The 69460-nt window shown below is 42.8% G+C and overlaps 2 protein-coding genes across 2 annotated transcripts; one reads left to right on the top strand and one right to left on the bottom strand.

Moving 5' to 3' along the window:
* Window positions 1–21381: 21381 nt before the first annotated feature.
* On the top strand, window positions 21382–28636 carry FZD5 (frizzled class receptor 5). Its single transcript, XM_049615047.1, has 2 exons — window positions 21382–22020; window positions 22299–28636. Exon 2 carries the CDS (start codon window positions 22563–22565, stop codon window positions 24339–24341), a length of 1779 nt encoding a protein of 592 aa, XP_049471004.1. The 5' UTR covers window positions 21382–22020; window positions 22299–22562; the 3' UTR covers window positions 24342–28636.
* Window positions 28637–34802: 6166 nt separating this feature from the next.
* Window positions 34803–58997, bottom strand: CCNYL1 (cyclin Y like 1; the record flags this gene model as incomplete). The annotated part of the gene is made up of 9 exons (XM_049615241.1): window positions 34803–36493; window positions 37687–37849; window positions 41093–41259; window positions 44966–45085; window positions 45935–45986; window positions 48454–48489; window positions 51580–51680; window positions 57168–57202; window positions 58883–58997. Coding segments are annotated over 9 exons (906 nt in total), but the record flags the coding sequence as incomplete, so codon positions are not given.
* Window positions 58998–69460: the final 10463 nt, after the last annotated feature.

Raw genomic sequence — 69460 nt, forward strand, 5'->3', positions numbered from 1 at the left:
CCACCAACCTCCCTTGAGCCTTTTCGCCTCGTCCCTGGACTCCTGTTGAGGTCTCCAGGAGCCTCCTAACCTCAGACACGCTCTGGTACAATCCACTTGGCATGGGGTGGCCAGATTACACTCCCCCAAACACTGTTTTGTGCATGTTGCCCTTGGATCAAATACCTAAACAAGATTCCAGATCCTTATCTTGGCATCCAAGGTCGTCCTCAGTGTTGCCCCAACCCACCATTCTGGTCTTACCACCGAGTCACTCTCTAAGCTCATCTTCCCATCTCCACCAAAGAGGTCCTCTTTGCCCCCAGTTCGTCTTGCTCATTCCAGACCCTGCCTCTGCTAAGAGAGCTTCTGTCTGGCTCTCACAGTCAGCTCCCACAATCCTCTTGTTCTTTCTAAACCCTTCCCTAACTCAAATGAAATTTTCCTAAAGACTTCTGAGTCCCTCAAGCCCAAACCTCTTTCTCTGATCTTACCATGTTTTGATTGTTAGTTATCTTTTATATATAAAGATTGTGTACACCCCAACTAGGCTGTACCATTTTCACATATCATTTTATATCTTCTGTAAAATATGTGTGAGCACCTTCCATATAATACATGGTACAGATAAATATTGGTACAGATTCATTAAGAGTATTTAGGGGTGGGGCGCCTGGGTGGCGCAGTCGGCTAAGCGTCCGACTTCAGCCAGGTAACGATCTCGCGGTCTGTGAGTTCGAGCTCCGCGTCGGGCTCTGGGCTGATGGCTCGGAGCCTGGAGCCTGTTTCCGATTCTGTGTCTCCCTCTCTCTCTGCCCCTCCCCCGTTCATGCTCTGTCTCTCTCTGTCCCAAAAATAAATAAAAAACGTTGAAAAAAAAATTAAAAAAAAAAAAAAGAGTATTTAGGGGTGCCTGGGTGGCTCAGTTGGTTCATGATCTCATGGTTCACGAGTCTGAGCCCCATGGCCAGCTCTGTGCTGACAGCTCAGAGCCTGGAGCCTGCTTTGGATTCTGTGTCTCCCTCTCTCTTTCTCTGCCCCTCCCCAGCTCACGCTTTGGTCCTCTCTCCCTCAAAAATAAATTTTAAAAACATTAATTAAAAAAAAAGAGGATTTAGGTTACTTCCACTATTTTACTAGAAAAGAAATGCTGTTTGAATAATTTTGTACATCTGTGAATATCCCTGTAGAACAACTTCCTCCAGTGAGAATTGTTAGAACAAAAAGCATATCCATTTTTAGTTTTGAAATATATTTTCACATTGTCCTCCTTGAGGACCTGTAATAATTCACACTCTTAACCATAAAGTTTGAGACACAGCCATCATATTTAGTGTTTTTAAAGGAATCCATTGAGCAGAAGAACCACACTTGATTAAACGATTCCCTTATTTTTGTACATTGAAGCTTTGTCCCTATTCAATACAGAAATCTACGTTCATGGTCCCAGAAAGTGAGAGAATGTGATCCTTTGACTTATAAATCACGTAGCTTCTCCACAGAACAACAAAAATCCAAGCACCACCTATTTCATATACACAGATGTACTCCTAAAACAGTGTGTAAAAATGACATTTTTGTAAATAAAGTCAAACAACCAACCAGAGGATTCAGCATAGTTCCATAGAAACAACACAGATTGAAGGTCAAAGGTATAATTTTTCATCTTTTTCTTACAAGTTGTAAGACTTTGGACAAGCCACTTAATCTCTCTGAGCTATAATTTTCCCCTCTGAAAAGGGACTTGGTATTTTATGTTTTGATATGAATGACAATGTTTTAAAAAAAAAAAAATCCATCTAGCTTGAGCTGCTAGCCAGCTCAGGAACCATGCCTCAGTCACTGTTTCATCCCCAGTGTCCACAGCAGTTCCTGGAATGTAGCATATAATCAATATGTAACAAATAAATGACCAGTATTTTATCTACTTGTCCATAGGATGAGTGCCTCGTCAAAGGTCAGATAATAAACGACCAAGAAAAGTTACAGGTGGTCAAGGAAGGAGCTCACACGGGCACATCTACCTACTAGTCTGGCCCATTACCTCTCCATTTGAATTTGACCAAAGGCTCCATAATTGTCCCCAGCTTTGCTCTATTCCAAGTGAAGAGCTGTCAGGAAGGCGCCTTCTATAACCCATTTTCAGGGTCATTCCCCTTCCTTGCTTATGTATCCCACACTCTTAAGACATTGTCTCTGGTCTCTGGGGAAATGAGACTTTACATCTGGGCTCCAAGTCTACCTCCCAGCCTTAGACCCAACACATTCTCGGGGTCTCTGGGTGGCTCAGTCCGTCAAGGGCCCAACTCTTGATTTCAGCTCAGGTCATACTCTCATGGTTGGTGAGATGGAACCTCGAAGAGGGCTCTGTGTTGGGCTCTACCCTAGGCGTGGAGCCTGCTGAAGATTCTCTTCACTTCTCACTCCCCCACTCTCACTCTCTCAAAAAAAAAAAAAAAACAACACCCACATATTCTCCAAAATCATCTGATTTCCAACTTAATGGATCTCTCCCTTTTATTTGGGTAAAATGTTTTATCTAGACGAAATTAAAATACCCCTGGAACCTCTCTCCCACCTTCCCCAACCCTTCCTTAACTCTCTACCAATGGAGTTCTAGGACCCATATTACTTTTCCAATATCTTCTCAAGCTCTCACGGTTTTGTGTCTGCAAGCCAGCTCTGTAATTTATGGAAAGACCCAGAGAAGTTAAACGATCTACCCAAGTTTACAGAGCGAACTGGGGAGGGGAGCGAATTTTACCTCTGATCTTCAGGTTCTGGGTCCAGAGCTGGTTCAACAGCCCTCCTCTTCCCTCTGCTCACTCCCCATGGCTTCACATTTGTAAAGTGCTTTTGTTTGTCATATAGTCATAACAGTCTCAGGGGGTATGGCCCCATTGCTATTGCTAGGTACCAACCATCTCAAAGTTCAGAGGCTTAAAATAACCATCACTTCCTACTCCAGCTCCCACGTCTGCGGTTCGTGGGGACGCCGGGTAGGCAGAGCAGCTGATCTTGGCTGGGTTTGCACACCCATCTCAGGGGCAGCTGGACAGCTCTGTTCTGGGCGGGGCTGAGCTGGACTGGGGCAGCTTCCTTGGGGGCCCCCTGCCCCACATGTCTCTCAACTCCCCACTGGGACCAGTGGCCTAGCCCAGGCAGGCCCCTCTCATGGGAATAGCAGAGACGCAGGAGAGCAAGCCCAACCACACAAGCATGCCTTCAAGCCTCTGCTTGTATCCCACCTGCTAGCATCCTATTGGCCAAAGCAGGGGTCATGGGCAGAATCAGTGGGTCAGAGAATACACTCAACTCTTGATGATGGGAAGAGCCACAGAATCACATGGCAGAGGGTAGTGATAGAGAGCAGGATAAAACTAGAGGTCCTAATGCAATCTACCATGGCCATCAAATATCAAGCCATCCTAGTGAAGCTAAGTTTTCTTCTTGCCTAAGAGTGTAGGCCCGTTCCCCAAAGCACGGCCCCCCTTCACATAGGCCCACGGAGTACAGGGTATAGCAGGAGCGGACACTGAAGGCACTTCCATCGCTGGTGACTTGAGTGCAAGGAGGCACTTCGGCGGCTGCCGCGGGTAAACAGAATGAGGGTGACAAGCCGGCACTGGCTCCAACCTCCCGGCTCTGTCTCCGGCTGTTCCCACCCTAACAACTCCTCACACGTGATTCACTGCTCCAGGAAGAGAGAAGTAATTGAGGGTATAATTTATATTGGAAGACTTGTCTGAAGGAAATTAAACAGCGACAGAGCCAGCACTCTGGCTCCAAGGGAGTTTCCTGCCAAAGACCAGAGCAACTCAACCAACCAGTGTCCAGGGATGTGGGAAGCAGGGAGAGGAGACAGACCCCTGGGGGTGGGGGCTGGGGAGAGATCTCAGACAAAGAGTAGCGGGGCGCCTGGGTGGCTCAGTCGGTTGAGCATCCGACTTCGGCTCAGGTCGAGATCTCACCTGATCTCACGCGTCCAAGCCCCGCATCGAGCTCTGTGCTGACAGCTCAGAGCCTGGAGCCTGCTTCGGACGGATTCTGTGTGTGTGTCTCTCTCTGCCCCTCCCCAACTCACGCTCTGTCGCTCTGTCTCTGTTTCTCAAAAATGAATAAATATTAAATACATAAAATAAAAGGGACAGTCGCAAGAAACCCCAAAGCAATCTTAGAGCAGAAAAAGAAAGAGGCAACAAACCCCACAGTTTCTGAGATGTGTTTTGCTTTCTGGAAGCGTTTACGAAATAAGGCTTACACGTGTGACACCAAGTTTTCCATGAAAACTTCTCGACACGATCTCTCTCACGCTCTACCCCTTCGGTTGCCAGGATAAACATGCTAGGAGGGCAATCGCATACGTCACGAAATGCAAACAAACTGAACAAACTCGGGGAAACGGAGAGCCTCCAGCTCCCAGCTCAGATAGCTCGGTGGTCATCCGTTCCAAGTCTCGTTCAGGTTGGAAGCTAGCTGCACAGAGACTTTTGTAGTTATACAAAGAACAACACTCGAATGTGACTCTGCCACGAATGTTCGATTAAATAGTCATAGCAACATCGCCTCACCAGCCACAGAGTGGTAATGACAAAGGTCACAAACCTGTGCGTCTGTGGCTTAGAGGAAAAGTCAAAGCCCTGCAGCCCAGTGATGCCCCTACCTGCGCTTTCCGCACCCCCCAGGGGTTCAGGCTGTCTCCAATTTTCTCTCGTTGAGTGTAAGGCCTCCAAAACCTTTCTTGGCCGGTCTCCTCACCTGAAAAAGAAAGTGGTCAAACTACATGCTCATCAACGTCCATGCCAGCACACATAGTACTTCAGTGATTCCCCCCACCCGCCTCCTCCAATCGCGCCTTGAAAGAGTGAAATCAGAGTGCCAGGAATCTTTGCCCAGGTATTTAGTAACAGAGGTTGCTTGGCACAGATATATAAAATCAAAACCACAGCGGAGATAACAGCAAGAAGAAATGTTGCAAGTGAAGCTATGCCAAACTGTGTGCCCTCGAGCAACTTACTTCATCCTTCGTGCCTCAGTTTGTTCAGTCTGTAAAATGGGGGAAATAAAATAACGTACTATTATTGAGAGTTCCGAGGACTGAGTGAGACAGCGCGTGAAGCATTCAGTAAGGGGCTTGGGCACGTAGAAAGCACGCCACGCGTTTTTTTAAAGTATTAGCTGCACATGTGACTTCGGCAACCCTCGGGACGGCAGGTATTTCTTTACTGAGAAGGAAATGCTGAGAAAATTTGTTTATAAATGAAGGATTTTGTTTAAAAAAAAAAACCCAACTTTTTCAATTCTTATTGACTTGCTGATGTGCAATAGGACTTATACACATAACACAAGAGGTGACAGCCTGGCTCCAGGCAGAGGGGAGTTTGAGTTTCTTATTTGCTCTCATTTTCTTTCACCTGTATCTGTGCATTTGGTTTTCTTGCATCCCGTTTCCCTACCCTCAGCCAGTAAGACGTGGTTCTCCATCGTGGCTACACGTCAGAGTCATCTGAGGGAGCTTTAAAAATCTCTGCACCCAAACTCTGCTGTTGGAAGTGAGGATAGTGGTAGGGGTGGGGCTAGATGGAGGGCAAGCGTCTGCATGCTTCTAGAGTGCTTGTCACGTTCTGATTCGTGAGCTGGGCCCAGGGGACACCGGTACCTTCCGTTTGTAAAAATTCGCTGTGCTGCATACTTAGGACGGCGCACGTTGCTACATGCATAATATACTTCAATGAAAAGTTACACAGGAATCTCTATGCTGAAATTGCACTGAAAAGCAATTAAGTCAAAATCTTCAGGAGTGGGACCCTGGCATCAACGTTTTTGTAGAGCCTCCCAGGTGGTTGCAATGTAGAGCCTAACTTGAGAACATGCTGCGGACGTTCTTGAGGCCACAGGGGACCCGGGTCTCAGAACTGGCATTCAAGCCAATAAGTAGAAAGGCCCTTGGAGCATCTAGGTAGCAGTGTTCCTACCACTCACCATTTCGTACTAGACCTATAAGGAAGGAAGAGGCACGGATGTGAGCTTCTGTTGCAATCAGTGATTTGCTCATTGTACGTGAATCCATAAATGCAAGCATCAAGAGCACGTGGATGGGAACCGGCAGTCCTGTGGCTGTCCCTGTCTCCAGCACCGGCACGGGGCTTACCGAAGTCAACCCAGCTTTGCGTCTCTTAAGAGGAGGCTCTGGGCTGGGCTTTCTGCTTACCTCCACCAAGTTTCCAAGAATCTTAAAATCAAAAAAAGGTGTTCCTTACGTGCTTCCCGAATCTCCCTTTTATTTATTGCAATTGTACCTACATCTTCTTCTCAGAGTCTGGGGGGAGAGGAAGAACGATGCTGTTCAACATATAGTTGAACATCATTAATACACTTTTTTCTCTCTCCTTTGCTCTATATTTCAACACTGCAGGAATATTTTGGATTGTTTTCCTGAATGCTATTCACTTAAAACAATTTTTTTTTAACGTTTATTTATTTTTGAGACAGAGAGAGACAGAGCATGAACAGGGGAGGGGCAGAGAGAGAGGGAGACACAGAATCCGAAACAGGCTCCAGGCTCTGAGCTGTCAGCACAGAGCCCGACGCGGGGCTCGAACTCACGGACCGTGAGATCACGACCTGAGCTGAAGTCGGACGCCTAACCGACCAAGCCACCCAGGCGCCCCTAAAACAATTTTTCATAGGGGCGCCTGGGTGGCTCAGTTGGTTAAGCGTCTGACTCTTGTCTTCGGCTCAAGTCACGATCTCACAGTTCATGGGTTGGAGCCCCCGTGTCAGGCTCTGCACTGACAATGCAGAGCCTGCTTGGGATTCTCGTTCTCCCTCTCTCTCTGCCCCTCCCTCACCCCCCACCCATGCACGCACACACTGTCAATAAATAAATGAATTAAAAACATTTTTTTTAATTGACATCATCCTTATATTTTATTTTTGATAGAGAGAGAGAGACAGAGCACAAGTGGGGGAGGGGCAGAGAGACAGGGAGACACAGAATCCGAAGCAGGCTCCAGGCTCTGAGCTGTCAGCACACAGCCCGACACGGGGCTCGAACTCACAAACTGCGAGATCATGACCCGAGCCGAAGTTGGACGCTCAACCGACTGAGCCACCCAGGTGCCCCTAAAAATTTTTCTTATAAATGTGTCTCCCCAAAACTATAATTCTCTTGAACACTTAGTGTTACTGGATAAAGATTTAACAAGTTAATTCAACAGGCACTTACAGGGGCTTGCTACATAGAAGATTCTGGGCTGGGGGTGCACGGGTGGCTCAGACGGTTAAGTGTCCGGCTCTTGATTTCAGCTCAGGTCATGATCTCGCTGTCATGGGATCAAGCCCCGCAACAGGCTCTGCACTGAGCATGGAGCCTGGTTGGGATTCTCTCCCTCCCTCTTTGCACCCACCCCCACCCCCCAAATAAACATTTTAAAAAAAGAAGAAGATTCTGGGCTGGGCTGTGAACACCATTGATTCCCACCTTAAAGGAGCCCACATTGAGGTAGAATAAGACATAATACTAACACAAGATGGGCTGTCAGACATTCTGCAATATAGTTTACAAATAAGCAAACCACAGTAGTATGAAGTCAAAAGATAAATTCTATAAGTGACAATCACCAAAGTTGCTTTATATAAAAGAGCTGGGTCTATGGTTGAACAAGGATACTTGGAAAATTACTGATCATCTAAAGGTCCATAAAGTGTTATAACTATTTATTTTTGTATTATTTTCCCTCACAATGTCACTTCCAATTTGAAGTTTCACGCTTATGCTAGAGTCAGAAGTTTTTTCTTTAGAAAGAGTAACTTACCATCTTTTAAAAATAAGCGAGAGTTGTTTGCTTCTGTGTTAGATGAGATCGACTGCATAATTTTGCTAAAAAGACTTGAATACTTTGCTAGTCTCAGAAAAATCACTTAATTAATAAACCATCAAGGATTCAGGAGCAATGGTGTTCCCCAAAACTAAACCTAAATATGTCCTCATAAAATTCAAACTGATGAAGCCCACATTCTGCCAAAGGGTGTAAGCAATGGCGTGGTCAGTACAAGAGCGCTGATGGAGAGGCAAGAATGGTCTGGAGACAGTGGTGCTAACGGTTCAGGCTGATGCAGAGCCCGAAGTTCCTCTAAATGTTAGAAGGACCGCTCATGATGTCTCTTCCAAGATTCTTCAAGCTGCTTCCTGGAGTCCAGTGATCTCTTCATGGCTTGTTTCCTAGCCATTTAAACACCTTTGTAGATACAACACTATGATCCATGAAAGGAAAATTGATGCTGGACTTCATTAAAATTAAAAACTTCTACTCTGTGAAAGACACTGTTAAGAATAAAACAAGCCACAGACTTGGAGAAGATAATTTGCAAAACATGTATCTGATAGAGGATCTATATCCAAATATACAAAGAACTCTTAGAACTCAGCAATAAAAAAACAAACGACGACACCCACTTTAAAAAATGGTCAAAAAATCTGGACAGACACCTCACCAAAGAAGATACACATATGGGAAACAAACATACGAGAAGATGCTCCATACCATATTAGGGAATTGCAAATTAAAACGATGAGTAACTACTACACGCCTATCAGAATGGCCCACATCCAAAACACTGACAACACCACATGTTGACTATGATGTGGGTCAACAGGAACTCTCATTCATCGCTGGTGGGAATGCAAAATGGTACAACTCCTTTGGAAGACAGTCTGGGAGTGTCTTACAAAACTAAACGTCCCCTCACACACATACAATCCAGCAAGCCTCATGCCTTGGTATTTACCCAAAGGAGTCGAAAACTTATGTCCACACAAAAACCTGAACACAGATGTTTAGAGCAGCTTTATTCATACTTACCAAAACTTGGAAGAAACCAAGATGTCCTTCAGCAGGTGAATGAATAAACTGTGGTACATATAGACGCTGGAATATTATTCACCACCAGAAAGAAAAGAGCTATCAAACAATGAAAAGACATGGAGAAACCATAAAATACACACTATATTAAGTGAAAGAAGCAACCTGAAAAGGCTAAATACTGTATGTTTCCAACTGTATGACATTCTGAAAAAAAAAGGCCCAACTATGGTTGCCAGGGGTTGGAGAGAAGGACAGATGAATAGGTAGAGCACAGAGGATCTTTAGGGCAATGAAACTATTCCTTATGGTACCATAATGGCAGATACTTATTATTATACATGTGTCAAAATCCATAGAATGTACAAAACCAGCAGTGAGCCCAAATGTAATCTGTGGTCTTTGGGTGATAATGATGTGCCAATGGAGGTTCATTTATTGTAACAATGTACCACTCTGGTGTGGGATGTTGACAATTGGTATATCTGTGTGTTTGCGGGGGAGGAGGTATATATGGGAACTCTTTGTACTTTCGGCTCATTTTTGCTGTTAACCTACAACTGTTCTAAAAAAAACCCAAACCACCCCAAAAGTGTTTATAAAAAAAAAAAAGAAAGAAAAGAAATAAGCTATCAAGCCATATCAAAGCCATGAAGGAAACTTAATTGCATATTACTAAGTGAAAGAAGCCAGTCTTAAAAGGCTATATACTGTATGATTCCAACTATATGACCCTCTAGAAAAGGCAAAAGTGTAAAGAGAGTAAAAAGATCAGTGACTATCAGGGGTTGGGGTGGGGGGTAGGCAAGTGATGATTAGGTGAAACACAGGTGGTTTTTAGGGCAGGATGCTATTCTGCATGATACTGTAACAGTGGATGCATGATAGCATTTGTCAAAACCCATAGAACTGTACAGTATAAACAATGAGTGCTTTTTTTTCAGTTTTAAGTGTAGAATTTAATGATTCATCACTTATACACAACACCTAGTGCTCAGCACAAGGGCCCTCCTTAATCCCCATCACCTATTTAACCCATCCCCCCACTGACCTCCGCTCTGATAATCTTCAGTATGTCTTCTACAGTTAAGAGTCTGTTCCTTGGTTTGCCTCTCTTTCTCCCCCCTCTGTGTTTGTTTCTTAAATTCCGCATACGAGTGAAATCATACAGTATTTGTCTTTCTCTGACTTATTTCTCTTAGAATGGCAATACACTCTAGTTCTACCCATGTTGTTACAAATGGCAAGATTTCATCCTTTTTCATGGCTGAATAATATTCCATTGTATATACATACCACATCTTCTTTTCCACTCATTGTTTGATGGACATTTGGGCTCTGTCCTAATTTTGCTACTGTTCACAATGCTGCTATAAACATCAGGATGCATGTCTCCCTTTGAATTAGTCTTTTTGTATCCTTTGGTATCCCAAAGTATCCCAGCTGGGTCATAGAGTAGTTCTATTTTTAACTTTTTGAGGAATCTCCATACTGTTTTCCAGAGTGGCTGCACCAGTTTGCATCCCCACCAACAGTGCAACTTTCTCCACATCCTCACCAACATCTGTTGTTTCCTCTGTTGTTAATTTTAGCCATTCTGCCTGGTGTGATGTGGTATTTAATGGTGGTTTTGATTTGTATTTCCTTGATGAGTGATGTCAAGCATCTTTTCGTGTGTCTGTTAGTCATCTAAATGTCTTCTCTGGAAAAGTGTCTATTCGTGTCTTCTGCCCAATTTTTGACTAGATTATTTGTTTTTGGGTGTTGAGTTTTATAAGTTCTTTATAGATTTTGGACACCGACCTTTATCAGATAGGTCATTGCAAGTATCTTGTCCCAATCAGTAGGTTGCCTTTTAGTTTTGTTGATAAGAATGAATTCCTAATGTCAACTATGGGTCTTGGTTAATAATAATATATAAATACTGGCTCACCAGTGTAACAAATGTGCCACACTAAGGCAAGATATTAATAACAGGGGGAGAGGGGTGCCTGGGTGGCTCAGTCGGTTGAGCATTCAGCTTTGGCTCAGGTCATGATCTCGCCATCTGTGAGTTCGAGCCCCGCATCGGGCTCTGTGCTGACAGCTCAGAGCCTGGAGCCTGCTTCGGATTCTGTGTCCCCCGCCTCTCTCTGCCCCTCCCCCACTCATGCTCTGTCTCTGTCTCAGAAATAAATAAACATTAAAAAGAATTTAAAAAAAAATAACAGGGGGAGATGTGAGTGGGAGGAGGGCATATTGGGAATCCCCAGTATCTGCTCAATTTTCTGTAAACCCACAACTGCTCTAAAGTCTATTAGTTTAAAAAAAAAAAGTGCAGCCCATTGCTTGACCAGTTCTGTATGTACCACTTATTTAAACGGTAAGTCATTTTTGCAGTGTGCCTCTGGGCAACAAGCAATGACACAGCACAGCCCATATGGGCTGAAGGGTTTCGAAGCCAGCACAAGTCCTTCAGAGCCATCCCCTCACTACAGCGTGAGTAGGAAGGCAGAAGGGGGACCAGACTGTGGTGTATGGTACACGAGCTTCCTTTTTTTTAGCTACAACCGAGGAGTCACTGAGCACACACGAAGGCAGCCCAGCAGGGGTGGCAGCATCCTGAAGAAAAGCTATACTTGCGATTGGCTTAACCAAATAATCTAAATAAGCAGATAACAGCCAAATAATTCATCCTCCGTGATCTTCAGTTTCCCCGCTGGTACAAGTGAGGGTGTTGCTACGGATGTTGCCGTGATGTTTTCAAGCCTTCCCTGACGTCCTTAACAAACACACGGGAACGTTCTTATGTCTTATGATGATGATAAGGAAGGGGATATGCGTGATCGTTTAGGACACGAGATACATTATTAAGGAAGATAGAGGAGGGCTCTTCTTGAGGATTCCTGTTTTTAAAAAAGCTTTTCTAGGGATTAGAGATTTTGTTACTTTCATTGCTGTTATTCACCCACTTGTCACTTGACATCTAAGAGTCTAAGACTCTATACCTTAAAGCTAAGAGTCATACCCTCCACCCATGATAAAGACCTCAGAAGTTATATTAGCCCTGCAAATAAGTTTCTGTCAAGCAGGGCCTTCTATTGATAAATTTGCTAACCCAAAAGCGAGAAGCAATCTATCCCTCCAACCCGATAGCTCTTCAAGAGTGGTGGTTCTGCAATGAATTTAAAAATCAGAGACAAGAAGCACTTCCCCCCCCACTTGAGATGGGAAAGTGAGCATTCAGTAAGAGAAAACCGGATCCAGAACTGAAGAAGCAGGTTCAAGCCTGTGAAGTTCTAAGTATCACAACTGCTGAAGAAATATTTAGCAGACCAGCAAATAAGCACAGTGAGTCCAGGCTCAGTGAGACTGAGGCTTTCCCTAAGCTCCAGCCGGTGACTACTTTCTCCCTCTGTATGGAAAAGAGGATTGCGAAGAGACTTCAGATTGAGATTCACTTGAATCGTTCCTACTGCATTGCTCACTGGACAGTATTCTTTTTCCTCCCCAAGGTGGTCATACAGCAAGGTGGTCGCCTCAACCATTCATTCTCATCCCTTGGCATGAAGTTGTCTCAGCACAGATATCCAGCGTGCAGTGGTGAGAAGGGTAGGCTCCTGGAAGCAAGACAGAAGGGAGACCCCCAAACCAAAAGGACTCAGGCTACAGGAGCTCTCACAGTGAGAGCCACAGTGAGAACCTATTTTCGGTCATTGAAGCCTAGTTTGGATTCTGGTTTTGGAAAAAGATAACATTTGTTCTAAAAAAAAAAACTAGAGGATTTTTTCAGGGGGAGAAGGGGTTCTCTCCAGCCCTGCTTTAGAGCTAAAAAGGGAAAAGTGTTGAGAATAACACACTTTTTCTTTCCATGAATTCACGTAGTAGATGTCTCAAAATGACTGGCAAATATTTATAATTCATAGAAAGTTAGAGGCAAAAGGGTGCCACAGGGCCCTCTGGTCTCCTCATTCTATAGTTGAGAAAAATGAGGTCCAGAGAGGTTAAGTGTTATGTCCAAGGATACACAGCTCACTCACAAGATAAGACTTGAGTCCAGGGGTGCCCGGGTGTCTCAGTTGGTTAAGCATTCTTGGTTTTGGCTCAGGTCATGATCTCATGGTTTGTTAGTTCAGGCCCCACATCAGGCTCTGCGCTGATAGTGCAGGGCCGGCTTGGGATTCTCTGTCTCCCTCTCTGCTTCTTTCTCTCTCTCTCAAAAACAAATAAATGGAAAAAAAAAAGAGTTGAATCGAGATTGTGCATGTACTAGCCAATGCTCTTCCCACTATATTGCGTTCCGTTTACCAGTCCCACAAGAAGATACCCGTAGACATTAGTTTTTAAAAGCTTGGCACTAAACGTGTGACTAATTAGAAGAGTGCCCCACCACCTTGAAGCCACCAGCTAAGATCCACTGTGCCGTGTCTCAGCACACCTGAGGCCTTGTGGGTAACCAGCTCAAAGCAAGATTATTGTCTCAACTCAGCTCCCTGTGTCTAGGTAGCCACAAAATGGAAATTGCTTTACTTGGGGAAGAACGGGATGGGATGAAAAGACAGCATGTTTAAAATGGATAAAAGAAGGTACTTTTTTCCCCACTATACACAATTGACCTGGGGAACTCACTGCAGCGGGATATTAAGATCAATGGTGAAGATTTGTGTTTTAAGAGATTAGACATTTCACATGCATATCATCGTGAGCGAGTTTCAACAGGATGAAAGTCCTCGAGCTTCAGTGCCTAAGCTGATCACCAGCTGCGTCAGGTAAAAAGAAAAAAAGTTGTCTACTTGGTCATCTAAGGTCTCACAGGAAGGCAGGTTTGGGGTTTTCCACTCCAAACTAGTGGTGTAAACCCAGTGTGCATTTTATTATGCTCAGGGATGCTGTCGGCCACAAGTTAGCAGGACAAACAGTAAGGGATGGCTTGGTTTTGCTTCCTGATACCTGGGGCCTCAGTTGGGAAAACTTGAGGCTGGGGGCTGGAATCATCTGGAAGCTCCTTTTTCATACGTCCAACTCCTGGCCTGGGATGACCTGTCTGCTCATTCAGCTGGAAACATCACCCGGAGCATCTACATACAGGTTTCGAGAGGGAGTGCCCCATAGAAGAAACATTTCCAAAGACCAGTGCTCCAAGAGAAGCGGGTAGAAGCTGCATGACCTTTTACGACCTATCCACGGAAGTCCTGTTGCATCACTTCCGGCATAATCTGTTGGTCAAAGTCATCACAAGCCCACTGAGATTCAAAGGGAGGGGACACTTACGACCTCCCACTTCCCTCCTCTATGGGGAATGGCAAGTTTACATTGCAGAACACCTCGGATGGGAGAAGTCTTTGCAGCCACCTTTGGAAAATCCAATTTCTTAGGCAGGCGGTGAGGGATGTGAGGTTGCAGGAACATACAACTGATTGGAAACAATTGATACATAAACAGATAATCACAGCACAATAAAATAAACTCAAGGTAGTTATTTCCTCCTCTTTAAAACGCTGCCATAAGAATTCTTTCCCTGCCCCCCCCCCTTTGGTAAGAGTCATCACATTTAAGTGTTTTCCATCATTTTCTGTCTTGCCACTAGACTGGAATCTCCATGCATTTAGTTCCCTGCTGCAACTCCTCTGTCTAAAAGATTACCAAACTCATAATAGGCACTCCATAAATATTTGTTGAAAGAGAAGGAGTAAAACTCTGTAACAGAGGAGTGGGGGAAGGGTTGTGGGAATACACTCTACAACAAACAGCTCAGCCAGACAGGAATGACATTTGAGTGGGTCTTGAATACTTTTGAAGGATGAATAACAGTTTTTCTGGTTAAAAAAAAAAAAAAAAAAAAGAGGGGGGAAAGAGGATAAATGTTTGTCCTTAAATTTCTTCAGAGACTTCTATTACCCAAGTTTAAATGGGCAGATCGTCATCCTGAACCCACAGACTGCACGTAGTAGTCACGATGTTCTCAGTTGCAAGTGACAGAAAACAGTGACTCAGTTGGCTTAAGAAACTAGCAGTGTGTTGCATCACATAAGAAGTCTGGAGGCAGGCGGTTCAGGCAGCCTCAATGTCATCCCTCCTCATGTGTCAGCTGAGCCCTTTCACGGTTGCAAGACGGTGCCCACAATGGTAGGCGCTGCACGCAGACAAAATAATATCCAGCAAGAGAGAGGGCTGCTTCTCCTCTGGAGTAAAATCTCTCCCATCAGCACACCTCCTTATTGGCCAGAACTGTGCCCTGTGCACCTGTGTAACCTATATACTAATAAGAGGAAATGGGGGAGCACAATGGGTTGCACCAAATACATGTTACTTCTTGAGGCTTAGACTGAGTCCCCTTGGAGCACATGGCTGTGCAGAAAAGTGTAGACTCAAAATAAAACAAAACCAAAAACTGGGGTTCTGTTAGGAAAGAGAAGAGTCTTGAGTATCAATAGTGTTTGCAACATTATGCTTGGCGAAGGTTAAGGTTCTGTTTTCTCACTTAATACTTCCATTTATTTCTTTGTTGTGCTTTTTGCTCATTTCCTTTCTCCTTCTGCATTAGTAGTCAGTTGAATAAGTCCAGCACTGTATCAGTAAAAGCATGTTATTTGTAGAGTATATGTATGGGTCTAAATTTAAAGATAACATTAATTAGACATGAGTGTGATTTCAGGTAAAAACGTTGATTCAGATGCTTCTGTTACTCCCTGAGAGCCACTTGTCCTGTGCTCTTCTGTGGCCTTATGCCCTTTACTTGTGCAGATTCCTCTGTCTAGGAAGTTCTCAGTTTTTTCACCTGTAGTAGATACTAGGATTGCTTCTGTTATATCCTTCTAGAAATCTTGTTGGAGAAACTGGACACTTGAAAATGACATTTCCCAGACTCTCTTGCAGCTAGGGTCTGGATACAATATATGTTTGGTCAACCAGGTGCATTCCTCAGAGATCCAGCAGGTGCAAAGGGAAGGCACCAGGCTGCTTCAGCTGAGGCTGGCAAGCGCAGTCTCAGAGGTAATGCTAAGAGGCCTCAGTGCTGGACTCCATCCTGTCTCAGTGTCTAGTCGCCAGGTTCATGGGCATGAAGGCAGCTGGGGCAGCAACACCACTGATTTCTGGGACTCGGCTACTGTGGTGGTCCCTTGAACTCAACAGTCCAGGTAGCCTCCTGACTTCTGCCCCTCCAGCCTTTCCAACAATTTTGTGAGGCCCTGCTTGATTCTCAGTATTAAGTCTTCCTCTGCTTGAAATACCCGGGGTGGTTTCTCTTTCCTGTACTAAACTCTGACTGATAAATTGCCTAACTCCTATTCGGCCTTCTGGGCACAGCCCAGGTCTTCCTTGAGCCACCAGGTTGAGATAGGTGCATCTGCTACGCTCCCACCATGTCCTGCCTGGAAAGTCCCTGCCTCATCATCTTCACACCCCAGCACCAGTGCTTGGCCCACAGCATGTGTGACATCAATATTTACTGACCTGGACCTGCCGAGATGCCAGGGAGGTTCTAAGTCCAAGGGGCGTCCCACCTCATGCCTGGTCTGCAAAGCTCGGAGAACAAATTGGCTCTAGTCTCACACTGGATTCCAGGTGAATCCAGAGTCTTCAGCTTTTTCACACATTAGCCCCTCCTCCACAAGAGGCCGCACCAGAATTGAAGATTCAACCTGGTCCCTAGGAAAGTGATGCAAAAGAACAAGGAAAGTTGCTTATCTCAAGATTTACCATCTGGTGGTTCTCAGGACCCTCTCTGCTGGGCTTAACTTGAGGTCTGCAGTCAATGGCTGCATAGGCTTTGGAGTCAGGAAAATCTAAGTTGGAAGCTATGTAACCCTGTATAACAAGTTATTTAACTTGTCTGAACCTCCGTTTCTTAATCTATAACATGGAAATAATAATATCGCCCTTACAAGATTCCAGAGGTAAAAGAGATGATATACATAAAGTGTTATTGTTGTCCCCACTGCTGTTAACCATATCATCACCATACCACAGTTCTGTTGCTTTACACAATTTTTCCTTCAGTCCAAACAGACTCACATGCAATTAGGCTGCGCTTCTCTATACTTTCTCCTGAGGTGCCCCATTTGCACACTGATGTGATTAACCCCTTGTGCAGAAGATCCAGCTGGGCCCAAGCTTGGGGCTGGACTGAGAAAATAACAAAGTCATCTGTGTCAGTCATTCTTGAGCCTAGCTAAAAATCAGGATCACCTGGAGAGTTAAAACAAAACAGCAATACAAGCAGACAAACAAACAAGCAAAACCAAAAAATGAGATCTTAATGGTCCCTGAACTAGAGATTTTGATTTAATAGGGCCCAAGCATCAGTGTTTCTTAAGGCTCCCCCAGGTGATCATAATGTGCTGCTAAGAGCCACAGTTTAATGTGGGAAAGATTAGTACTTCCATTATCTTTGGGGGAAGAAAAAGCTTTTACTTTTCTATAATCTCCACCATACCACCGTGGTGGAGCAGAAAGGACTAAAGATTATCATTGAATTATTCCTCTTATAATGTGAACAAGGCATTCTCATTATGCACATGGGTAAATGGCTCCTCTTGTTAATTCTCTGATTAGGGTCTTGGTTTCTCATGTAGAGGTGTGTGATCTGGTAAGAGAAGAGATCAGAAACGCTCTAGGACACGGAAGGAGCCAGTCTGGAAACACCTGCGAGGGATTCATGTCTGCTGGCAGCGTCTCTTCTGGGCCAGCACTGTGTACGTTTGCATAGTGACTGGCTGGTTGCACTTGCATTCAGGGCAAGTGAAATGATCTCTGCTTTGGCATAAAATGTATCTAATATCTAACTACCAGAGATGGCTGGTGACGGCTGAGAGTGTGCTCCAACAGAAAGTGCCTCTAAAAAGTGTAACTTTCCCCCATTATTAAAGTAATACACAAAAGAGAATATAAAAGGTTGGGAAAACAGAAAAGTAGAATGAACCATAGTAGAAACTAATAATAATAAGACTATATAGACTTCCTAGGCACTAAATGAGGTTCTAAGCCCTTTACCGTATAAATTCATTTATCCCCTCACTATAACACTATGAAGGAGCTAACTATCTGTAACTCCATTTTGCAGGCAAGCAGAGAGCCCCTGGAGCTGTTAGGTGGTTGAGCTGCTAGGCAGGGACAAGGCTTGGACTCATGCTGCATTTGTATATGGTCAACCTCAGAGATGTAAGAGAAGCTGCATGCAAGGATTCAATGCCAGCTGCTAAAGTTTAGGAAGGTAATCTCATTCACGTTGTCAATCATTCATCCACTTACTTCACAAATATTTACTGAAGGTGTTTGTGTGCAGCATACGGTTCCAGGCTTGATTATGAAGACACTGAAGACTATACAAAGTTAACCTGTCCAGTCATTCCTATAGCATGGAACTCTCAAGTGTGTCGACAGAATAATGCATAGATAAGGAACACAAGTCTAGTGAGATTCAAAATGCTCCAACTATTCCCTGATGACAAAATCTAAAGCCAGTACCTCAACACTTTTGGAATATCACACACTTATTTGATAAAATGTTTAATTTTTTTTTAACGTTTATTTATTTTTGAGACAGAGAGAGACAGAGCATGAATGGGGGAGGGTCAGAGAGAGGGAGACACAGAATCTGAAACAGGCTCCAGGCTCTGAGCTGTCAGCACAGAGCCTGATGCAGGGCTCGAACTCACGGACCACGAGATCATGACCTGAGCCGAAGTCGGCCGCTTAACCGTCTGAGCCACCCAGGCGCCCCAAATGTTTAATTTTTTAAAAATGTTTATTTTTGAGAGAGAGAGACACAGTGTGAGTGGGGGAGGAGCAGAGAGAGAGGGAGACACAGAATCCGAAGCAGGCTCCAGGCTCTGAGCTGTCAGCACAGAGCCCAATGCAAGTCTCAAACCCACAAACTGTGAGATCATGACCTGAGCCAAAGTCGGATGCTCAACTGACTGAGCCACCCAGATGCCCCCCTTGATGGAATATTTAGCATTGTTCTCTGTATTTTCATCAATTCATAAACACGCTGGACAATAATTTAAGTTGAATTTCATGAATTTCGCTTTGCAGAAACATGTTTAACATAGTTGTGTCTTCAACTCAGAAACTGATGTTTCTTGGATGAATGGATGGATGGATGGACGGATGGACGGATGGACAGACGAATGGCTACGTGGAAGTATAGATGAGCGAATTCATTGACAAGAATGCTTCCAAATTGCACCTTTAAAAAATCACGTAGTGTTTTCTAGTTTGTTAAATAATAAATTATGAGTCGGGAGACCAACTTGGTTTCTATCCTTCTGATGGACTAAATTGGTCACCTCAAGCAAGCCATTATGGTACCCATTTCATCTGATTGTTGCAACGATCAAATGAGCTCTAAATGAATTATTTAGCAGCCTGCCTAATACATGTTAAACAGCGTATTTTAAGCTGCCTTTAAACTGAAGTAGTATGTGTAAAAAAGCAAAATTTTAAATGATACAAAAACTATACAATGCAAAATAAGTCTCATTTGGCAAAGTTTCCTGCTGTTGTTACTATTATTAGAGATCTCCAAGCAAAAATAAATTTCGCTCTTGATTAAGAAGGGAGAGGTTTACAGACCAGTAGATAACATCGTTTGAATCAGAACCAAGTGAAATAACACAAGTATTCTGGCTAAATTCCAGTGTGAGTGATTAACATTCTCCAACTTCAAATAATTTTTATTATTAGCCAACACTTGTCCATCCCCAATAATACACACGTTGCATAAAGGGCACAGAATGAGACAGCCCTTGCTTGGCATTTTCACAGTCTGCACATACTTTCCACTGAGGGTTTCCCTTTCTTTCTGATTGCTATTCCATAGCTTTTCAACTCCCACTACTTTCAACCCTGGGATGTTTGCCGACCCAGAGTGCCAAGTGTTTCCAAAACACAAAAGAGGTTAAATATGAACACCTGTAGAATTTCAGGGCATGAAAGGTGGAAGGTACATTCTAAATATATCTATTAATAGTTTTGATGCTTGTGAAACAACTGTATTTATTCACTTTAAACTTTGAGTCTGGGATTAATGCACATATCTTCATAATTTTCCACAAAGCCTTGGTGATGAGCCGGAGGGAGACTGCTCTTCTGCAATCCAGTCTCCCAGTCTGTACAAACGGGATCCAGGACAGAAGAACGACGATAACTGCAGTCTATATGTCTCAACCCTTTAGTCCAGTCCTGACTCCTTGAAGTACCCAGGCCCTCCTGTTCCCGCACCCCCCCCCCCCCGCGCCTTCTTCCCAGAAGAAGGAAGGGGTGGGGGGGAGCAGGAAACAATGCAAACCCTTTTGTAAGCGTGTGAATGAATTTCAAGAATGCTAAACACCTCAGTCTCCCAACCTAATTAGAACACGTAGAAAAGAGGCATTTTTAAGACATTTAAAACTTGCAGCATAATAACCTATCTGGAGAGCGCCACTGTGTGTCCCAGCAGTCGGGGCATCCAGCTGGTCCTCCCTCCTGCCGGGCCTGCTCCCAGCGTCCCCGCTCCCCAGAGGCGAGCCAGTGCACGGCTCTTACAGCTCGCAGCCCCGGGGGGCCAGGCGCCCTACCCGCAACAGATCCGCGAGCTGGCGAGGCTTCTCTCCGCAGGCGATTTCGGAACTGCTTGGGCTTTTAAACTTCGACAGATAGAGGACTAACATCTCTCGAGTCTTCCAAAGACAGGAAGAAAATCACTTTATGGCGACAATAAGAGTTTGTTAAGTGCAACAGTAAAGGTTGAAGACTAGGAGATACAGGTAGTACACGGGTGGGGACAGTGGTTAAAACTGGGATGCAGATACGTGGGTTCGAATCCTGAGTTAGCATTTGAGCGCCTACTATGTGCCAGGCGCTCGGAATACTGGGGTGAAGACTGCCTATGTTGCGGCTTTCTTGGGGAAGTATTAGCTCGGTTGCCTTGGTCAAGCTTCTCAACCTTTGTTCCTTCACCTGTAAGGAGTACCTGTCTCACAGGATTGTAAACATCTGAGATCTTGTATTAAGGTATAAACGATTAACGCGCTGTCTGGCACGCAGTAGGGACTCAATACACCTTCGCTCTTCTCTCAGTGTGAGCTCACCTGGTAGGAGGACAGCGCAGAGCGGAGGCAGGTGCCACGGTTAAGAATGATTCTTCGAGCGGTTCTTTTAAACAAGCGCTGGACTGTGAAGATTTTTAGCTGCAGAGAGACCTGGTAGGGGCCCTGGAAGCAAGGGTTCATAAGCCAGCCTATTACAGGAAAGTGAGCCGGGGACCGCTGTGGGCCCGCAGCGAACTCCGGAGGGACTTCTGGCAAGGGTTTCCCGCCGGGGGTCTCTAGAAGGAGCGATTAGCATTCGCCCCGCCCCCATCGCTCTCCGGCCAGCTATTGGCCGGCGCTCTTCGGCGGCCGGCTCCGGGCGGGGCCGGAGGGCGCAGGGGGAGAGGCCGAGCCCGCGGGGCAGTGGGCGGGGACGCGCGGAGAACGTGGCGGGGCGGCCCACCAACCGAGCCCCAGCGCGAGGGGGCGGGGAAGGGGCGGGGCCTCCCGGCGGGCATTAGAGGCAGGTGACCCGGGCGGGGCGGGAGAGGCCAGTCAGCCCGCGGCCGTGACTCCACCGTCGTCGCCGCCGCGCGCGCCGTTCGGTGCCCGCTGGAGGTGGGCAAAAGAGTGAGAGAGTGCGGGGGAGGAGCCGAGCCGGGCGCGTCCCGGGAGCGCCGCCACCGCCCCCAGGAGTCCGCTGGAGCGCGGAGCCCCCTGCAGGGGAGGAGGCGAGCGGCCGGCGGGACGCGGCGGCGGGCGAGCACCATGCAGTCCCGGCGGGGCCAGCGCCAGCTGCTCGCGGTGCAGTGAGGCGGCGGGATCCCCAGGCTGCCGCACACCGCCTTCCTCTCGCCCAGGTGCTGCCAGGCGCGCTCGCCCTTCGTCCGGCTCCCGGACCCCGGTAGAACGCACGGTCGGCTCCTGCTCTGCCCCGCTCGGATCATGCGGGGGGGCCCCGGAGGAGGAGAGGGCGAGTGACCGGCCTGCGGCGACCGCGTTCAGGGTGCGACCCCCTCTCTGAGAAGCCCCCACCTGCTGCCATGTGCCTCGCCTCGGGTACCCAGCCTATCGCCAAACTTTCCGGGTGCCAGCCCGTCTCTGAGTCGCATTTCTGAGAGACTGCCCCAGGAACAGGAGACCCAGGCTGGCTGACGACTATCTGCTTTTCAGGATCCGCGAAGGTGAGAGCCCGCGCCTAACCCTTTTCTTTCCGTTCGTTTCCCGGTTCCTCCGCGCTTTTCCCGGCGGCTGAGCTCTCTGACCCCGGGGTACAGCCTAGAAGGCCCAGCGTTAAGGGAGGAGGGGCGTGGGGGTGGGCCGGGAGTCAGTAGTTTGGTTCCCGGAGGTGGAGGGGAGGGAAGGAAGAGACATTAACTTGGAGATTTGGAGAGCGCTTGCGGGGACTGAGCGGTTGACTCCCTTCTAACTGGGAGTGGTTGCAATTTTTCTTCTCCCTCAGCTTCTTTTTTAAAGAGTACTTCTCCTGGAATCGGAGCCCTAACCGTTCCTCCCCAGCCCTATCTGGCGAAGAGCAGAGCGCTGCCTGCGGAGGCAGCGCCTTCCCGAAACAGTTTATCTTTGGACGGATTTAAGAGAAAAAGAAACCAACAGGTTGCCAGCCCCGGCGCCACACACGAGTCGGCGGAAAGGCCAGCCCGGTTTCCCCCGGCTGCGTGGGCCCCGCGCGGGCTGCGGCGGGAGCGGCGAGGGGAGGGAGGGGGCTATGGCTCGGCCTGACCCGTCCGCACCGCCCTCCCTGCTGCTGCTGCTCCTGGCGCAGCTGGCGGGCCGGGCGGCGGCTGCCTCCAAGGCCCCAGTGTGCCAGGAAATCACAGTGCCCATGTGCCGCGGCATCGGCTACAACCTGACGCACATGCCCAACCAGTTCAACCACGACACGCAGGACGAGGCGGGCCTGGAGGTGCATCAGTTCTGGCCGCTGGTGGAGATCCACTGCTCGCCGGACCTGCGCTTTTTCCTGTGCTCCATGTACACGCCCATCTGCCTGCCCGACTACCACAAGCCGCTGCCGCCCTGCCGCTCCGTGTGCGAGCGCGCCAAGGCCGGCTGCTCGCCGCTCATGCGCCAGTACGGCTTCGCCTGGCCGGAGCGCATGAGCTGCGACCGCCTCCCGGTGCTGGGCCGCGACGCCGAGGTCCTGTGCATGGATTACAACCGCAGCGAGGCCACCACGGCGCCCCCCAGGCCCTTCCCCGCCAAACCCACCCTCCCGGGCCCAGCGGGCGCACCGGCCTCAGGGGGCGAGTGCGCCGCCGGGGGCCCGTCGGTGTGCAAGTGCCGCGAGCCCTTCGTCCCCATCTTGAAGGAGTCTCACCCGCTCTACAACAAGGTGCGCACGGGCCAGGTGCCCAACTGCGCCGTGCCCTGCTACCAGCCCTCCTTCAGCCCCGACGAGCGCACGTTCGCCACCTTCTGGATTGGGCTGTGGTCTGTGCTGTGCTTCATCTCCACCTCCACCACGGTAGCCACCTTCCTAATAGACATGGAACGCTTCCGCTACCCTGAGCGTCCCATCATCTTCCTGTCTGCCTGCTACTTGTGCGTGTCGCTGGGCTTCCTGGTGCGCCTGGTGGTGGGCCACGCCAGCGTCGCCTGCAGCCGCGAGCACAGCCACATTCACTACGAGACGACGGGCCCTGCGCTGTGCACTGTCGTCTTCCTGCTGGTCTACTTCTTTGGGATGGCCAGCTCCATCTGGTGGGTCATCCTGTCGCTCACCTGGTTCTTGGCAGCTGGCATGAAGTGGGGCAACGAGGCCATCGCGGGCTATGCACAGTACTTCCACCTGGCCGCGTGGCTCATCCCCAGCGTCAAGTCCATCACGGCGCTGGCACTGAGCTCCGTGGATGGGGACCCGGTGGCCGGCATCTGCTACGTGGGCAACCAGAACCTGAACTCGCTGCGCGGCTTCGTGCTGGGCCCGCTGGTGCTCTACCTGCTGGTGGGCACCCTCTTCCTCCTGGCGGGGTTCGTGTCGCTCTTCCGCATCCGAAGCGTCATCAAGCAGGGCGGCACCAAGACGGACAAGCTGGAGAAGCTCATGATCCGCATCGGTATCTTCACTCTCCTGTACACCGTGCCCGCCAGCATCGTGGTGGCCTGCTACCTGTACGAGCAGCACTATCGCGAGAGCTGGGAGGCCGCGCTCACCTGCGCGTGCCCGGGCCCCGACGCCGGCCAGCCGCGCGCCAAGCCCGAGTACTGGGTGCTCATGCTCAAGTACTTCATGTGCCTCGTGGTGGGCATCACGTCGGGCGTCTGGATTTGGTCCGGCAAGACTGTGGAGTCGTGGCGGCGCTTCACCAGCCGATGCTGCTGCCGCCCGCGGCGGGGCCACAAGAGCGGCGGCGCCACGGCCGCGGGGGACTATGAGGCGAGCGCCTCGCTCACGGGCAGGACCGGGCCGCCGGGCCCCCCCGCCGCCGCCGCCGCCGCCGCCGCCGCCGCCTACCACAAGCAGGTGTCCCTGTCGCACGTGTAGGACGCCGAGGCCCAGAGGGGCCGGGAGTGGAGGGAGGGGGGTTGTTTTGTTTGGTAGTTTTGCCAAGTTCACTTCCGTTTACCTTCATGGTGCTGATGCCCCCTCCTGGGGCAACTTGGAGAGAGGGGAAAGGGGCCCTTTCAAAGGCCGTACCGGTCCCAGGACTTCTCGAAGGGGCTCAGCCCACGTGTATTCTATTTTGTGTTTCTTACTACCATTTGTTTTTGTTTTTGTTTTAGGGGAACCCTGTTGTTAATTTATATGTAGTTTTCTTAATTTTTAACTTTGTTGCATTTTGGCAACAAAATTTACCTTTGCTTTGGGGGCTTTACAATCCTAAGGTTGGCATTATAATGAAGTTCCGCTTGGTTCAGGTTTCTTTGAACTGTGTGGTCTAAATTGGGAAAATATATTTCCTATACTTGTGTCTTTAAAACAAATGTGAACAGTGAAAGTTTAGGTTGCTATGAATGACTGGGAGGTTGTCAGGTGTGATTTTTCAGCTTGTTTTCTTTCACTGCTTAAAGTGTCCCAGACGCTTTAAGGCTGAGCTGCTGGTCTCTGTTTATAGTCCCTAAGTTAGAGGAAACCCCAATTTATGTCGAGGAGCGGGAGCATAATGGGGCTAGGGCCTCCCCAAAGTGACAAGGTTAGAGAGGAGAGCGTTTAACGATTTTGTGTGCCATACTAGTTTTGTTTATTTATCGACCTTCGGTTTCTTTTCTGGAGTTCTGGTAATCGTTCTTATTCCTAACAGCACCCAGCATGGTCTTGAGTAAGTTAGAGGTAGCATCATAGAGTGCCGGTATAAATATTTGGAAAAGTGAAAATCTCGAGGATGGGGATTGGTTGAGCTTGAATTCTAGACTGGTAAAATGGCAGCTTTGTGCCAGAGAAGGAGTGGGTGGTTAACAGGCTTCAGTGATTCCATTTTTTTTTTTTTTTTAAGAACTCGTGTTCTGATTTTGGTAAAGGTAAACCCACTCCCTTCTTCTGGAAGTACTTAGAGATGGTTGTTAAAGGAGCTGCTTTTTAGATTTAAGGACTAAAATGGATATACCTCCAGTAATTAAGTAAATTTCTAACACTTATCTGCTCCACCCCATCCCACCTTTATCATGTTAAACAGTCTTTTTGCTTTTCTTAGTCCTCCTCTCCTGGAGAGCTGTGATTAAGAAACCCCACCCACCCTTGAATGGGGTGCTTGAGCTGGGGGCAGGGAGGCTGGCTACCTGTGAACAAACATTGGCAGCAATGAGGGAAAATAAGTGTCCCTGGACTTTGGACTCGTTTATTAGGCAGATATTCCAAAAGCAGCCAAACATTGCTCTCTGCAGTCTCCCCAAACAAATGACACCCATAATGCACGTGCAGAAGCTTTTAAAATATGGCTCAGGGGACTGCTGCAGGAGGAAAGCTGTCCTCTCTCCCCCACCTCAATATGTTTTTCTTTTTGCCGAGCACACACTTGCATGCACCCACATGCACGTACACATGCACTTTGCTATTAGAGAATTCTGTTTGCTTTCCGACATGCTTAACCATTCATTAATATATGAAAGCCTATATATGAACACACACACACACACACACACACACACACAGGTTTCTTTACTATTTAAGAATTCTGTTTGCTTTTCTAATCTGTTTAACTGTTCCTTCATGAAGAGTGTGAGGCCATGACTTGGAGAAGGAGGTGACAGTGCAATGACCAGCAAAATACCAATGACCAGGGTTGAGTGGGGACCGAATTTAGGAAGCTCAAGTGACAAAAACAATGAAAATTTTAGAATGACTCCCTAGGAAAATGACGAGTCTAGGCATTTGTGCTTTATTTATACCAAAGTTGGGAATGTAAGATTTAAACCCAGGCCAGTTTTCACTTCATGGATATTAAGGAAACAAATGCACCGTTCCCATAGCGAACTTAAACACTTTGCTTCAGGGAGAAGCCTGGTATTGTAGTTTTGGGGACTCTCAAAAGCTGCTCGCTTTTATAAAAACTCACTGCTCTTACTCATACTCTGAATTGAAGTCAAAATTTCAGCGGATTCGACAAAACCTAGTACATAGAGCTACAGAACTTTTTGCACATCTTCTTGTCCTTACTCAGAAGCTGCTTCTTAGGACCTTCGAACAGATCCCCTGTCTGAGGGCCAATTCTTGTGTTTTTCAAATGAGGACCTTTCCCGATCACCTTGACCTCTTCCCTCTTTTAGTATGTCTTCCCAGAAAGTACACAGATGGTCATGCCGCCTCCGGTCATTGTGCTTAATTTGGGTTGACCCCTTGACTTTTTTTCTTTGTGGAGGAATCTAGAAAATGATGCACAGTGCATCTAAAAGTTGTGGGATGAAATGGATGAAAGTGGGTTAATTCTTCATTTTTTAAAAAAAATTAGTGTTTCATTTGGGCAACATGCCAAGCCTCACAAAAACAACCAATTTACTGTGAAGGAAAAAAAAGAAAAGCAGTTGAAAAAGGACAGTGAGCCAAGGAGGGGCAATATAAGTAATGCCTTTTGGGGTCTAGTTGCACACCACTTTTCAGAGATGCCCCTTTGTTTTCAGTCTGTGTTCTTGCCCCCGCTCTTCCTCTCCCATCCCTCAACGATAAAGCCTACCTGCTTCCCTAGAGTCTTCCTAATGTCAACTACCCCATCCCCCACCCAGGGGAGAGAAGCCAGATCTATTTATGGCCACCCTCTCTTTCCGTCCCACATGCTATTTCCCCCTGATTTGCATTTTTATTATGCAGACAGTTCATACTCATGAAAACAATTATAAAATGAAAGGTTGCGGGCGGTGGGGTCTAGCAACTTCTTCACAGATAGCTTTGTGGAGTTGGAAAGGATTTATGGTTCAGTTTAATGGCACGTGTACAGCTTCCAGGTTGTCCCTTTCACAGGTCAGTTTTAAGCATTGTCTTGCTTCATGAGTTGGGGGTGAAGATTTAGAAAGTTGTCTAAAGGAACTAATGTGACCCGTCCGCGGATCCGTTGGCCAGACTTTTAGGGAGTCTCTTTAATTTATATGATTTCCCTCCTTACATTTTGATGTTGTCTAAATTGGCTGAGAATAATTTTTCTTGGTGCCTTATTGGTTTATCTTTGCAAACCTTTGTCATCTTTTCACATGACCGTTTCCAATGACGGGCCTGTGTGTGTGTGTGTGTGTGTGTGTGTGTGTGTGTAATTGTGTGCATGGACAGGCTTAAATAATGTGCCGACAGCACTGTTTCCAAGTTGGTATTCATTAGGCTGTTTCCTCCTGGGCCAGGGCTGCACTAATCCTGACACTGGCTGCCAGGAGAAAACCTCATGGATCCCACACTGAACCTTAATAACAGCATCCGTGACCTGCACTCTCAAGTACAGAATGGAAACCCCAGAGCTAGGAAACGTAGTCGTATATTTTAATGAACTGCTACCCCTGCTAAAGGGGCTTCTTTCACTTTTGTGCTCTACAGAAAGACCAAGGGGGGTAGGAGGGACAAAGCTTTGAATAACTGCTTTCTAACACCAAATGTGGCAAACAGGACAGAGAACGTCACACATCTAGGCAGGTGTGAGGTCCAGTGGCTGAGAATTGCCTGCTCCCTCTGCGTGCCCTTTCTTGCCTCCAAAGTCCAAGCAAGTGATCCCAGGGGGGGGAAATATGCCTGGAGGGGGGAGGGGGGTTCTGAGGGGAAGAAAAAAAAAAAAGCTACCAAGACATTAAAGCGGGGCAAAGGGTGGGCAGGATGTGAGGAACTAAGTAACCTGACTCAACTCTCAAAAGCTTCTAGCAGCTCACTGACAATTGCAGGATTCATTTCAGCCAGGACACTGTCTGGGACACCATTGTGAGACAATATGACTTCGTGTTGTTACAAACTGTATGTATAGTATGTATGTGTTGTGGGTGTGTATATACATATAATATATATTATATATATGAGAGATTTAGTGACTTTGATACGGGTTTGGTGCAGGTGAACTTATTACTGAGCCACATGAGGCACATACCGAGTCAGTAGGTGGCGTCCAGGGCATTCAGTACTTTTTTTTTGATTTTTCACCCGTGTATAGTGCCTATCACTGCAGCATCCTCGCCGTCGCGTCCGACCCAGAATTCCCCAGAGCCAGCGATATTTTATTTGTAGACAATCAACTTGAATCTATAAATTATTATTGGCAGAGGATTATAATTTTGACTCCGTAACATTAACAAAAGGAAACCCAGACGTTCTCGATAGGTAGTTTTTGGTTTGGTTTTGTTCCTGGAAGTCCGTAGAGCAGCAGTTGTATGTGGTTATGTTAGTCTCAAGATTCTTAATTTGCTGACCTTACTATTTCAGAAAAGATTTTGTATGTATTATATTTGTGGGGAGGTAAAATAATGGTTTGAGATTTTTATCAAATATGGAGAGTAGTTATTTATGAAAAACAAAGAAATGTCTATTTTTGTTTCTTTGTTCCCAATTAATGTAGATAAATTTTAAAGTGCATTAAAACAATGGTAAAGAAAATAAAAAAGATGCTGTACAAGTCTTTTTCTCCTCATGCTTTTATGAAGACACACACTGCTTTCTAAGAGTGCTTGAGGAGATACGTGGATTCTAACTTCATAATCAGATTTCTCAGATGTACTTAAAGAGGCAATGCTTTTATTAGTATGAAAATCAAGCCAATTCCAGTCACCAGCAGCAAAACTAATGAAAACATGTTTTACTTGAATGTACTTAGGTTTCTCCTGCCGATCCTGTGATTGTTTCATGAATCCCTTGAAGAAACGAAGGGAAGTACACGTAAGACCAGCGACCTTGCCTGAGATCGTTTTCTATTTTATCAGCCCTCCATCTGTACTTGATACTGAACCTCTTTGAATAGAGGTGATGCTGTTGTGTGTCTGGTTGGGGGTGGGGGGCGGGCAGGGACTCTCAAAACCATTTGTCATTCAGCAGTTAGATCCACAACTTAGTATTAAGCCCTGAATACAAGTCAGGGAGCCCAGAGAAGAGGCTAGAAATTGATTTAGAGTTGGCACCTCCCTGATAATCTGCTGCCTGATAAACCTGAGATACTATTGTCAGAGTCCTTTCTCCTGGCTGCCTGTTGGCCAAACGCAGAGTAGTCCCCAGTCCACGGACCATCGCCTGTTAATGCCTGGGATGTCCATGTTTTCCAGCATCACTCTGAGGCGTAAGTATGTCGAAGACGGGTAATTAGGGTCTTCACGTTTTGTTGGAGGGAGATAAGACAAATCTAAGAGGTGGACAACAATATGAGCGTATGTAATTTAATGTCAGAGTGAGTGCTGTGAACATTGTCAGATTCATATAGAAGTGAGGACGGTTGGGAGAAGCAGAATGGAAGACCCCATTGTTGAGCTGAATCCTGACGGAAGAACAGAGCTGCACCTTCCATGTGCAGGACTCTGGCGGTGGCATACCCTCCCAGGGCTTCCTCATTGCTCATTTCTCCCCAGTGGAAAAGGGGGTAGGAGTAAAGCTACAGGCCAGGGCAAAGGGACTGTAGGGACTTAGCAGGTTGGAGAAAAAGGTGGGGTCCAGAGTATTATTGGTAATAATTCTTTTTAAATGTTTATTTTTGAGCAAGTGAGAGGGGGGAAGGGCAGACACACACACACACACACACACACACACACACAGAATCCGAAGCAGGCTCCAGGCTCTGATCCATCAGCACAGAGCCCTACACGGGGCTCAAACCCACAAACTTGAGATCATGACCTGAGCTGAAGTCCGGCACCTAACTGACTGAGCCACCCAGGCGCCCCGGTAATAATTCTTTTAGTGATTTAGAGCTTTTTAGTTTGTCACCAATGGAAATGGGATTGAGAGGCAGTAGAATGGATGCCACGTCTTTAAAGACTTGGCAGCTAGACAGCAAGGGATTCAAGTTCCCGCTCCTCCATTTATGGGTTGTGTGACCCTGGACATATTAATCTCTGAGTTTTTCAGCTTTCTCATCTGTGAAAGAGGCAGAATAGCACTGATCTTAGGGCTGAGGGGAGCTAAAGGATGAGATCAGGTTAAGGTAAAGCAAGGAAGCAGCAACGGTTTAGGCATGGAACGGAAAGCGAATGGATATAATCTTCTGGAGTTCCTACTAAAAATGTAGATTCGGGGCGCCTGGGTGGTTCAGTCGGTTAAGCGGCCGACTTTGGCTCAGGTCGTGATCTCGCGGTCCGTGAGTTCGAGCCCCGTGTCAGGCTCTGTGCTGACAGCTCAGAGTCTGGAGCCTGTTTCAGATTCTGTGTCTCCCTCTCTCTGACCCTCCCCCGTTCATGCTCTGTCTCTCTCTGTCTCAAAAATAAATAAACGTTAAAAAAAAAAATTAAAAAAAAAATTAAAATGTAGATTCCCAGGCTTAAGCTCCAGGAATTGAGATTCAGTAGGTCTGGGGCCCATAAAGCTGTTTTTGTTTTTTTTTTTTAAAGAAAAGTTTATTTTGGACTTACGTTATGTTTATAGAAAATTTGCAAAGATAATCCAGTTCCTGTATACCCCTTAATCATTTTGCCCTAATGCTAACATGTCATCAAAGGTCACTGTCAAAACGAAGAAGTCAACACTGGCACGTTACCATTAACTCCAGACTTCATTTGGATCTCACCAGATTTTCCACTAATGTTCTTTATCTATTCCAGGATCCAATACAGGATTCCACATTGCATTTAGAGAAGCTTCGTTTTTCATAGGCACTTTCAGCTGATGAGAGGTAGGTGGTCTGGGGACCGTATCCTGAGAAATAATAGGGCAAGTAAAGGACCGAGCAATCGCCCCATCCTCACACTGGGAAGATGAAGCAGTTTTGAAGAACAAGGGGGGGGATGTAGACGGCTGGTGTTAAAAAGGTGGAATGGAATCCCCTCCATGAGACGAGAGGGGTTATGTCAGGAAGTGAGGGGCCCGTTCCTAATGCCAGCTGAAATGAGTCTTGGAGCTGGAAGGTGGGGATGCTACCTGGAGTGAGGAGATCCATCTTGGGTTGGGGGCAGGTCAGGGGAGTCAACAAAGGCAGTGTGTGGGGAGCTGCTTTGGGGAACCCGGGGAGGGCTCCGGTAGGTGACTGTAGGAGCTTACAAGGGGCCGGTTCAGCCTGGGAGCCCCACAGTCCTGTATTTTCTGGAACCTGATGAAAATGCTTTAGAAATAGGTCACAGTAGTAACTGACATCACGCTCTACCACACTGGGCACTAGCAGAGGTGGAGCGGGGAGATGGTCTTGTTGAGGGAGGACCCTCACCAGCGGCGGGAGGTGCACACGCTGAAGCTCTGCCTTGGAAGACTCTCCCCCCACAGTGAGATCGGGGGGGCCCCGTCTGGGTGCCAGAAGACAAGGTTAGTAGAACTGAGAAGGGTAAGAGGAGGAAGGAATAGATGTTTTAAGAAAAAGCTAGCAGAATGACTTTCGGTCTTGAAGTAGATGCTATGGAAACCTTCCTGAGGACTTTAGGTCCGGAGGCAATCACTGAATTTCTCTACCCCCCTCAGAGGACGTAGTTCCCTCCGCAGCATTTCCCATCATTACCACCTAACCTGTTGCCTCTTAAAAGAACGTTAACCTTCTTTCGTTTGATTTGAGATTCCTCATTTCTGTACTATTTCACTTAGTTCTTTCTGCACCCTATAAATGCTAAACCACAGATATTCTTAAAATTTGTATCCTATTAAGTACGTGTTGGCTCATGGGCCAAACCCATTAAAGACAGGGTAGTGGAAACTGCCTCAGAAACCAAACCGACCGCACCCGTGTACCTCAGGAACAGGCCTTGCCGAAGGGTTCCCAGATCTGCTTTCTTGCCGGCACAGTGTCTGGCCAGCCAGGTCTGTACGTGGCTAAGACTTCAGGCAATCAGGTCCTTAACTTGCTAGATGCTGCGTGTAATCTAGATTCTGCATAGAAACGAGCGCTTACCTGGGAGTGGCTGCCGGCTGCCGAGCGCTTTTCCAAGCAGCTCCACACTCCAGGATGCAGCCTCTGGTTGAGGGAACAGCTGTAGTCGTATAACGTGTGACTAGAGAGAAGTTTCGGTGATGAAAGACCAATTTAGCTAACTTCTATGCTGTAGCTAAACTTTTCCAAAAAACATTGTATAACCTGAATACAGAGGGAATTATTTTCCTGTGAATACTGGCTTCAGCATGCTTTTCCTTTAAATCAAGTAGTATTTATACATACAGGAAAACTAAACCAAGAGATGAACCTCACACTGTTACAAAACCAAGATTAAGTGGTGTTGGATTTCAGTAATGTATGAGCATATGGGGCACATTCAGTGTAAATGTCAAAGAAAAGGGCGTGATGGAATCTGATACAGCAGGGAGAGTTTCTCTTTAACCAGAAGCACTGGGCCCGAAGAATCTGAGAATGAACCATATGAAACTGCTGATAGGCAAGCATTTTTTTTTTTTTTTTTTTACCTCCAGAGATGGCAATTTCATTTGGTTCAAACATAGATTTCGGACCTTTGTCTTTGCCTTGTAAAGGAAAGAATACTTAGAGGCTCAGTTCACAATATATCAGAATTAAAATTTCACTGAGAAAAACTAAAATTGAAGATAAATGAGATGAGATGGTTCGATCTAACCCTTCCCAGGTATAAAACCCTGAGAAAACTGCCATAGGTACTACCCCATTAGCAACTAGTTTCCAGACCCTGCAACATTTGTCAGAGAACCTACCAGCTTTCAGTGATGTTTATTATCTTTACCCTAAGTTGACTTGACTTCTCCTTTATCACAATGGCTATATTGCCACCTAGAATTAAAACCAAAGGGGAAAGAGTAATTTGTGATTCTCCTGCTACCCGCTTGTTCTTGAAGCTAGTCTTACACAGTGTTCCTCCCCCCGCCAGACTTTAACATCTGACCCCTCGTGTCAGCATTTCTGCCTAGTGGCTGGCATAGTAAAGGGGAGACAGTCTTAACAGTGTTTTGAGACAGAATTCCCTTTTCAATGAAATCAGATCATTTATCCTCACCAGCAGTTTCTCAAGAACAAAGTGATTAGCTGGTGATGTGACCTTCGGTAGTGAATGAAGGTGGAAGAGAATACGGTCAGACTCTCAGTTTACTGAGCATTTTGCTCGAGTGGACAGGGTCTTAGTTCTTAACTTTTTTTTTTTTTTTTAATTGAGAGACAGAGCATGAGCATGGGGCAGAGAAAGGGGGAGACACAGAATCCGAAGCAGGCTCCAGGCTCTGAGCTGTCAGCACAGAGCCCCACGCGGGGCTCGAACTCAAACCGTGAGATCATGACCTAAGACGAATTTGGAGGAATTTGGAGGCTTAACCGACTGAGCCACCCAGGTGCCACAGGGTCTTCCTTTTAAAGACACCTTATGGAGATTTGGCGTATTTCTCACTGAAATGTTAAGTTTGAAGATAGCATATTAAAGTCAAAATATGTGTGTGGTTTTTCTTTTTATAGCAATGTTCCTGTGCTTCCATTTTCTTTTCTGTTTTGTTTTCTTAAGTTTTTATTTGAGAGAAAGAACACGTGAGTGGGGGAGGGACAGAGAGAAAGGGAGAGAGAGAATCCCAAGATTCTGCTGATAATACAGAGCCTGACAGGGGGCTCAATCTCATGAACTGTGAGATCGTGACCTGAGCTGAAACCACGAGTAGGACACTTGACCAACTGAGGCACCCAGGCTCCCCTTTCCAACCAGCCTCCAGGTTTTCAAAACTGCTGGAGATCCTCATATAGCTCACATTCTGATTCTACAGTATTCCTGTAATTCCTTTCTCTCTGGTATATTCTACCGAATCTCTCAGTGTGCTTTCTTCCCTCTTGGCACAATGATGAACCGTTGAAAGATGCCATCTACTGCACTGTGCCTCCGAGCACAATGGCCAGCGGTTTTATTTTTTTATTTTTTTATTTTTTATTTATTTTTTTTTTTGGCCAGCGGTTTTAAATGTACCAAACTACCTGCAGGTCCAAAAGAGCAGAAGCCAAAGAAATACATGACTACATTGGAACAGAGGCAAGGATCAAACCCATCACGAATGGTCAGTCTGAAAATGCTTTAAGACCCTACTATTAGAGCTGACTGAAAGCATTTCAGTTAGAATACTAGGTGAACTGAATGTTACACACTAGCCATATTTTAATTAAAATAGAGTTTATTAGCTTTTCTTTTAATATAAACATGAGGAAGAAAAACCACATACATTGTAGCATTCTTTTCAAAATAAGACTGTAATCAATACTTGAATCTCCAAGCTCCGAACTCCACAAAACATTTTTTTGAGGTGGTAGATTGTAATATTTTATATACTGTTATTTATCATTTATGTCTCTGTCCTTTAAAAATGATGGAACCTGCAGCACTCAATAGAATATGAAGCCTTGCTATACTGAGAGAAAGTATTCCTGGCCCAGAAATGCTGTGTTTACAGGCAAAATTCCTAGGATTACATTTGAGAAGGTAGGAGAAAGATCTCACGTGGTTAAGAACACGAATCTTTTTTTTCTTTTTTTTTTTTTTTTAACATTTCAAGTTTAGGTGACATCATTACCAATGTCCTGGAAGATTGATTTCTTAACTCCCTGCCCTTTAAAGCCTGAGGTGAGGGTTCCTCTTAAATAGCAGGACTTGAAACGAGACATCTCCAGCCAGGTTAACACGTAGGATAGAAAAGCGGTTTCCTATCCCCTACTTTCATATCACTACTATTAGAGTCCAATTCATTTCAGTTTATTACATGTGAATTACCATTGCTCTTCATAATCCTTACCAAATCTAGAAAAAAGAAACTCAGGTGATCAAAGCAGGTAAACGGCACAGCCCTGCAAAGGACTACTTTCAAAGGGGAGGGCATGTCTATGAAGGTACAAGGTACAATCTTTAAAGTCTTAGTGCAACTTTAAGCTTTGATACCTGTGGAAGTATAAATGCTACAAACTTACAAAACACCATTTAAAAGTTTAGGTATTTCTTGTAAACTTAACTAGTTTTGTAAATTCTAAATATTAAACTTCTAATTTTAATTTTTTGCTTCAGCCAATGTTTGCCATCTTCAAGAGGGGCTGAAACAAAAAATTAAAATTAAAAGCTTAATATTTAAAATTTACAAAACTAGAGAAGTTTACTAGAAATGTAATTAAACTTTCAAGTGATATTTTGTAAGTCTGTGGCATTTATACTTCAGCAGGGCCCTGGAGGGCCCAAGCACACCATATTTAAGCTGAAAGTTGCAATAAGATTTTCAGGACACCTTCTATTTCACTACCTGCTTGTTACCACTGGACCACCATGTTGGTTGGAATTATGAAAATATATTTTAATACACGCATTTAACAAAGAGGAAAATCGTCAGAAAATGAGAAGCACCATTATAGTTCACAAGAAATGCAGCATGGACCCAATAGAAGTAGATAATCGATAATGTACTTTCTCTTGTTTATGATCCCAAACATACTAATAACGCTAATAAGTAGTGCTTGCAAAGAATTTGAACGACAAGTGTTATTCGGCAGCTTTTTGGTTTAAACGGATTGCCAATAACGACCAGCAGCTTCAATGGTAAAGTAGGGAGGAAGAACCCTTCGATACCTCACAACGCTACAGTCTGTTCCTAAGTGGCTTTATGAGTTGTTAGGAGTCCCATGTTTCAGTGGTAATACTGCATTGATTCTAAAGAAATATGCAGCAAAATGAGGGAGGGGCAAGAAAAATAGAAAAACATAAAAGTTATATATAGTTAGTGTCTTGTCTAAAAATGTTAAAACCTCACTTAGCTCACAGCTATAAGCCTACATAGTAAGCAAATATCTGTGTGTGGGTTGGAGCTTTTGCTTTGGAGTGGTTTTTGTAACTCTGTTTACATTAAAAAGGACAAAGGAGTGTGTTGCATTGACAAGTTCCATTCTTTCCTATGAGCATAATCCTTGCGGTCCACGAGTCTCTTGACTTTCTTTTAGGTGAAAATACTAACTTTGCTGGTTTTTGAGGAGAGGTGGTATTTCTCCAGTCCTTGTAGGCGAGGGGTTCGTGATGTTACAACCCCTCCTTCCTCCCTTAAGAGAGGATGGCATTAGAGCGCTGAATACCAATGAAATTATCAGCGCTGAAAGACCTTCTCATAGCAGCTCTGCACAAGTCTTTGTATTTGTCTTCACACAACCTGGAAATGGCCTGGAAAGTCAAACAGAACACAAGAACAATTTAAAAACAAAAAAACCTTAAAAAAAAAAAAAAAAAAAAAAAAAAGCATCATTGGTAAGCCACACAGCCACACTCCTTCAGATACTTCACAGTTACTGCTACCTTGGAGAGCTGGGGTCTATGCTCCCAGATTCTGGGGATGCTCCTTCCTGCCAGTTCACTAAGGTAAAATCCTTAAGAGGCTATGATTGATCCTTGGGGCAAAGAAGAATTTAAAAACTGGGTTCCAAAGATGTGAAACGTATTGTGACAGGCTCCTAACAGCACCACACTTGCTCCTTCAACATAATGAACATGGACCTGGGCAAAAATCAGCATTTTCTCAGCTAGTCAACGTCTTTCCAGTCTGCAGTGATTATCACATACTCTCAGCAAATTTTCCCAGGGCAGACACGTGCTGGACTTGATTGGAAGGTAGGAGGTCTAATGCCTGAAGTGCCAAAGAGGGCTGTTTCACTTGCATATCAACCAGGGCAGAAAATCCCTGATTGCAAAGTGCCACCCAAGGTACCCCCAAAAGTGTCCATTGTAAATGTGTTTGAAATTTCAGTTGTGACTACTTCTGCTGTACGCTCACCCACAGTCATAAGGCATACGTGCTACTTTGTCTCCGGTATGTTACCGTTTCCGTTAAAAGCCCTACACCAGTACTGGAAACACGCGATATACAGTCTAAGTACAGGTTTCTCAGGTGAGCCACTAATGCTATGTTTAAGAAACTCATGGGATTGAACTGTGCTATCTATAGAAAACACCAGCATGAATTTGCAAACCGAGTAAAAGACAGTTAAGAGCAGTGAGTCGATTATGTATGTAGACATGATTAGGGATACAACCATACATTATTCACGAATGGTTATATGGAAGGGTAGAGGTTCAAATGGATCAAATGGAAAACCATTAAGAACAGGTTAAATCTGATTTAAGATATTCTGAATTATGGTCACAGAAGAGACACCTATATACTTCTTCAAAATGATGTGAGGTCTTTATATAAATCATAAAAGACACCGGAAAAATGCTGCCAAAGGGTTAATAAGCTCTTCGACGTGTTTATTGAAAAGCTTTCCGTTTTGCGAATCACTGCCGAATGAGATTTAGCCACAGACGTGGGTTTTTTGGTGGCTGACAGAAAAGCCTGACTGATGACTTCACAGCCTTACCTCTAGGTTCTGTGCTCTTTCTTTGCTAAGAGGAGCAAACAGAAAATTCAAGTTGTTGTCATCTGCTAAGGAGCGAAGGTCAAAGTAGTATTTGGCATAAACACTGGCGGGAACATTAATATTAAACTGAAGTAGCTCCAAAAAATGCCTTTCCATCTCATTCCTGGGGGAAGAGACAAAACCAACACGGGACAATTTTAGTCAACTGGGCTATCTTCAAAAGTATCATTCTGAGCTACTAGGAGAGCTCTAAATTCTGTTTTGAAACAAATAAAGGCTCCCTGGCTGGATTAATACACTAATGCTCCAACAAGGTACAGCTATTTGTGGTCCTTTCTGCATCCCAGCACTTTGAGTTTGGGACAAGGGGGAAGAGGTTATGGCCCTCTTATGCACTCCTGCTGCTGACTCAGGGGCTCATTCTTCAGAGTTCCATTAGTGCAGCTGTACGATTCATGCTCCACGCTCACTCACAAGGCCCCACTATAGTGATCAGATGAAAGGAGTGATGTGTGCTGTTTATTAGCTCTGAAGAACTTGCAGACATTTTCACCGGGCCGATAACAGGAAGGGGCTTATTGAAGTAGAGACGCGCCAACAAAAGGAGTGGGCACATCACCACGGCAACAAATGGATCCATCGAGAGCCACTGCTATTATCTCTGAGGGGGAAAAACTCTTGAAGCAACAAGGATTCATCTCAAATAAATAAATAAATAAATAAGCTACATTCGATGGAAAAGGGAATCCCCTCCCCCAGTGCATGGGACTATGTCAAAGGGCATTCATAAATGTAAGTTTCTGTTCACCTTAGTCTTACTAGGGCAAGAGACTGTCACTATGACAGGACAGGATGTACTTTTTAAACTCTGACAGGCAGAACGATCAAAGAGATGTCATGGCTAGACAGCTCACTTTACGATAGGACCTCTGATAGAGCACTGGACTCCAACAGCATGTCTCATGTTGGGAATGCAACCCCAAGATGTGTCGCCAGCCCCTGTCAGAACAGAGTGTGAACACAGCCGCCTGGGGCGAGTTCAATAAAACAGGAAAGGAAAGTGTTAGGAGCAGTCCTCTGCTACACGTGAGTTTACAGCTTCCTTGCCAAATATTTAATAAATTAAAAATTTACCATGTTCACAGTAATCCTTTTAGGGAAATACATAAAAATGGCAAATACCTGAAAAAACGCAAGAGGGTAATTTTATAACCTATTTGGTTTCTCGGTTTTAATATTTTAATCCACTGGACAGATCGACAAATGCCTGATGCTCTCCTGCATGGAGAACATTCAGAATATGAACAGAAGAGATGAGGTGCTCGTTTGTTGAATTTTAAACCCAATCGAACCTACTTCCAAATTTAATTTCCTGTTCATATGACTGCAAGTCTATAGAAATGTAAATCAGATAATGTTTTGATAATGAGCTAATCAGGACTTAATTTACTACAGGAATAAATGCACTTCACTATCCCTTTTATATTTCCTCCACTAATACATTTTAATTGTGTAGAAATACAGTACTTCATAGGATTAACATGTCTATAATCAAGGTTTAATCACCGAAGAAAAGCATTATGCCTATAGGATATGCGTCTTCTGGGTTGTGTTTTAAATAGCTAGATGGCTGAATAGCACACCATTTACGGGCACAGCAAATTTTCTGAAGAGCAGCTGCTCAGTTTAACTTACTCTTTTGAAGGGAATATATTCTAAAGCGTGGATGCTAGAAAGTGTGAAGAAAAAGTGGATAGACAGCGATTTTTCAATTGAGACTCAAAATGAGACCATTACACATTGAAGGCAACAGCAGGGGGACAACACAAATGTGTATTAAACACTTCGTTGTGATACTTTCCAGGTTCCAAAGACCGTAAACAAAACAACCTATTATAAACATAGCTCCTGGTGCTTCTCTGATCGTGTAAAAAACTTGTTTACAACGAGTCTTCCTGTAGCTAGACACTGCCACCACTGCTCCTGGAACTCGCTCTTATGAGCTTCCACACTTCCCAGCGGGCTCTGATGTTCTCACTGGAATCAGAGGCCCAGCCAGCTTCAACACGGGTTCTCAGCTGCCGCCACGGCAGGGCTAGTGTTCAGGACTACACGTTTTTCTTCCTTTAAGGGACCAGAGCTTGAAGACTGACAACAGTGGTGATCGAAGTCTCTTCAGCTTCTGCAACTTCCCAAACCACTTTTATTCATTTCAAATCCATTATTTGCCATTACACCATTTGCTACTGGGGCCGCAAGCAGTATGTCCACACCCACTCCGTCCACGCTGTTCTCAAAAGCCATTCTGACTGCTACCGACAATGACTGGTCCCTTCTCCTAGTCAGAAGTACCCTCACTTCAGCTGTAAATATGCACTTTGGTAATTCTGAATGACGATCTTATCTAGAACAACAGGGAAAGGTAACAAAAACAAACTTGCCACTGCCTGCCAAGATCTTAATCTTCCTATGCTGTTCTGTATAATCAAGACATGTTCTTCCACATCTTCTCCAATGCCACCCACAAAGACATGTTCACTCTCAGGGGGGCACTCCGAGAGTCTACTGCGAATCCCTCTCTGGCTCATTCTGCCTACCATCCTCGGGGCCCTTCACAAAAGCCAGGGTGGCCAAGTCGAAAGCCCTCGTTGAGTTTGGCATTTCACTCCCATGTTCACATGTCATCTGTGGGGGGCACCCTCAGGATTAATCGAAAGCCCCACGAGGCACTACTGTGGTTGCTGAGTGCCCCGGAGACTCTTCAATGGGATGGGCAGCGGGTGATGTCCCAGGGATGCCAGAGAAACAGGAGCTCCCTAACTTCTCAGAGCTATTTTTAAACAGGAGCAATACACCTAGGAGGGGAGGAGGCAGAAGAACAGGGATCTGAAACCTTCATACATGTGGCTACTTTTGTACCATGGTTTCTGTAACAACAGAACTTGAGATAAAAAGGAAAGACCAGCAAAAGCTGAGTCAGGGTGAGGTATAACCTCTCTATAGTCTAGAGGCCCTAAGGCCTTAACAGTGGCCAAACATTTATCTCAAAGGCCAGACATATGCCTCTTAAAGATGGGCTGGAACGCGTAGGCAGCTTGAAGAAAGCCATGAAGATATGTATTGTACTGTGTTGATAGTAAGCCTGTAAAATGTATGCCAAAAACCACCAGAAAAATACACTTCAATTTACCAAGGAGATTATTACAAGTAACACATCAAGACCTATCAATTGATGATGGGGAAATATGAATTGTTATACCATAGCCAGATAGTATGTAATTTTAATGCCTATTGCAGTTGTCTGCACAACGTAACCTTTAAAAATATGCTTAAAATGTAAACTTTACCGGAGCAAAGGAGGCACTGAAAAATGGTTAGAAAGTTCACCAAAACCTTACAAACTCACATGTCCTCAACTGTAATGTCCTTGAGGATCTGGCAGTAGTCCACATTCCATACAGCCTGATCGTCCCAAACCTTGGAGGCAAGAAGAATGGCTCCCAAAACAATTCTTTTCCAGTTAGTGGGACAAATGTCGATCTCAGCATAAGTTAAAAGCCTTTCTAAGTAAACCTGCAAAAGTAGAGCACTGGTCTTTCATTTTAGTTCAGTTTAAGTGCTGTGATAAGAACTGTTAGGAATGACAGATTTCATCTGTTTTTGACATGCCTTTTAGTCTTAGGTTCTACAAAGACTTTGCTCCGCCAGCCAAAGCCAGAGGCCAGGTCACAGTTGTAGGTCGGATACTTGTTGCCTACTCTGCCCCTGCGAATTTCCAGCCCAGTTTTGGTCACAGGAATGACTGGACGCCTCAGCAAAGGGCATCCTGAAGACAGGCACTGGGCTATTAACCTTCCCATTCATAAAGGGAAAAGATTCAGTACAACCGATTGTAGATTCAAGCCGTTCAATAAACCTGATGGCCTACCATGTGCTGTGTACCAAAGCTGGCTGGTGGTTACGTGGTAATGTACAAATACTTGAATATGTAAAACCCTGGTGATACTGAGCACATGTTTGCCTTCCCCTTTTCACAAGCAGTCCTTTGGCGCCATGAGCCTGGAGATAAAAACTGGTGGTCAAGAGAGCCTCCCAGTGGCTGCTGCGTGGCACAGCAGGACAGGAAGTAGCAACAGGTGTGCCTGGGCCAGTCTTTCCAACTGTCGAGTAATCCCCTATTTAGTGTCTGTTACGGGAACATAGGCGCATACAAAGGACAGTCCTCCTGACCCCTCTCCTTCACATCTCTATTGTCCCTTCGTGATAATTCACCCTGTCTTACACAACCTACGGCGTACTCAATTCTGTTGGTTTTAAAGGGCTCACAGCTGCCAGGTTCTAGATCACTGGGGCTCCTCTAAAGCCGCCTGTGAGGTGATTTCATGATTTCTTTTATTGTGTATCAAATGCCCAGTCTGCAAAGACCGGGGTGGAGTGAGCAGCTGAGTAGAGATTACAGAGCTAAGCTAGGATTCGTTACTTCAAAGGGTGCTCTGAAGAAGAAGGGTGCCATCTGACAAGAAGAAAAGTCCAATTTTAGAGTTACGTTTACTGTCTGAAGGTTGTCAGATTGCCAGCTCAGATTTGCAATATTGTCCAAACTCAACTGTGTTTTCAAAAACAAATGGTTCTTGAACACTACATGTTCTTAGTGAAATCCTGCTCCCGACCCCCAAAACCCAGCATTCTCAGGTGTCCTAAGAACAACCCTTGCTTACAACAAGGTTCAACTCTCTACTTTACGGGAATAATGAGAGGCATGTGTAGGACACTGGCAATGTCTTGATTTCCTATCACCTTCCCTGGCAAACTTGGAACCTGCCCAATCATTCATGCCCCCGACTCTACAGTGTCAGTGGAAGGGAGGTTTCTTCTCACTGAAGTGAACTCTTTTTTCCGTGATCCCATCTCACAATTCCCTCTTCTTGAAGAATGTTTCCCTCTTTGCCAGAGATTTCCCCCAATGTGAATGTATTTACATTGCCCCCAGCCTAACCTGCCCTTCCCCGCCCCCCAGCACAAAGCTTCCTTTAGTTTTGCTCATGGGAAAATGCCCCCTGCTGGCTTCTCATCTCCCATTGTCTTAACCCTGGGCAGTATGCCCCCCTGCCCCTGTCACTCAGGAGGTTACTGGTGCTTTCACACTTAGAAACCAGAGCTCTTCACCCCAACTGTCTACTCCCTCAGCCTTGCCTAATAACCCAAAGGGTACTGCCATTCACCTACTTGCTGGGGCCCAAACCTCCCTTAAGTTAATCCTGCTCCAATCCATTGGCAATTTTTGTTATCTCTACCCTCATTGGTAATCTGGCTGATTTCTATTCTATTTGTCACTCCTCAGCTGTATCACTGTCACAGCCTCCTGACCTCTCTGCCTCCACACTGACTATCGCTACAGTCTATTCTCCCCAGAGCAGCCAGGACAGCCTCTTAAATTAAGAGCACTTCATACCCCTGGGGGAAGATCTGCTAAAGGCTTCCCACCAAACAAATAACAATTTACCTTCTTCCCACAGCCTGTAAGCCCTAAGACCCCATGAGATACGGCACTGCCCTTCTGTGACCTCATCTCCCACGTTCTTCCCCTCACTCCTCACTCTGACCAGTGGACACTTGCTGTTCCCTGAACACGCAAGATGTGTTCCCGTCTCAGAGTCTTGCTCATCATCTTCCCCAGTTTAGTTTGGTCATGGTTCAAGCGCTACTTCTTTAAAGAGGCTGTTCCGATGAGTCTAATATGGCAACCCCTCCAATCACTGTACCCTGCTTTCTCTTGGTATTTACCACTGCCTGAAATGTTTAGGTTAACACTCACTTGAAAAAAACACACACTTCTCTCTTCCTCACTGGAATATAAGCCATATAAAAGGCAAGACCTTTATTCAACCTGTTGTCTCCTCTACCTCCAACACTGGGAATAGTGATGAGGTATCCAGTGGGTATGGAATGAGCAACTGATCGGCAGCATTTGGCATCTGGACTACGCTCTCCTTGAACTGAACCTCTCATCTTGGCATCTCTTTTATTATTCTCTCCTGGTCCTACCACTATTATTCTCTCTCCTACCACTCTAGCCGCTCCTCTGAGGACCTGTCCCTTATATGTTGTTAGTCCTTCCAGGTCTAGCCTCTATCCACTTTTTAGTCTATACTTTGCTCTACTACTCTTAATTCCCTACCTCTAGAGCTCAGGTTTATGCTCGATTCCATCTATTCCAGTGATGACCAGACAAGATCACTCTGCTGTCTCACGGTAATGTCACACTTAACCTAACACAGAATTCCCTTTCTTCCATTCCAGATATTCTCCTTCCTGCATCACCTGGCTCTTCAGATGCAAGTACCACTGCTGCCCCTCTCCAGCATGGGCTAAGCACTCCAAATGGTTTATAGTTCAATGAAAAGGCCCGTCTGATTGAGTGCCCACAGAGGGGTCTCTCTTCAAAAGCATAAGCCCCCTCTCCTGAATTCTAACTGGATAGGAAGGGAGTGCAGGCATTGACCTAAGTATTCTTTCCCTACAGACCATGCGGGTAAGCCTCCACTATAGGTCTGCTGTAGGGAGGAGTAAAAATAATCCCAACCACCTCCCACTTAAATAGAGTTTATTTTTCAAATGATAAAATCTTATCACAGGAATTTGTATGAAGAACACAAAGGTCCCTTACACAGCTGTAGCTTAGCAGGCTGACTAACAAAGCCTTTCTGAGTCCTTCTGGCACTATAACCCTGGGCAACTTCACAGGCAGGCACGAGAGGACACCAGGGATGGATTAACACCCATCGTCCAAGGAACAGAGAACTGAAGGCAATAGTTCTCAATCAGGACCCACGTCAGAACTGTCTGGGGAATACTGAAATAATCTGGGACTCAGCTGAGACCTACATTAAATGAGTGCCTGCCTGTGGACCAGATGGTTTTGTGACTGCCCCCATCCTACCCACACCCACCAGCACATCCTCTGTGTGTGAACATGTGTGTGCTGTGTGTGCATCTGTGTCCTGAGGTATGGAGGGAGAAACCAGAAGTCGCTCCTGCTGCCTTTAATAGCAATTGTTTTGTGATGAGAAAAGCAATGGCAACATTTTAAAGAATAATGATTATTCTCAAACTCAAATTATATTAAACTCGAATGTGTGTATGTGACTTTCCATAGGTTTCTCCTAATAAATTTCTGATGATCATTTCAGGAACCTACTTTTATGTGAAAACCAGGACCATACCCTGTGCACAAGATAGAAATTTCTAAAGATGCTTTAGGAAAGAAGAAATATCTTACCAAAGTTACTATTGCACATTCGGCTGTTAGCTGTGCAGCACTGAAAAGAGTACGAACAAATCTGTAAATAAATTTGTGTTCAGGATCATGCTTAAAGTACTCCTCTGGAACTTTTTCTCGCTGAAAGAAGAAGAAAATGCAGTGTAAATATCTGTCAAAGAAAAATACCTAAGTGCCCGTAATATAGCAGTCTTTACTTGTGCCCACGTGCCCCTTAGAGTAATTTTGATTGCGTGACATGTCTTTTAGTCTTTTGAATATAAACAATGGGATCTTAAAATACCACAGTGATTCAATACTCACCACCATTCATTAAAGAAAAATACAGGCACGACCTCAGAAAATCTGTTATGTGTTCCTTCCTACTTCCCCCCCACAGAAATCTAACCAAATGCAAACTATTTTTAGGCTCAAGAGTCTGGTTGTTCAGACAAGTCATACTTCTCTGCAGCCAACTTTGAAACACCATTTTCAGTTTCCTGTAACCACAAGGCACTAAGTGTGTGCTGACCTATGCAACAGTCACCAGCCACCTGTGGCCGTAGAGCACCTGAGAAAGTGACTTTTAAAACTGTTATTTTAAGTGATTTAAAATTTAAATAGTCTTCTAATTTTCTTCACAGAGATCATAACATATTCATTAGGTTTATTTATAAATATATACAGTCTGATGTTACTGAAGATTAGCTTTTAAAAAGGTCTATTTTCTGTTATTTGGGTACGTTTACTCACTTTGGCTCACTAATTAGACAAAGCAGCAAATCCGTTCTTACTCTTTCATATCCCTTCTACAACATTCCTTTTGTAAAATGATGACACAACATGGGGTAGGGAAGAAGACTAAAGATGAGTCTGACTTCAAGCTGGAGCGAGTAATTTTCTTTTAGCAATTAATACCAAATCAAATCAGCATGAAATAAACACAACTGCATGAGAGAAAAATACAACTTCAATAAAACTGACACTTACTGTGAGTGGATGTGATCTCTCATCAAAAATATCCAAGGATCTATTTGCATCTCTATAAAATAAGAATGCATTTAAAAAATTAATTCAGGAATTAATATCTTAGTAATATATCTGCTGGGAGTAGAGAGGGGAGTGGAAGAAGCTTAACCTTCAACAAAGCAAACAGTTTTATAAACTCTTTTGTATTCTGGCCTTAAGAGGGTTTCCTGACCTCTTTTTACTCAACACATCAAGTTCTGTGAAATCTTTCCTACAATGACCAGCCCAAGCCAGAGTTGCCTTTAGCACCGACTTTCCCTAGCCGGCAACGCTACTGAAGCCAATATATTTTCACTTCTCTAACCACACACTGGAACACAGAAAAACATTTCATAAAGCCATAGTGGTGGACAATAAAGTCTTCAGAATTTTAATAAATGTGAATATGAAATTCATGTTTTTCCCTGTTTTTTCCCTCTCTGTAGTTCTCTATATTACACATTCTTATCACGTATTTCTTCTTGTCTCTCTTAAATAGTTTGAGTTAAAAATGTAATCTTCTTCTTAATTTTCAAAGTCTTTTTGTTTAAAAGTTCACCACACTAATACATTGCGCTGATTTAAACAGTGGTTCTCCAAGTGTGGTCTACAGGTCTCTAGGGTTCCCCTTTTCAGAGACCCAGGAAGTCAGAACCGAGGGAAATATTAAAGACATTACTCGCTCATACACTTTTGACATCTGCAGTGATTGTCTAAAAAAATAAAAGGGAGTAAAACTGCTGGGTTCTGAGCATGAATCAAGGCAGTGGTACCCAACTGTACCTAGTCATTCTAGTCTTCACTGCCACTTGCAGTTGAAAAAAAATTCTGCTGTACTTAAGAACATCTTTGGTAAAGCAGGAAAATTTAACAGTTATTAAGCCTTGACCCTTCTAATATTCTGAATAAGCAGAAAGTATATATGAAACACTTCTGCATACTCGAAGATAGTTAAAGAAAAGCACTTGCGACTTAGTTGTGAGCCGAACAAGCCGCTTTTTTCATAGAGCACCATCTTTATTTGAAAGTGCAACTGATAGTCATTCTCTTAAAAATGAACAAAATGGGGGCGCCTGGGTGGCTCAGTCGGTTAAGCGTCCGACTTCGGCTCAGGTCATGATCTCACGGTCCGTGAGTTTGAGCCCCGCGTCGCGCTCTGTGCTGACAGCTCAGAGCCTGGAGCCTGTTTTGGATTCTGTGTCTCCCTCTCTCTCTGACCCTCCCCCGTTCATGCTCTGTCTCTCTCTGTCTCAAAAATAAATAAACATTAAAAAAAAAATTTTTTTTTAAATGAACAAAATGAGGGGCGCCTGGCTGACTCAGTCGGTATAGCACGTGACTCTTGATCGCAGGGTCGTGAACTCAAGTCTCATGTTGGGCATAGAGTTTACTTTAAAATAAAAATTTTAAAAATGTTTTTAAATTAAAGTGAGCCTGAAACTTCAAGGAAGTAACTAAAGTATTTGTTGCCAATGATAAAATTCAGGCTATCAAGCTAAAAAAATCAGGATTTTGGAAAACTTGTACCTTTCAATGGGAGCTTCAGCTACTGTGAGCTTGACAGCTTCTCAATACCTAAAACACTTTTCTGGTAAGACTGGTGGTGATACTAACAAAAGTGAGATTTTGATACTGTATAAAGAAATGTGAACTAGTACTTTCCAACTGATCAGTGCATAATATTATAAAGTCACATACACGTAAAAGATTCATTCAGTGTGCAAGATAGATAGATCAATGTATTAACAGAGTACAAGTTCACGGACGGGATTTAAAATTCTGTTACAATTTAAGAAACTAGCCCTTGTGGACTTTTGGTGCAGCATCATAGAATATCCACGGTTATCTGAAGGCTTTAAAAGCACACCTTTTTCCAACTATGTATCTGAAAGAGGCCGGCTCTTCTTCATAGTGTTTCTTCAAAACAAATCACTGAAGACAGACAGGGTATGAGAATGAGCTGTCTTCTATTAAGGCAGATATTAAAGAGATTTGCAAAACTGTAAATCAATGACATACTTTTCACTCTCTTGTTGTGGATAATAGCTACTTTTTAATAAAAGATATGATTTCTGTTAACACTGGGCTTCCCAATCAGGGATGATTTTGTTCGCCAGGGGACATTTGGCCAGGTCTGGAGACACAATGTGGAGGGAGGGAGAGGGTGCTACTGGCATCTAGTGAGCTGAGGCCAGGGATACTGCTAAACATCCTATAATATGCAGGCCAATCCCCCCAAACAAAGAATTATCTAGCTCAAAATTCCAATAGTGCCATAAAAACCATGTTTTAACATACAGTGGACTTAATTTTTTAATTCTCAAATTTAATTTCTAATACAGTAAATATAACCCACAGGAACAAATACTCTTTGGGTCTCAATATTGTAATAAAAGCACTCTATAAGTTTACTCTAATGATATCTATAGTTGTTACCTAACACTAAACTTGGTATCTAGTAAATTAACTGGAATAACAAGACAGGTTTGAAAAGAGCTCACCTGTTCTTTATGTGGTAGTATATTGCTAAGGTCACACTGTGGAGGGAAAAAGAAAACTGTAACAATTGATTTTACCATGTTAGGCATGAAGACATTTTCTTAAGAGGGGTTGGGAGGGAGAGAGGATCTTCCCAGAGGCCTAGTGGCCCTGAAATCCTCTAATTCAGAGCAGTTTATATGGGCACTTTCCCCCCTTGTTTTAGTTCATTGGCTTTGGCAAAAATAGGAGGACCAAACTGCTAGGTAATATGCTGTTAGAAGACAAGTTTTGGCTGATAATTACAAATTATAAATTTATTACATATTTTCCCTGTCATTTGTCCTTCTACCCACAGAATCTTTCCTCCTGTACAAGTTTTATCGTTTGTACACATGCTTAAATTTAAGCCATAAGGTAGTTTTTGTATTAAAAAAAAAAAAAAAAAAAGGTTAGACCCTGCATTTCAGTTGATTTAGTTCACTATCCACCAACCCACCCATTTTCTATTATTTCCCTAAGAGTAAATGAAAGTGTTCTGTACCAAATAAAATCATTTAAAAGCACTTTTGCATAATTAGAAAATTTAATGGTAAGTATAAGTACCCACAAAATCGATGATAGGTCTAGCTATCCTGAAATAAGCGGTATTAACAATGCAGCATCATACTACACAGTATAGTATTTAATGACAGGTATTTCCAAATTAGTTTGAATAAAATATTAACGAACAGATAGATTGAAGTCTCTCAGACACTCTTTAAATCACTAGTCCTAAGTTATTCAGATGTTTTGTATTAGGCAACAAAGGGGTTCTCCTGGTTAAGTTATATGCTTCCCTTTACCCTCAAAGTATCTAAAATGAAGCTCAAAACAATTGAGGGAAGGCAAATCTGAATTTTAACTAGGTCTGTTGGGTGAGCACTTGTAAAAAGGCCTATAACGTTATTAGCATCAAAGATGGATACTTCTATAGTGCTTCAAACAGTTTCAACTTCAATTTGATTGTAAGATCACAGAATTCAAAGTTCTATGATGAAAAGGACCACTAAACCTTACGTAGCATTTAATGAAACAACCCATTTTACCAATAAGGAACCAAGGCTTAAAACTGACTTGCCCAAAGCCCCACAGATGGTCAGAAGCAGTTCTCATTCTCCTACACTCTAACCAGGCAGTGGTTCCCCAAGCTTGCTGCACACTAGGATCACCTGAGGAGCTTTAAAAACTGCCTGGCTTCCACCTCAAGATGTTCTGATTTAATTGGCATTGGGTAGGACTTGGGCACCAGAAGGGTGTTTAAAAGTCCCTAGGTGATTGCAATGTGCAACAAAATCTGGGAATGAATGAATCATCCAGAATGCTTTTGTCCATATAATTATGCCCCCATCCTTCCTCAGCCTATCAAAAGGGTTGTGAGAGTGTGGTGGGGGAGGGGAAAATGCATGTATTTGGAAACACAGATCTTGAAAAAAGTTGTGTGATTCTAATAGCCCCCCTCCCCACTGAGAACAATGCCCTACCCCAATGTAAACATTTTTCAAAATCATTCCTAAAAGCCACTTTGCCCTATTAATTTTCTCAGTAAACCTTTATTTCACCAATAATGAATGCACTGAATTAATATTTTTTAAACTTAGAGCAAATTAAACTTAATGTACTTCCACAAATTAGACTAAGTTGGGAGAAACAAGCATGAAACCTACTTGTCTGAGCAAGATTAATCTTTAAAACCACTTTTGAATTATATACTAAAACATTAGAATCTTTTGAACTCAAAAGCTGGGGACTCTAGCCAAAGTAAAGTGTTCTTTTACACATGGTAAGTTTAGTGTCTTGGCTGAATAAAAACATTCAGTGATCACTTGTTAGGTGCAAAAACTCAGGATTTTAGACTTTTGGGGCTCAGGTTTTGCTGAAACACAATTTAATCTTAACTACTGTTATTTATAAGGGAGAGAAGAAAGTTACATTTTTGTGATTGTGAACCTGCTGTCTGTAATTAAAGTAGAAGTTACTAATAATTTAAGTAGCTGAAAAAGCTTGGTATGTTAGAAAAAAAATAAGTTAAAAGCTAACTGTTTTGAAGACTGAAAAATAAAAGTAAAGATGAGAATACTAATATTTTGAAGTAGTGTTTCCATACTGTGTTCTGGAAAATCCACACTCCTGTCTCAAAGAGACATTAATAAATGTTCCTTGGCCAATCTCAAAGAAGTCAAGAAGCACTGCATCCTGTTTTATTTTTTCCTCTTAAATAAGCTTGGAAGGTTCATCTTTAGGGTGTTCCGAAAGTGCAACTCCAACTGTGGATTATGAAGTGCTCTCAGAAATTAAGGAATACTTGTCATCATCACAATGCTGTTCATGTTTGCTGAACTATAAACCTGACCAGCTATGTTTCCAAAACCATCTCTGTTCTCTGCTGTACTTTTTTAATATATGGACTGATATAGTGGGGCCTGGAGATATATTTCTGTATCCATACACACATATAAAATTAAAATTAGGTATATCTATTAAGTTAAAATTTCCAGTTGAGCAAATCTCATCCATAAAGCTTGAAGAATTTGTTCCTTAAGATAGGCTCGATATTTATTTTCCCCCTCTCTGAGAGATAGGAAGGAGAAGTTAATTTTCACACAGAAAAAGGGCAGGGTAAAAAAGCGCACAATAGGGAAAATCTGACAAAAATTCATTTACGTTTAAATGTAGATACACTCTGGTGCCAGTAGGGGACAAACTGTTCCTTCTTTCAAGAGTAGCTTCCAAAGTAATACACGTTGTTTTAGACTTATGACTCATAAAGAAATACTTTTTCCTAGAAATACCCAATAAAAAGCACCTCTCCCTCTCCTCATCATGTTCAACAATGTCTTCACAACAGAAATGCACCAAGTAAGAGGTGCACTCTCTCTGGGATTTCTTATTTGCTAACTGGCTTTCCCTTCCACCAGGTACTCTAAGATTAAAATGGAAATTGAATACTCAGATTTAGGTCCTTGCAAGCAATATAAAAGTGATACCAGTTTCTTAACCTGATCACTGAAAAGGACAATCAAGTGACTGAAATGACCAAGTATGGCTAGGATGCTGTTTGAGCATAAGGGGGTCTGTCACTCAGCCCTTGGCAACCTAGTTGTACTCACCATTTTATTGTGGTTCTAAGATTAGGCTGGCTGACTGTGCTGTCATCTAGAAATATTGTTGAGCATGAGCTATACTTTTTAGTAAGCTGCCCTGGAGATACCTGAAGGGGAAGGGAAATAGAAGAAAATGTCACAGTAAGTTAAACCTATAAAAGTGTGTTTTTTCCTCGGTTAAAATGTCAAACGATAAAGCATTACGTTTTTTCTTATACTTCATGAACTGCTTGAGTGTGCTATCATGTGCAGTGCTATGGGAAACCCAGTGGATACTCTAACTTCCCACATGAGGTTTAACGAATGGGTTATGAACTACTGCCTTTGATAAATTGCCTATTATCAAACCTGATAAGCACCTGTTATAAATTCCCTTTATAACAAGGTAAAAAGTTTAGAATAAGACTTCAGTGTTTTTTTTTTCTTAACCAATGAAAAGCAGCTGAGACTTCCATTTCTACTATTCATTTACTACAATAAAATGTAATGCCTTGTAGAATATTGATGCAAAAACATTTTATCGCAGTGAATGAAAGCCAACAACAAATGTGTCAGTTCAGGAGACAGTGTGATGAAACAAACGTCCTGGAGTCAGAGGCTGTTTGTACCAGGGCTGCTCTATCACTAATAAGCGAAGGGGCCATAGGTCCCTCTGGGCCTCAGTTTCCTTATTTGGAGGGTAAGAGTATTGCTTTAAGATTCCCTCACATTCAAAAACAGATAAAACAGCTTACGACAACTTAACTTTGACTTCATGTTTGAATAAGATTGCCATCGCATTACTCAGGTGAGAACCTCAGAATACTTTCCATTCATTTAAAATTTTTATTAATTCTATTCTATTCTATACGTGCCTGCCTCACTCATGCTGCTCTCCTTGCCTACGATGTCTTTTTCTTCCTCCATGTCTCAGCAAGCTTGATCTCATCTACCTCCAAGGAAGGATACCTTTGCCAGTAGCCACACCACAAAATTTCTCTTTCTGTACATTCACACAGCTCATCTGCCACTTGTTACATGCTATCAATTGCTTACAGGGTGTCCCCCTCCTTAGAAAGTAAGCTTCTCTAGGAAAAGGAGGACTCTTACTCCTCCCACCTCCAGCTGCTGAGCACAGAATCTGGGGCAAATCAGGAGTTCCATAAGTGTCTGACAAATTATTTAAAAATCAATTACACTTGGAAGGTAAATCTTACTACAGATACAAATTTATCTGCGGAATTTATCTGCAGTGGTGTCAGGAGAGGTGACAGTGAGCTTCCGGAGACCCTCTATGCAATAATAAATGATCTTTAAAACACTTTAGAAGTATCCATTTATCTGTGAAGAGCCGGGGTGTACAGCAGCAGTCAAATACTGAAACAGCCTAAACTCTGGTAGGACAAATCTCTTCCTTAAAGTAAGGCCAATAACTGAGAAGTCAAAATGGCAGCATTCAATACCACAAAATACCAACAATTTTAGTGCTTAGTTTGTGGGGTTTTAGTTTTGCTTCTGTTTTTTTACTAATTCAGATGAGCCTTCCTTCCTCCTATTAAGATAAAATAGGGTTTGCCATCCTGTCATACTCTCCCACTAGCATCCTCCTCAAATACAAGACAGATGGGGCAGAGAAAAAATCTAGTTGATACTTTTTAAATTATAGAGCATTTAAAAACTGCCAGCAGCCAATAATCAGAAATATCCACATGGCTTATAAAAACGCCACTTCACTTATTAATAAAAAATTCCAGACATTGTATTTTTGAAAAGTATCACTAACTTCTCCTTTAAGCCAGAAATGTTCAACTGTATCTAAAACTCTGTTATGTTCCTTAAGCTAGTCAGCTAATATGTAATTTACTTTCAGAATCTCAAAAAATACAGCATGAAAATGAAAATTAATTCATTTAAATACTTTCATTCTAGGAGCGCCTGGGTGGCTCAGTCCCCTACGTGACTTCGGCTCAGGTCATGACCTCGCAAGTTTGTGGGTTCAAGCCCCGCTGCAGGCTCTGTGCTGACAGCTCAGAGCCTGGAGCCTGCTTTGGATTCTGTGTCTCCCTCTCTCTCTGTCCCTCCCCCACTCATGCTCTGTCTCTGTCTCTAAAAAATAAATGGTAAAAAAAAAATTCTAAATGGGAAGAAAGTTATGTTTTTAGGCCACTACTACTGGGTATAATATAGTGTACATTACATCATAAGAAAAGTCAATTCTGACCAAAAACCTACACTGGGGAGCTATAAAAAGAATAGGAAGAAAATGCACCCAAGTGTAGACTAGTTGGTAAAGCTTTGGGTTGGTTATACTTACTCCCACTTTCCTCCATTAAAAAATTTTTTTCTGGGGCACCTGGGTGGCTCAGTCAGTTAAGCGTCTGACTTCGGCTCAGGTCATGATCTCATGGTATATGGGTTGGAGCTCCACATCGGGCTCTGTGCTGACAGCTCAGAGCCTGGAGCCTGGTTTGGATTTTGTGTCTGCCTCTCTCTCTGCTCCTCCCCTGCTATGCTCTGTCTCTCAAAAATACTTGTTTAAAATTTTTTTTTCTATTATAAATGTATATTGGTTTGTCTCTAAAAATATTAGTGTGAAACATTAAGAAATTTTAATTACATGTGGCCTTATAGCCATATTGGGCAGGGGAGGGAGTTAGTGAATCAGGAACTTACTGTCTACTGACTAGATCTAACCAAAGAAACATTGAATACTTCCCCATCAGTCCAGGCCTACTTTTCAGTATTCAGTAATATCCAATATTCAACTAGAGAGTGGCAGAATTAAGTCTCTGAGCAAAGCCTGGATATATTAGCTGTAATTATTTATTAGCTTAAAATTAGCTGAAATTTTAAGACAATTGTCTTTTATGGTTAAAGCCTTAACTGTTGGTGGCTTACAGCCTCAATAAACTATACTGACAAACATAGGGTTATAAAATGCAAATACTAAAAAAAAAACAAAAAAAACACAAAAAACCAAAGAGCAAAAAACAGTACTGGCAGTGTAGTGTTCATAGATATTATTTCAGTGGTCACTAGAAGAGACAAAGGCAGGATTTATCTTCATTGAGCACTAACAGAATAGGTGGGCTTTTACAATCTTTACAACAAAAGGAGAGGTTATTTCTTCGACTTAAGGTTCAACGGCAAAGACTAGAAAATAATCACACCTAGAAGTCTAGAAAGTCACAACCCAAAACTTACCATCAAAGGTCAAGTACCTGTTGAAATCCTGCCCCCACCCATTGACTTTTCCATTGTGCCTACTGCTGAAGTTCACTTTTGTGTCTCCTCTTTTTCACAGGACAAGTTTTGTCTTTCTTGCAATATAACTTAAAAATTTCCAGCACTTTACGCATTAATAAAAACTACGCTTTATCTATGTTGTGCATTAATGGGGCAATATGACAAGGTGCATGGTTTGAATTCTTAACCAAAGCCTTAGTAGAAAAGTATAATACGCAAATTACAGGGATAACCAAAAATACTGTCTGATTTAATATGATTAATTGTATTAAATTAAAACAGATTCTAAGTTTGAGTTAAACATGGTAAAAGATCACGTATCTATTTCCGCTCCCCCTCCTTTCAGAGGTTATACACAACACAGGATAAACAGCAGGTGATTTTTAACGTGTGAAAGATGACCTGACTAGACAAAGGAATGGCAGGTGACATGGAAGAACACAGAAAACACAACCAGGATGCTACAGGAACAGAAACAAGAAAGCCAGTTGTCTTAAGAAGCCATGGCAGGCTCAGAATTCAGAGGCTCAGCCCCAAATCTCCACAGTGAGGCCCATCAGTTAACAAGGACTTCCAATGAGATTTGAGATAGGCAGGGACCACTACACATTTAAGAGAAGCCTCCAACAAGATACTGAAACAGGAAAAAGAAACTGATAGGAATGATAAAATTAAGAAGCAAATGAAACTTAAAAAACTCTTAAAGGCCCTCAGAAAGACAAGAAATTGCATTGGTGAAAGAATTAAAATGCGATAAATAAGAATAAGAATAATAATGCTATAAATAAAAATCACTTAAAGGTCATTTTTTGAGACCTTTATAAATTAAAAATAAGATAAAACTAAGTATTCAAGAGAAGGGTCAGAGCATAAAGTCAAGAAAATCTCTAGGAAGTAGAACAAAAAGGCAAAATGAAAACAGAAGGCGAAAAGATTAGAGATCCATGCTGCAATACTGGTCTAAGAGGCCCAACATCTGAATAACAGAAAATACCAAAACAGAATAAATAAATAAATAAATAAATTAATTAATTACTTTACTAGGAGGAGGGATGGTCTACAGACTTACTGGCCCCAATAAAATGAAAAGGTCCATACCAAACCATATTATGAAATTTCAGAATCCCAGGGACAGGGTAGGTACTCAAAGGTTCCAGAGAAAGAAGGGATGAGGAAACAATGACTAAAATCAATAATGCACAATGTCGATAGATTTATGAGCAACACTGTAAATGAGAAGACAAAAGAGAAATGTCTGTAGAACTGCCAAAATTAGTTTCAACCTAGAATTCTATACTTTCTCAAACAGGAGTTTGAGACAGGCTAGATCTCTAAAAACTTCTGCCCATTCCTAGAAAAATGGACTCCAGTAAAACAAGGGCATTTAACAAGACAAAGGGAAACAAAGATTCTAGGACACAGGGGGACCCAAAACATGACAGTAGTTATGTGAGATCCCAGATGACTTCAAGGAGATATCCTAGGAAAACAGACACAGAGCTGGCCTAGCAAAAACCAGTCTACTCTACTGGAGTAGAATGACAAAAGGCTGTCTCCAAGAAAAAAAATGGAACAGATGTGTTTTAGTAAACGAAAAATATTTTTGATAGACATGTGACAAATGTTACAGCATTTGGGGGAAAAATAGCTGTTAGAAAATAGGCAAGTGAATATCGTCAGGAAATTAATTCCACACACACAAAAAATGGGGTATGTGAAAGTAGGAAGGCCCGCCAGGGAGCTACTTACAGCATTTGGCTGTGTGAGATCATGTTGGCTAGGAAAATGGGGACTGGATTACCCTGGAGAAGTGCTGAAGTGCTCAGGTTTCAGAAATGTTTAAGAAAAAGGATGAAGTGTATACAGGAGAAGGCAGAGAACTACATGGCTCAGCAGTGAGTATCTGCATAGTCATAACAAAACATTGGTGCTGATTTAATAAGAACCATGATACAGGCTGAGGGAACAGAGGGAGGGAGGTAAGGCCAAGGTGAGTGAGGGAGCTAAGCTTTCACCTGGCATGACAGCAAGTGGATAGAGAGCGCTACAAATTAACTTGGTATATTTTTGTTACTTTGGTTAAAAAATAAGATTAAAAAATTAAAGCGAACAAATTGAAGGTAGTACTTTATATCACAATCATGTTTTTAAAATTTAAGTCAAATGTCAGGACCCTTAAAAAATGAGGACTACTAAGCCAAAGACTTTCCTGAATACATTTCATAATGAGGAAAATAGAAGAGATTTAGAAAACCTACAAAAAGAGGTTCACACTAACAATACTGGATCCATTACATTTTTTAGGAATAATGGCAGACACATTTTTAATTCAAACTGTTAATTTTTTAACTTTTCAACTGTTTACTTACATGGTTTAAATGGTTGCTCTTCCTCTTTTCTCGCACTAAGAATAAAAAAGATTAACTGATCAATTCTGATACAAATGCCATAGAAAAGTAAAAGTAGCTGCTAATTATCTGATGGATTACCAACATACAAAAGGAGATCAAATTCCATTTTTAAAATATAATTTCCAATAAAATTCATAATTTAAATCACCTAGCAAGAGGAATCCTATAGTAAAATCTAAAGACTTAGTTTTACTTTTTGACTCGACAGATATTCCCTGTTAGGTACAAATGAAAGGCTCCCCACGTACAAAAAGAAAAGGACAAAGCAAACCACACCAGGTAAAAATTTAGCTAATAAAAATGTTTATCTGTTCTATATCTGAACCACTGCACAGTAGTATTTTCTAATTCTCTCTATATAACTTACTTTAGTTACCAGGATCTGCCAGCTCTAAGAACCAGTCTCTGGCCAGGCACTGATCTGTAGATGCATCAGTATCCTGGAAGCATCCTGAAGCACTTATTGGTAATCTACTAATACACCTTACTAAAAAAAAAATGGGTCATTACACAACTGGAAAGTAATCTACCTTAAATTTATATTTTAGTGAGTATGTTAACCTAACTGGACATATCTACAGCACACAAAATCACTTTGCTCTAAGAAAGGACAGCAGTAGAATAAAAGGGTCCAATGAGGGTCTCGGGCCACACTTTGTTTCCCACACTGTCTCCTTTAATGTGGCGTGACATCAGAGGTACGCACTCCTTATGACTGAGGCGAGAGAGACATGAGATAGCTTTTCTTTAACTGTCTCCACACTGTCTGTATCAGGTGGGCAATCCATGTTTCTGGATGAATCTGAGAAATACAGCAATGCTAACCAGAAGCGATCTGCTTGCGATAGGCTAAGTACACACACTGTGAACATGCAGGTTAAAACACCCCATTATTTATTGTGCTGCATCACTTCAAATATTATGGAACCCTCACTTCTTTTATTTCTGTCATAATCAACTGAAAAACTTGGTCACGTATGGCTTTTTAGTTCAAATAAATGAGGATTTAACATAACATTAAGGAAAATAAGCAGGAAAGCAGGAGTGCTAAAAAATCTCCAGTTCAGACTCTCATTCTAAATCAAGGGCACAGGCAATGTATACTAGTTTCACTTGTGGAAGCGAACCTTCTAGGAAACCCCACAGGCTATGTTTGTTCCTACAAATCCTGCCACATCACTACGTTAGGATGAGGAAGTTTTGAATAGCTCAAAAGTTCTGAATGGCATAAATGTGGATGTGAGATAGGCTTGTTTGGTTGAGCACTGTGTAAAATGGGGCCAGAATCACAGATTTAATCCCCATAAATTGATGATTTTTTTAATTTGTTAAATGAAAACCTAACTGTGGCCTAAATCCTATCACTCATCTCTAAAATGTGTGCTCTTTGGAACAGGGGAAAAAGACAAAGTGGTATGAGTTAGACCACATCTAAATCATGTGGTCAACCGACTGTGTTGATAAAGAGGTGGCAAATGTGTGAACAGTCCACGTGTTCTGCTAACTAAATCAGTGACAACGAAAGTATATCATCGTATATTAAAATAAGTGAATACATGAAAAAGTGAAACACTTAAACCAACGTATGAGTTCTTCTAGGTTCCTTCTATAATACACAAAACAAAGACGGTTTTCAATCTTTTTTTCAGAAGAAAAAAGAAATACTGTCTTACCATCCGTTTGAGATTTGCTCAGGAAAATTGTGCTTGCCCTTGGATGGTCAGAAGGGTTTGATTCCAAAGCTAAGTCTGTATAGGAAGAAAAGGTATGATGGTTTGAGTAGAAAAAGACAGGATTTTAAAAATAGCTACACATCAATTTGAATCACTTAGCAGTCTTGGGAAGAGTTTTTAGTAATGACAAAAAGCCAATTTTAGTAACAGGAACAATATAAAAAATATACCAGGACACTGCAAAATTGTAGAATCTCTCCACACATGTGGAATAAAACCAGGCTATGTCTTAGACTTTTATTCTAACTTGCACCCAAATAACCTATGCAACTTTTAGATGAAATATGTGCCTTCCCCCTCCTACTTACTAAAAATCCCATTACCATCCTTTAAGCTGATATTAACAGCATATTCTAGAAACAGTCCCAAGAAGCAAGTTATGCTGTGGCTAATTACTGTCAGATACCAGCTCAATATATCAAATGTGCCAAAACCAAACAAGTTGCTTTTGGCAAGCTCGTGTTCCTTAGATAATCAAATGGCTAATTCTAACTCCATTCAACAAATGAACTCACTGAATTAGCTGTGGTTTATGTAGGGAGCTATACACAGGTAGAATTAAGAGGACTGTATGTATACAAGGTTCAATGTTCTCTTCTTTAGGTACACTCCCATAATAGCAAGTGATTTTTAACTTTTGCCCTTGATTTCTAAAGCCAGACTCTTGCTTCTTCTGTCCATGCTGCATGATTCATTTGGGGCTTCAATAAGACTACTTTCTGGAGCAGATCATGAGGCTACTTGTAAAAAATTTTTTCCATGCCTATGTAAAAGGTATGTCTGTCTATAGTCCATCCTGCACCAAGGTGGGAAAAAGTCTTTCTATTCATGCAAGAATACAAAAACAGGTCCTTGAATTTTCATAGAACAAGGTTTGCCACCATATGGGAAACAAAGTTGTCATATAAAAAACAAAACAAAACAAAAAACCTCTGGTGTGTCTAAGATTCCAAATAAAATGATCCCTGCATTTCCTCAAGATGTTTAGTGACAGTCTGGTAAGCAAAGTAGTTTGAGAAAGAAATAGGAAATGCACAAATAGGTTTTGTCTGGTTCCATATAATCTTTGCTCTTTTTAAGCTCTGAAATATATTTTTGGGTTACTTCATTGTGTTTGACAAGACAGCTTGATATTTCTATCAAATAAATGACTTTCATATTGCAACAACCTTTGTAAGAACCACTCAAAATTCTCTTAAAAAGGAAAAAAAAACCCACAAAACTTTATGACACTCAGCAATGTCCATCTCAAAGCATTTAGTCAATCTTGTAAGAAACTGGACCAAGATCCTGACAGAGTATGGTTAAGAAACCACATAATAATTGTTCTGTTTTTAAAAGGGGTGTTGGCAGTCCAATCAAAAAAAAATTTTTTTTTTTTGAGCATATGACTTTGTCTCAGATCATGATCTCGCGTTGGTGGGTTTGAGCTCCGCATCAGGCTCTGTGCTGACAGCTTGGAGCCTGGAGCTTGCTTTAGATTCTGTGTCTCCCTCTCTCTCTGCCCCTACCCTGCTCATGCTCTGTCTCCTTCCATCTCTCAAAAAATAAAATAAAACATTAAAATTTTTTTTTCTTTAAACACTATCTGTGGCTATTAGAGAATCAAAATATCCAATGATATATTAAAAACTAATCATTCTTACAGTGAATCCTGTCTAATTCGGCATTTCATAAAATTTATCTACCTAGAATCCTTTTTTCCTCCAAGTAATATAGTTAGAATCTTGCACAAACATCATTTGGGACTTCCTGGTTTAACAGGAATCTGAACCATCCATTTTAATGGTGCTGCCAGCACTAGAAATTTACATAGCTAAACATAGCTTTGTTCTTCATGGAAATTCCTTCACTGAATTTGAAGTTTGTTAAAACTGCTTGAGAAACTTATTCAACATTTTTATGTAAAAGACCCATAAAAATTAAACTTTTTTCACATATTTGAAAAATGAGACAGTGTCAGCTATTGGGAAAATAAATGAATTCAGCTGTGCTCAAAGCGACAAAGACTCTCACAGCTGCCTCTAACCTAAAGCTTCCAAAAGAGTTCATGACCAACTTCCTACCAAAAAGAAAGCAAATATACTGCATTTGAATCCAAAAAATAAACAGAAATGTTTGCAGAAGTAAACATACTATGTATCAGTGCCTATAGCACCACAGAAGTTTAATTAAATCTTTTCAATGGGGGGGCACCTGAGTGGCTCAGTCAATTAAGTATCCGACTTCGGCTCAGGTCATGATCTCACAGTTTGTGGGTTTGAGCCCCACATCAGGCTCCATGCGGACAGCTCAGAACCTGGAGCCTGCTTTGATTCTGCATCTCCCTCTCTCTCTACACTTCCTCTGCTCTCGCCCACTCTCTCTCTCTCTCAAAAATAAACATTTAAAAAATTGGGAAAAAAAATTAGGGGTGCCTGGGTGGCTCAGCTGGTTAAGCATCCAACTCTTGGTTTTGGCTCAGGTCATGAGTTCAAGCCCCACATCAGGCTCCATGCTGACAGTGCAGAGTGTGCTTGGGGTTCTATCTCTCCCCCTCTCTCTGCCCTTCCCTCATGCTCTCTCTCTCTCTCAAAAGTAAATAAACTCAAAAAAAATTTTTTTAAGTTAAAAAAAATTAAATCCAGGAAAAAGAAGTACCAGAATCAAAGGAGAAGAAGCAGGCTACACATGTACATACACCCCAAACCAAGATGTTCTACTACCGATCTAAGTACAAAAATCAAGAGCTGGGATAAAAGAAATGGCAACGTGCAGGAACAAAGCAAAATTAGCCCAAGCGACAAGAAGGAAACTGGCACTGCCCCTACTCCACCTAGAGTTCTAGGGTGGCACGTGCCCTGGGACTTCCAAAGAACCACTGAGCAAGGCCAAGCTGTGGGCTCCCAGCTAGCCTGGAGCTGTCCCATGTTTCCTTTGCTATCATTGGGGGAGGGGGACCTTGCTAGGAGATATCAAGAGAAGAGAGCAGAACTGAGACAGGTTCTAAGAAGGCCATTTAATTCCTGGGTCAAGTGGTACCCAGTTTACTCCATGAACTCTGGTTATAGGAGTCAATATTGTTTTTAAAAATTTTTAAGATCAATTTTAATTTGTCACTGAAAGGGATCTGGTTAATCGGCAGTAATGATGATCACATTAAAGGTGCAAATAGATAAAAGTCACTTGCTCACTCCTTTAACAAATATCATGAACACAAATTTACAAGAGTCAAAATAATACTTTGTTTAAAAATTACTCATAAACTCACAACCATTACTTTGTTACTTATATGCTTAAAAAAAAAAAACAGAAAAACAACTGTAATCAGTGTACCATTTATGTCCTATTTTGTTATTGACAAGTGATCTTTACCCCATTCCAGTATATTTATTGTTTAATGTATATACAATGGCCTACCAAGCATTATTCCTATACTTTACTTAGCCAATCCCCTATTCTTAGGGTTTAGGTGCTTACAAACTTCTTATATTATGAGGGAAATCTTCATATACAAAGTTTTTAAAAAACAATTTTGTTTTTTATCTCCTTAGGAAAGATCTCCAAAATAGGATGACTAGGCCACAAGTTTAGATCATTGTCATGGCTCAAAGTATTGCTGAGTTGCTTTCTAAAGAAAGGCGGGGGGGGGGGGGGGGGGGAAGGGATATTAGTGTATAATGCTATCAACTCTACCAGTTTCAGCTCCTACCCGGGCTTTGATTACTTGAAAGAAAAGATTCCTACTGATAAAAATGAGGAAGTCCACAGTCTCTAATTTGCATTTCTCTGATTACACAGTTTGACTATTTTCCCCACAGTTAACAGTGCTATTGCCACTTTGGTGAGTTGCTATGATTTGTATATACTGTACGTATTACACCTACTAAGACCCTGATGTTGCCAGTCTGCATGAGGTTTTTGGAAAATAGTAACCTTCTGTCTTTAGCCGGCGACAGTTGTCTATATAACCTGCACTTTTTGCCAATGACAAAAACCACATTGCTGCTTTATAGAATGGATATTTAAGCCACTAGACTGTAAACTCAGATACACACACACATTTCCGTGCTGTCCATTACTGTCTTCTCAAGCACCTAAGATAACTATGCAAAATCATACTATCACAAAGGTCATACTGCCAACTATTAAGCAAAGCATTACCACCTCCCACCAACATGCACTCACATATTCATGCAAGCACACGCAGTGAGAGAGATGGCATGAAATTACTATACATCTTGTATGTGAATCTAGCCCAAAATTATTTCTTTGGACACCTCTAAGAATTTTTTAAGTAATCTCTACACCCAACGTGGGGCTTGAACCCATGACCCCGAGGATCAAGACTCACATGCTCTTCAGACTGAGCCAGCCAGGCGCCCCACGAATGTTTTTAACCTAAGAGAAATATTCCTGAGTTCATGATTAGAGGTTATGATTAAAACTGTATTTTAATACCCATCACTTTTTTTTAAAATCAATTTAAATTGCAACTTAATTTGACAGCATGACAGGTTGAAGCAGGAAAAGTAGAACTTCAGAAAAAAATTAAACTTGGGTCTTAATATAAATACAGAGGAAATCTGTAAAACCATTGACATCCAATACTGCTTTTCCCCTAAGATTCTATCAGTTATACAACGCACAGATGTTAAAAATGTGAAAACACAGGCAACTTAGAATAAAGGAAATGCATTATTAGAGGCTAAATGTGGCAAAATTAGGCAACTAGAAACTGTCAGTAAATGATTTTTCCTTGTCAAAATATTAGAGGGAGAAGGCAGTGACCAGGAAACGACCTGACAGAGCAGCATATTTCACAAAGCGATTGATTTCAATATATCCCAATTAAAATAGAAGATGTCAGCAGTTTCTGGGCTAACCACTGGGTACCTGTTCACTTAAGGCTTCCTGCATTTACTGAACTACACTATCATCCTTATACTGTACGTGCATTCATTTTATGGCCCATTAACAAAAACATTTCAAGTCTTACAATTGCCACGTACACTGATGATTTTATCTGAGTCCACACTTTTCCACCCCAGTCAGGTAATTTCTACCGTATGGCCTTGAGCTGGCCTGCGTCACCAGAGGGCACACAGCGTGTTCCCGCATCCCCCAATCTACTCCTTGCTTGAGCTCTCCTTCCACTTCCTAGCCTCTGACAATCCTTCTAACTCTGGCTTTCAAACTACTGTACCTGACTCTACCTTGCTTCTCAGTCTTGCCTTGTTTTAACCCTCAACCCATGGTTTGGTGACTCTAACTGAGATGTGACATTTCATACAGTGAAGTACACCTTTCTTCCTTTATATATTTCTAAAGAGTATTTTTTCTCAGTTTCCTGAACTTTTAAGAACATTTCTGGGTTGCAAGTTACCTCTATTTCATTTTACATTGTGCAATGTTAATATTTTAATTCTAAAGCTTAATTATTTTAATACACACATGCACAAAAGAGTGAGAAAAAAAGTAGTATACAGAGGCACCTAGCTGGCTCAGTATAGAGCATGTGACACTTGATCTCGGGGTTGTAGGTTTGAGACCTATGCTGGGTGTGGAGATTACTTAAAAATAAACTCTTAAAAAAAAAACAGTATCCCACAGTAGCCCGCATGATGAGTCATTCAATAAATTCTACTCCTATAGACCATGTATCTTTAATTTACATTCCTGATCGACTGTCTCATTGTTAAAACTGGGACAACTCAATTTATACCTCTCAAAGCCGGTCTTCTCATGTGTAAAACATATCATTCCTATACTATGTAACTCAACTTTGTGAGGAGCAAAAGAAATGTAAGAGCAATCTATATATCATCTAAAGCACAATAAATGACAAAGCTTTCACAAATGAACTCAAAAGCAAAAAGTGAATATTTAGCATTTCACTGGAAAGCGTATGAAATGTCCACTCGTTACTCATACCCAAATATCATCTTAAGCAAATATGTGCTTTGGCTACCACTAAAGGGAAAGGAATAATACTCACACAATCAGTAAGAATTTCTCTCATTGATTCTGGTTTCTTTAAGCAAATATGCATTTCTCTTGCTTCTGTCATGCAGATTACTGTATGTCCTCTCCTTGTTTTTTTCATGTAACATATCCTGGAGATCACTTCACAGCAGTGAAGACAGACCTTGATCTTTTTTTTACAGCTCCATAGCTATCTACTATGTAGATGCACCACTTGATTTTACTAGCCCCTTACTGGACATACAAGGTACTAACGATATTTTGCTTTTGAAAATAATGCAACAAAACCTTTGTGAATATGTGGTTTCATATCTGTGGGGTATATCTTCAGAATAAATTCCTTAGAGTAGGATTTCTGGATTTAATGTACCTGCAGTGTTGTGAGATTGTGCCAATTTCTCTTTCACGGGGTCAAACCACTTTGCATTTTCACCAGCAATACATGATTATTTCTTCACAGCCTCACCAAAGAATGTAGCATCAATGGATTTTCTCCCAACAGGAGAGAAACTACAGTATAGTTTTATTTCACATTTCTTCTATGCGTAAAAATATGTTTAAAGGTTATCTGCATTTCTTTTTCTGTGACTTGCCCATCCATACGTTTGTTGCCTTTTAAATTCACTTAATTTAAGTCAGCCTATATTTTAGACCCTTATCTTCTGTTCAATTCACTGTTGGCTCTCACCTAAACTACTGCATCAGCCTTCTACCTGCTCTCCCTGACTCCAACCCGTGCCTGCATTACACATTCTCACACAGTAGCTAGTCTCTTTTTCTTTCTTTCTTTTTTTTAAGAATTAACATCATTCCCCCACATATAATCCTCCATTGGTTTCCCATTACAACTAAATGAAGATCCGTGTTTTTTAGTCAAGGCCCAATAGGCATACAAGGTCTTAACCCACGGCATTTCTCATAGCATCCCTCTCACTCTGGAGCCAGCCCATGTCTTTCTGTCCTTTGCTTGCACCAAGCATATTCCCAACTGAGGACCTCTGCAAGGAAGCCTCCTGTCCTACACCCTCCCACAGCTCCCCCTCACTTTTAAGGCTGTGTACTTGTCACTTGAGAACAGCCATCTTTAACCACTTCAAGCAAAACTGCCCTCCCATCGTTGGCTTTCTTTCACTTTCTTTCAGCACCTCACTACCTGACATTCTTTATTATTCATGTGCTGTCTGCCCCTAGGTCCTTCCAGAATGTAAGGAGTTAGGGTAGGGGCTTTGTCATGTATACCACCGGCTGCCCAGCATCTGGAACAGTGCCCAATAAACATCTGTTTCAGTGTACCCTAAACCAGTTAAGTTTCTTCCTATTTTCCCATCTCTACTAAGATTTCTTCTAATGCTTCTTTTGATTAGTCATCTTAGACTGGCATTACTTTCAGATCTCTTAGCGTAGTAGTTATTCAGAATTAAAGACACAAGACAGGCTACCAAGAACCACAAAAATCTAAAAGAGGAATTCTAACATCCAGTGAAAAACCAACGGTAACTGTAATTCAGTATAAGGACATTTAGTGTTAAACTACTTTACCTACAAAAGGACTCATCCTGCAGACTTAATTAAGTCATAAGACTTAATTTCCGTATACCATCTGAATTCTAAAGGGAGGTACAATGCACCAGTTTTTATCTGTGCCCCCTGAATAAAGCATAATAATGGGATTGTATACTGTTTTACTATAAAATATGCCCAACCATAGGGGTAGGTAAATGAATGGTGCTCCCACCATTCAACAGTACACTACACAGTTATGAAAAGGCATGTAGTCGAGCTACGTGCAGCTGCACGGAAATATATCCTAGAGTGCTCTCTAGGCATCAAGCACAGTGCTAGGAGCTTTAGGTCGTTGCTTTCCTTTAAAACAAAATGCTATACAGCAGTACATGAAGAGTTAGCTCATTTTTGTTAAATAAACAAAATGTTATGTTTATACACATACAGCACATTTAGGAAGAGTAAATGCCAAAATATTAATAAAAGTTCTGGATATTCTAAGTGAATGACTTTTTTATATTTTCTAAATCTTTTATATCAAATGCTTATTGTCATTTAAAAAAGCCAAAAAAAAAACCCCAAAAAAACAAAAAAAAAGGAGGGTTTAAAATAGCTACTGGAAAGAGGAAAGATCCGTTGCTCAGAGGTTTTTCCACATCATATTGCCAATTCCTTCCCTACTCACTCCTCGGGGGAAGGGGGAAGAAGGGGTCACTTCAGAGAGCACTCTGGCCAGCAAATCAGTGAGGCCTGTAAGGTCAGAACATAAAAGACTGTATGAAAAGTTGGTGAGTAACAATAAAATTGGATAACAGGACTTCAGTATCTTATTTTGTGTCATTGATACACCAGTTAGAGTAGATACAGGGTTAGGTAAAGGCAAGGTAGTGGAGATATTCTTTAATCTTTTTTCAATGTTTGTTTATTTTGAAAGAGGACAGACAGTGAGCAGTGGAGGAGCAGAAAGAGAGAGAATCCCAAGCAGGCTCTGCACTACCAGCACAGAGCCCAAAGCAGGGCTCGAACTCACAAACCACGAGAGCATGACCTGAGCAGAAACCAAGAGTGGGATGCTTAGCCGACTGAGCCACCCAGGTGCACCTAGAAAAATTCTTTTGAGGGGCGCCTGGGTGGCTCAGTCGGTTAAGCGGCCGACTTCGGCTCAGGTCATGATCTCGCGGTATGTGAGTTCGAGCCCCGCGTCGGGCTCTGTGCTGACTGCTCAGAGCCTGGAGCCTGTTTCAGATTCTGTGTCTCCCTCTCTCTGACCCTCCCCCGTTCATGCTCTGTCTCTCTCTGTCTCAAAAATAAATAAATGTTAAAAAAAAATTTTTAAAAAGAAAAATTCTTTTGAGTCTATCTGAAATCTATGCTAGGTTCTTAGAATATCCCTTTGAAAAGGTTTGAAGAAATCACATTTTTCTGAAATGTTTGAGAAAAACAAGGCACAGCATTATCTATGGATGACTTTTGTCTAAGAAATGAAGTAAATAAATTCTTCATCATAGAAAAGCCAAAATGCTTTATATCTAAGTAGGTATTTCTTAGTTTCCAGGGAAACTGATATGAAATTTTTGAAATAAAGACATTAAAAGCAAACTTTCAATGTGCCTGCACTTTAGAGTTAGTGTTCTGACCTTGTTTCTATGGAAATCTAATAGGCAAATGCTGAAATTGAGAGTTCTCTTATCAGTTTATTGAATTTCAAAGAAAAATTTAAGACAAATTGAAATGAAATTTAAACTATCATGTTAAACATAAAGGGTAAATTCTATACTTACAAACTTTTTTAACTTTTTTGGTTTAATACTCCTTACAGTCCTGTGCTTAAGGTACCTTACCTCATCAGCTTTTCTTTTTTTTTAAGCTTATTTGAGAGGGAGGGGGCACAAGCAGGGGAGGAACAGAGGGAGAGGGAGAGAGACAGAATCCCAAGCAGGTTCTACACTGTCAGCACAGAGCCCTATGTGAGGCTCGAACTCACAAACCATGAGATCATGACCTGAGCTAAAACCAAGAGTCAGATGCTTAACCGACTAAGCCTCCCAGTCATCCTTCTCATCTGCTTTTCCTAACATTCCTCTGTCCAGCGTATTCTTGGCTTCAATTTGAGGTCACCAGAACAAACTCTTTAAAATGCATCAACCCGTTTCCCTGACAGGTTAATATAGGTTCATGGCTTCCACTTTTATCTAGTCTTACCTATTGTAATGAATGTACAGACAGGAGAGAGAGGTAAAAGTTGCTTTGAGTTGTGAACAATCAACCTTGAATGGAAACAATCATGATGACTACGTTGGGATAGGTCTACCTTATGTATAAATAAGGTGAGAGCTGACTATGAGAGCTGTACAAGAGCTGAACCCAGCAATCTGTCACCTCCATGTCAGTCTCTTCTGTTTAGTAGTTGTGTTACACAGTCATTGCCCATCTCTGGGTCTCTCTTTCCTCATTAGCAACATGGGGAGAATACCTGCAGCCTTATTTGTAGTCAGAAGGGCCAAATGAGATTGACATGAAAATGTGCTGTAAATCTTAAAAGAATTATGTAAAGGTCCCATTTGGTCTCTCATCCAACACTACCCATCTACTAACTAGTTTGTAAAATCACTCAGAAGCTTACCTTTCAACACCAAGCAGAATAGAAGTTTTCACAAGTATTCACATGCTTTGTGTTTAAACGTCCAATTAATTCATTTAATTTGTTCATTCTTTTACAATATTTGAATATTCTGAAAAAGCAGTACTTCCCCATTACAAAGCCATGTCCCTCATATGGGTGAATCCACAGGCTTAATTATTATAATTCTTAAGAGCCCCGCTGAAGTTTTAGAAAAAGAGCTGTAACACATTTCCTCTATAAGCTGTGGCATTTAAATGAAACGAATGGGCTAATGGGGCTTTAACATCTTTATGATACAATGTTTTCTACTTCAAAGAACATAAGACTCATTAAAGAGCCACATGGTTATTAAAGAGCCACGTTGTTACTCAGAATTATTTTTACCTAGTCCTCCCTTTCCAAAATTCCAGAGGCAAAAATCAAACACT

This window comes from Panthera uncia (genome assembly GCF_023721935.1).
Source record: "Panthera uncia isolate 11264 chromosome C1 unlocalized genomic scaffold, Puncia_PCG_1.0 HiC_scaffold_3, whole genome shotgun sequence".
Classification (NCBI taxonomy): domain Eukaryota; kingdom Metazoa; phylum Chordata; class Mammalia; order Carnivora; family Felidae; genus Panthera; species Panthera uncia.

Coding starts and splice junctions, on each gene's coding strand:
- FZD5 (XM_049615047.1), top strand. CDS start 22,563: ATGGCTCGGCCTGACCCGTCCGCACCGCCCTCCCTGCTGCTGCTGCTC.